The sequence below is a fragment of the Anolis sagrei genome, chromosome 2 (assembly GCF_037176765.1).
Source record: "Anolis sagrei isolate rAnoSag1 chromosome 2, rAnoSag1.mat, whole genome shotgun sequence".
Taxonomy (NCBI): domain Eukaryota; kingdom Metazoa; phylum Chordata; class Lepidosauria; order Squamata; family Dactyloidae; genus Anolis; species Anolis sagrei.
Window position 1 is genome coordinate 12,083,592 of NC_090022.1, and position 71,070 is coordinate 12,154,661.

General features: G+C 43.5%; 4 protein-coding genes across 6 annotated transcripts in view; 3 read left to right on the forward strand and 1 right to left on the reverse strand.

Moving 5' to 3' along the window:
• LOC132766057 (zinc finger protein 420-like) overlaps window positions 1-13,021 on the forward strand; it is a 24,541-nt gene extending 11,520 nt beyond the window's left edge. Inside the window, exons 7-8 of the mRNA XM_067465512.1 lie at window positions 5,924-5,928; window positions 11,774-13,021. Coding sequence (XP_067321613.1) covers window positions 5,924-5,928; window positions 11,774-12,939 — 1,171 coding nt within the window. The 3' untranslated portion in view covers window positions 12,940-13,021. The remainder of the gene's footprint in view (window positions 1-5,923; window positions 5,929-11,773) is intronic.
• Window positions 13,022-19,787: 6,766 nt separating this feature from the next.
• Window positions 19,788-42,472, forward strand: LOC132766169 (zinc finger protein 420-like). Of its 3 annotated transcripts, XM_067465346.1 has the most exons (7): window positions 19,788-19,904; window positions 22,323-22,830; window positions 24,555-24,657; window positions 25,725-25,795; window positions 27,104-27,230; window positions 28,779-30,217; window positions 37,540-42,472. In XM_067465346.1, the coding sequence occupies exons 2-7, from the start codon at window positions 22,417-22,419 to the stop codon at window positions 38,956-38,958; spliced, it is 3,573 nt and encodes a 1,190-aa protein (XP_067321447.1). In that variant the 5' UTR covers window positions 19,788-19,904; window positions 22,323-22,416; the 3' UTR covers window positions 38,959-42,472. The 3 variants fall into 3 exon arrangements, with proteins under 3 accessions (XP_067321447.1, XP_067321445.1, XP_067321446.1); XM_067465344.1 differs by lacking the exons at window positions 19,788-19,904; window positions 22,323-22,830; window positions 24,555-24,657; ... (1 more) ...; window positions 27,104-27,230; window positions 28,779-30,217 and adding exons at window positions 34,745-34,837; window positions 36,374-36,484 and having other exon boundaries at window positions 37,337-42,472; XM_067465345.1 differs by lacking the exons at window positions 19,788-19,904; window positions 22,323-22,830; window positions 24,555-24,657; ... (1 more) ...; window positions 27,104-27,230; window positions 28,779-30,217 and adding an exon at window positions 34,745-34,837 and having other exon boundaries at window positions 37,337-42,472.
• A 1,591-nt stretch (window positions 42,473-44,063) lies between these two features.
• LOC137096262 (oocyte zinc finger protein XlCOF6-like) lies at window positions 44,064-52,793 on the forward strand. The gene is made up of 6 exons (XM_067465218.1): window positions 44,064-44,156; window positions 46,162-46,634; window positions 46,832-46,925; window positions 48,466-48,542; window positions 48,721-48,841; window positions 51,019-52,793. The coding sequence occupies exons 2-6, from the start codon at window positions 46,221-46,223 to the stop codon at window positions 52,584-52,586; spliced, it is 2,274 nt and encodes a 757-aa protein (XP_067321319.1). The 5' UTR covers window positions 44,064-44,156; window positions 46,162-46,220; the 3' UTR covers window positions 52,587-52,793.
• A 9,178-nt stretch (window positions 52,794-61,971) lies between these two features.
• The window catches only part of LOC132765983 (zinc finger protein 420-like), a 14,603-nt gene continuing 5,504 nt past the window's right edge, over window positions 61,972-71,070 (reverse strand). The window contains exons 5-7 of the mRNA XM_067465152.1: window positions 67,867-67,943; window positions 66,155-66,275; window positions 61,972-64,103 (exon numbers count right to left, since the gene is read on the reverse strand). Of these exons, the coding sequence (XP_067321253.1) occupies window positions 62,032-64,103; window positions 66,155-66,275; window positions 67,867-67,943 (2,270 nt within the window). The 3' untranslated portion in view covers window positions 61,972-62,031. The remainder of the gene's footprint in view (window positions 64,104-66,154; window positions 66,276-67,866; window positions 67,944-71,070) is intronic.

Sequence of the window (71,070 nt, forward strand, 5' to 3'; positions counted from 1 at the left end):
CTGTTATACAATATACTAATAATAATATATTATAATTATATATTTTATATTACATGTAATATTACTAATAATATTACAATATAATAGTATAGTACAATATAGTAATATATAATACTGATATTGTACTAGGCTAATAATATAATATATTGCATGTATATATATCTTGTAAGCCGCTCTGAGTCCCCTTCGGGGTGAGAAGGGCAGCATATAAATGTTGTAAATAAATAAATATAAATGCCGTAAATAAACAAATAAATAAATGGTCAACATTTTCTAAGCTGTATTTCTGGCATTGGAGAGGGATTGGCTAGAATGAGAGAATCCTAGAGTGTGAAGAGACCATAAGGGGCCATCCTGTCCAACCCCATGCTACCCTAGGGGAAAACACAATCAAAGCACTCCTGGCAGATGGCCATCCAGGCCCTGTTGAAAACCAGAGAAGGAGACTCTCAGCAGGAGCATAATCCACTGTCAAACAGAGGCTGAGTGGAGTGTTTCCATGGGGCTGGGCTCTCTTTCTGCCATTCTGTGCTGGCTTTGTTAGCAGAGGAAAAGAAGACATACAGGCAGATGCTCTTCCCCCATTCTTCCCCCTTTCTGCCGCTCTCAGGGATGTGATTGGGCAGTTGCTGCCCAGAGCCTGGCAGGGCTTCGGCCACGTGACGCCGGAAGCGGAAGGGAGGAGCCCCAGCCTTGGAAGGGGAGCCTCAGAAGCAGTCAGTCGCTCTTTTGTGTGCGGAGGAGAAGGAAGCCTGAGGTGAGCTTGGAGGGTCGGGAGGGAGGCCTTTGGGGCGGGGAGGAGGCCTTGTTTTCCTTCCCTCCCTTCCCCTGCCATCTGGAGGGCCCTCTCCCTCCCCCTTTCCCCATATTGTCCACCCAACAGAAGGCCCTGCCTTGGAGGGCCTCCAGGGGAGCCAGGAAGGGAGGAGGGGAGGCCATCTGTCGTCTCAACCAGGCCCTGCCTCCTCATGAAAGCGGGGAGGCAGCTCCATTGCCCCCCAAAGAACCCCCTTCCCCTGAAAATGAGACCTAACCGGGAAAAAAAAATAAGCTTACTCCCCCCAAAATAAGCCACATTTAAGATCATCAGCCAGACAAACGACAGGCATGTTGGATAATAAAATAACATTATTAATAGGTAATTCAATGTAAATAAATAATATTGCTGGGATGATAAGTTCCTACTCCTCCAAAAATAAACCCCAGTTCAGCTCATCAGACAGAAAAATGACAGACATATTGGATCATAAAATAACAATATGAATAGGTAATTAAATGTAAATAAATAATATTGCTCTAAGTCCCTTCTCCTCCAAAAATAAACCCCAGTTCAGCCCATCAGACAGAAAAATGACAGACATATTGGATAATAAAATAATATTAATAGGTAATTAAATGTAAATAAATAATATTGCTCTAAGTCCCTTCTCCAAAAATAAACCCCAGTTCAGCTCATCAGACAGACAAACGACAGACATGATGGATAATAAAATAACAATATTAATAGGTAATTAAATGTAAATAAATAATATTGCTCTAAGTCCCTTCTCCTCCAAAAATAAACCCCAGTTCAGCTCATCAGACAAAAAATGACATATTGGATAATAAAATAACAATATGAATAGGTAATTAAATGTAAATAAATAATTTTGCTCTAAGTTCCTTCTCCTCCAAAAATAAACCCCAGTTCAGCTCATCAGACAGAAAAATGACAGACATATTGGATAATAAAATAACAATATTAATAGGTAATTAAATGTAAATAAATAATATTGCTGGGATGGTGTCACAACGCCTCTAAGTCCCCACTACTCCAAAAAATAAACCCCAGTTCAGCTCATCAGACAGAAAAATGACAGACATGTTGGATAATAAAATAACAATATTAATAGGTAATTCAATGTAAATAAATAATATTGCTGGGATGGTGTCACAACGCCTCTTAAGTCCCTTCTCCTCCAAAAATAAACTCCAGTTCAGCTCATCAGACAGAAAAATGACAGACATGTTGGATAATAAAATAACAATATTAATAGGTAATTAAATGTAAATAAATAATATTGCTGGGATGATGTCACAACGCCTCTAAGTCCCCACTACTCCAAAAAATAAACCCCAGTTCAGCTCATCAGACAGAAAAATGACAGACATGTTGGATAATAAAATAACAATATTAATAGGTAATTAAATGTAAATAAATAATATTGCTGGGATGATGTCACAACGCCTCTAAGTCCCTTCTCTTCCAAAAATAAACCCCAGTTCAGCTCATCAGACAGAAAAATGACAGACATGTTGGATAATAAAATAACAATATTAATAGGTAATTCAATGTAAATAAATAATATTGCTGGGATGGTGTCACAACGCCTCTAAGTCCCCACTACTCCAAAAAATAAACCCCAGTTCAGCTCATCAGACAGAAAAATGACAGACATGTTGGATAATAAAATAACAATATTAATAGGTAATTAAATGTAAATAAATAATATTGCTGGGATGATGTCACAACGCCTCTAAGTCCCTTCTCTTCCAAAAATAAACCCCAGTTCAGCTCATCAGACAAATAATGACAGACATATTGGATAATAAAATAACAATATGAATACATAATTAAATGTAAATAAATAATATTTCCCGCCTGATGTTACGACACCGTCCTTGAATCATAGAGTTGGAAGAGACCTCATAGGCCATCCAGTCCAACCCCCTGCCAAGAAGCAGGAATATTGCATTCAGAGCACCCCTGACAGATGGCCATCCAGCCTCTGTTTAAAAGCTTACAAAGAAGGAGCCTCCACCACACTCCGAGGCATTTAGTTCCACTGCTGAATGGCTTTCACAGTCGGGAAGTTCTTCCTAATGCTCAGGTGGAAGATGACGTGACTGTGTCTGAATAAGTGCAGATTGTTGTACATGTATAAATGAATCAATTGTACATGAAAAGAAGTCTTTTTGCAGACATGGGCCAACTTGGGCCCTCCGGGTGTTTTGGACTTCAACTCTCACCATTCCTAACAGCCGTAGGCTGTTAGGAATGGTGGGAGCTTAAGTCCAAAACACCCAGAGGGCCCAAGTTGGCCCATGCCTGCCCTAATATATTCATTTTCGCTCCAAGGCTTATTTGGCAGGAAATATAGTAGTTGTATGCTCATCCTCACAAAGAGGATGGAGATAGTAATGGATCTGGTAAAAAACGAAAAGATTTCAGGTGAATGGAAAATCAACAAAAGGTACAAGACATATTGGATTATAAAGTTATACCGACATATTGGATTATAAAATAACAATATTAATACATAATTAAATGTAAATAAATAATATTTCTGGCATGATGTTACAGCACCATCCCAGAAGAAGATGACATGACTGTATCTGAATAAGTGCAGATTGTTATAAATGTAGAAATGAATTAATGGGACATGAAATAAGCTTTTTTGCAGGCATGGACCAAGTTTGGCTCTCTGGGTGTTTTGGACTTCAACTCCCACCATTCTTAACAGCCTACCTTAACAGCCCACTGGAGCAATAATGAATATATTAGGGCAGGAATGGGCCAACTACCAGCTATTGGGAATGGTGAGAGTTTAAGTCCAAATATCCGGAGGGCCCAAGATGGCCCATGCCTACATAAAAACTTCTTTTCACATACAATTAATTCATTTAGTCATGTACAGCAATCTGCACTTAGATACAGTCACGTCATGCTCTTCTGGGAGTCTATAGTAACATATGCTGGCAATATTTTTATTTGCATTTAATAATGTATTAATATTATTTTATAATCCAATATGTCTTGTACCTACCGGCTGTTAGTAATGGTGGGTGATGAAGTCCAAAACATCCGGAGGGCCCAAGTTGGCCCATGTCTGCATAAAGGCTTCTTTTCACATACAATTCATTCATTCAGTCATGTACAACAATCTGTACTCACTGAGGTATAGGCACGTCATATTCTTCTGGGAGCCTGTGGCAACATCTGCTGGAGATATTATTTATTTACCTTTAATTATGTATAAATATTATTTTATAATCCAATATGTCTTGTACCTACCAGCTGTTAGGAATGGTGGGTGTTGAAGTCCAAAACACCCGGAGGGACCAAGTTGGCTCATTCCTGCACTATTATATTCATTTTGCTCCAAAAGATATAAGACTCAGGCTTATTTGGGGGGAAATACAGTCATTGTATGCTCAGCCTCACAAAATGTTTCAGGTGAATGGGAAATTAACAAAAGGTGTACAAGACATATTGGATTATAAAATAATCCAGACATATTGGATTATAAAATAACAGTACTAATACATAATTAAATGTAAATAAATAATATTGCCAACTTATGTTACCATAGCCTCCCAGAACAAGATGACATGACTGTGTCTGAATAAGTGCAAATTGTTATAAATGTATAAATGAATGAACTGGGCATGAAAAAAAGCTTTAATGCAGTCATGGGCCAACTTAGGCCTCCGGGTGTTTTGGACTTCAACTTCTGCCATTCTTAACAGCCTACTGGAGCAAAAATGAATATATTAGGACAGGAATGGGCCAACTTGGGCCCTCCAGGTTTTTGGACTTCAACTCCCACCATTCCTAACAGTCTACCAGCTGTTAGGAATTGTGAAAGTTGAAGTCTCAATATCCAGAGGGCCCAAGATGGCCCATGCCTGTATAAAGGCTTCTTTTCACATACAATTCATTCATTTAGTCAGGTACAACAAACTGCACTTACTCAGATACAGTCATGTCATATTTTTCTGGGATGCTGTAGTAACATATGCTGGCAATATTATTTATTTACATTAAATTATGTATTAATATTATTTTATAATCCAATATGTCTTGTACCTACTAGCTGTTAAGAATGGTGGGAGTTGAAGTCCAAAACCTGGAGGGCCCAAGATGGCCCATGCCTGTATAAAGGCTTCTTTTCACATACAATTCATTCATTTAGTCCTGTAAAACAATCTGCACTCACTCAGGTGCAGTCACGTCATAATCTTCTGGGAGGCTGTGGTAACATATGCTGGCAATATTATTTATTTACATTTAATTATGCATTAATATTATTATTTTATAATCCAATATGTCTTGATGATTGTAGAATCCAATATGTCTTGTACCTACCAGCTGTTAGGAATGGTGGGAGTTGAAGTCCAAAACACCCGGAGGGCCCTACTTGGACCATGCCTGCCCTATTATATTCATTTTTGCTCCAAAAGGTGCAAGACATATTGAATTATAAAATAATCCAGACATATTGGATTATAAAATAACAATATTAATACATAATTGTCTAGAGACAATTGTGGGTGAAAGGGTAGATACCTGTTGGTCCAAACCCTATAGTGCCAGCTTCATCCTTCATGGGTGTATTGCATTTTCTAATCCTGCTCCATACTCTGTGTCTTAAATCCTCACCATTGTTTCAGGTGAAAAAGTTATTTGTGGAAATCCAGCCTTATTTCCCTGCTGCGGGAGAGGCTTCTTTGGATAACAGGCAGGGTCTGCAGTGAAGGGACGGCACTTGGCAAGGTAAGGACAGTTTTTGAAAAGATGTGCTTTGCCCCAGAATTATATGCGTCTTGTCAGAAAAGGAATGAGAATGATTTTTAAAATATTGAACATACATGCAAAATCTTGGAGTCCTCATGGGGAGGAAGGTGAAATTGAGCAAACAATATGATGCGGAGGCTAAAAAAACCAATTCCTCATAGGGCTTGTTCTCCAAACCCTTGATTATTTTAGGCTCCCTCCTCTGGACACATTCCAGCTTGGCAACATCTCCCTTCAAGTGTGGTGCCCAGAATTGGGCACAGTATTCCAGGTGTGGTCAGACCTCTTGGGCAAGTGGGCTTATTAACAAAAAACCCTCCCCATAAATGTACAGCAGAGTAACTTATTAGTAGCAGCGTGACCCAGCACCAGTAGCCCAAAGTGATAAAAAGAACAAAAACACACAGACCAATGTTATCACTTCCATAGGACGCTTTTCTTTATAACAAAATAATATAGTTGCACTATTTACAAGAACAAGGTTTCCATGACACAAATAAAGTCCTTTATACTTCCTTCTTTACTTCCATGCTGGGTTTCTTTCTTATGCAGATAAACAGCTTCGCTCTCACAGAGCCTCCTCAGACCAAAACCACACAGGAGCTTCACATAGTAGCTTTCTACACACAGCAGCCTTTATAATGGAGCTTTACACATGAGGCTTTACATATGAGACTCGGAGCGTCTCACACTCGGCTTTCTCATAGACTAAGGCATACCTCACACTGTGAAGCACTTTCTCAGACTGACTGACTAAGGTATAGGCACACCTGCTTATATAGAACTGCAGATTTTGCTGAGTCAGTGCATTCATTTAACACTTTCAGTGCTTGACTCACATTTTTGTAATTAAAAATGCCTAGTTAATATTTAATATTTCTGACAAATATTTCTGATATGACCAAGGCAGAATAGAGAGGTAGCATGACTTCCCTGGATCTAGACACTATGCTCATATTGATGCAGGCCAAAATCCCATTGGCTTTTTTTGCAACCACATGACGTTGGCTCATGTTCACTTTCCTGTCCACGAGGACTCCCAAGATCTTTTTCACACATCCTGCTCTCAAGCCATGCGTCCCCCATTCTGTATCTTTGCATTCCATTTTTTCTGCCTAAGTGGAGTATCTTGCATTTGTCCCTGTTGAACTTCGTTTTGTTAGTTTTGACCAATCATCTCTCTAATCTGTGAGGATCGTTTTGACTTCTGCTCCTGTCTTCTGGAGTATTCGCTATTCCTCCCAATTTGGTTCCATCTGCAAACTTGATGATCCTGCCTTCTAACCCTTCATCTAAGTCATTAATAAAGACGTTGAACACGACCGGTCCCAGGATGGAACCCTGCAGTATAGGTATAGACCCATAGGTGTAGCATATATAAAAAGCCTACTGTTATAGCATAGGAGTGCTCTTCTTCCTATTCAGTAATGTCCTGTCACAGAAACCATCACAAAAAGATGTGCATATCCTGGAATAAAATTAACTTAGTTTCTAAAGTGGGATGATAATATTTTTGTTTGTGCTGCTAGTTACCTCTGCATGTTGTCTCAAATAAGCAATGTCATCAAGTTGTGTTTTTTTTCTTTCCAAAAATGAGAAGTGTAGCAATAGTTAAGAATCAGCAGTGGGAACATTTCCTCTATTTTGCTCCTAAGAGGCCAGTAATTGGGGAAGCCACAAGGCAGGATCATTTGTCCTTGAAGGCATGGGTAGTTGCCCACAGTTGATACTAATCTGGGATTGGCTGTCTGACCTGGGCGAGGAGAAGTCTTGTTTTTTGTAGCTAAGCTGAGAGCATTGGGAAGGATCTGCTAGGTGAGATCCATGTGATCCATCATCCTGATTCCCAAAGTGGCCAAACAGAGGTTTCTAGACATCCCCACAAGCCAAGTCTGATGGCTATAGACACCTCCTGGCATTGTTCCTTAAAAGTGGCATTCAAAGGGATGTTCCTTGGAACTGGTTCTTGGTGTACGAATAGACTGAAATATCAGCCCTATGGTGTCCTCCCAGGTGGGACACAAAGCTAGAGGTGCATCTCTACACCATGGAATTAATACAGTTTGACATCGCTTTAACTACTCAGTGCTGTGGAATCCTGGGAGTTATAAAAATGGTTTTAGTTGTTTTGCCAAAAACTCTGGAGTCTCAACAAACCCCAGGATTTGAGCTCACCTGGTGTGTTTTTGGACTGAATTACTAGTCACTTGAACTGGGCTGTTGCAGATTCAATCATTCATGTCTAATACATTTTATAGTGATGTGTTTCAATATAGTATTTTGCTGTATGTATTTTATGTTGATGTGTTTTGACTGTGTTGTACCCTGCCTCAAGCCATTAAGAGAAGCGGGTAACAAATGAAATTTGTTATTAATTGTTATTATTGGGGGTGTGCCTGTACTGACTTGAAATCACTTTAAATGCCATGGCTTAATGCTATGTAATTGTGAGATTTGTGGTTTTACTACACCTTCTCTGTCAGAGTGAGCTTGTGCCCCACCAAACTAAAACTCCCATGATTTTACAGCATTGAGCCAGGGCAGTCAAAGTGGTGTCAAACTACATTAATTCCCTTGATGAGGTCTGAACTGAGGTAAACAGGCAACAAATAAAGCCTTTGGCCAAAGGAATGCACAGTACTGCTTTTAGTCCAATGTACTAACAGCACTGGTTGAGATGGAATTTATTTCAGTATTAATATTTTATAGGACCTCCAAAGGAAAAGATGTAATGTGTATAAGCAATATCTAATGCATATTTGGCAATTCTTATCTAAGGTCTATGTCACCTGCACAGAGTGGAGATACTGACTGCTTGTTGTTTATAAGGATGTTCTCAGAGTCTGTCACTATAGCCATCAAATTACGTAGGTTGGCTCTGGGCATCTGACAGTGCATGTACGTCACTTCTAGCATAGGTCAAATGTGTTGGGTGTGTGGGCTTATTAACAAAAGACCATCCTCATAAATGTACAGCAGAGTAACTTAGCAGCAGCAGCAGCATGAGCCAGCACTAGTAGCCCAAAGTGATAAAAGAACAAAAACAATGTATTGTCGAAGGCCTTCATGGCCGGAATCACTGGGTTGTTGTAGGTTTTTTCAGGCTATATGGCCATGTTCTTGAGGCAATTTCGGGCCATATAGCCCGAAAAAACCTACAACAACCCAGAACAAAACACACAGACCAATGTTATCTTTTCCAAAAGAGGCTTTTCTTTATAACAAAATAATATGGTTGCACTATTTACAAGAAAAATGTTTCCATGACACAAATGAAGTTCAACCTTCACACTGGAGTTTCACACACGAAGCATTCTCATACCGAGGCTTCCCTCACACAGAGGCTTCTCTCACAGACTTATGACCCTTCTCCCACTGAGGCAAACTAACACAGGCACTAAGTTACAGTCACACCTGCTTATATTGAATTGCAGCTTTTGTGGAATCATTGCATCCATTTAACCCTTTCAGTGCTTGACTCACATTTTTGTAATTAAAAATACCAAGTTAATATTTAATATTTCTGACAAAATGGCAGAGTTTTGCAAAACCATACAGCCAATGGGTGAGATGGCCGCTACTGTCAAAATGGAGTTAATCAGGCTAATTACAACAAAAATTGTTATTCTTACCGTATTGTATACCAACAGTAGCACATAAGAAGACTAACAAGCAAACAATTTGCCTCTTGTTAGGAAAGCTGTGGATTCCCCTTGCAGTGTTAATGCTGCAATATATGACCCATCACCCCACATTAACATCCCTTTTTTGTTTGTTTGTCATTGCCCTAACACAAGTGTTGAGGGGGAAATGTTTTGTTCTTTTTGTAGAGATTCCGGTGACCTTTGAACAGGTGGCCATATCTTTCCTCCCCGAGGAGTGAGCATTTTGAATCCAGAACATTCAGCACTGCACAAGGAGGTCATGGAGGAAACTGTTGGGGTTGGGCCTGCTCCTGGTAGGTCTCTTTCTGCTGTTCACTGATAATCATTTCAGTTTTAAAATTCAATAATGCCAAGAACAAGAACTGCGACTTAGCCAAGCATTAGGCGTTCCTTAACGGAGGGTTGGGAAAGACAAGAATCTCACAGCAAACAAACGACTTGAGAAATTGTTCTTTTTGTATCTTCCTTGGGATCCTTAGGCATATCTAAGACTCAGGGAAAGACTACAGGTAAGTTTTCAGGAGGAAAGTGTAAGCTTTTGGGGTTTACCTAGAGTGGTGTCACTCAGCTGTAACTGGGCCATAGACTTTATGCAGCATATGTGAAGGTAAAGGTTTTCCCTTGACATTAAATCTAGTTGTCCGCGACTCTGGGGGGTGGTGCTCATCTCCATTTCTAAGCCAAAGAGCTGGCGTTGCCCATAGACACCCCCTAGGTCATGTGGCCAGCATGACTGCATGGAGCGCCATTTCCTTCCTGCCGAAGCAATATCTAATGATCTACTCACATTTGCATGGTTTTAAACTGCTAGGTTGGCAGAAGCTGGGACTAACAGTGTGAGCTCACCCCACTCCCCAGATTCAAACTTTTGGTCAGCAAGTTCAGCAGCTCAGTGGTTTAACCCATAGCATAGTGCTTAATAAAGAGGAAAACTGATTGACTGCCTGAAGCCTCTTGGACAGCGCTAAGCAACATGGGTTTTGTATAAATACTGTAAATAAATAAATAAATAAATAAAAAGGTAAAGGTTTTCCCCTAACATTGAGTCTAGTTGTGTCCGACTCTGGGGGATGGTGCTCATCTCCATTTCTAAGCAGAAGAGCTGGTGTCGTACATAGACACCTCTAAGGTCATGTGGCCGTTACCTTCCTGCTGAAACAGTACCTATTGATTTACTCACATATGCATGTTCTTGAACTGCTAGGTTGGTAGAAGCTGGGGATACCATTCACTGGACCAAATTTGGCACAAATACTTGATACGCACAAATTTGATTATTGGTGGGATTCGGGGGGATTGATTTTGTCATTTGGGAGTTGTAGTTTCTGGGATTTATAGCTCACCTACAATCAAAGAGCATTCTGAACTCCACCAATGATGCAATTGAACCAAACTTGGAACAGGATTCCCCTGACCAACAGAAAATACTGGAGGGTTTGATGGGCACTGACCTTCAGTTTTGGAGTTGTAGTTCACCTACAACCAGAAAGCACTGTGGACTCAAACAATGATGGACCTGGACCAAAATTGGCACAAATACTCAACATGCTCAAATGTGAACACTGGTGGAGTTTGGGGAAAATAGACTTTGACATTTGGGAATTGTAGTTGCTATGATTTATAGTTCCCCTACAATCAAAGAGCATTCTGAACCCCACCAATGATAGAATTGGGTCACATTTCCCACACAGAATCCTTGTGACCAACGGAACATACTGTGTTTTCTGATGGTTTTTGGTGACCCCTCTGATTCCCCCTCGTGACCCCCCCAGGGTCCCGACCTCCAGGTTGAGAAATGCTGCCCTGAAGAGATGATGGTGGGGTTTTTATTATTTTACTATTATTATTATCCTGAAAGAAATAATGAGGAGAGGTTGCTTTTCCTGAGGTTGGGCTTTTTAAAAGTCTTCTGGATCCTTCCTTGTTTCTTGGCATTCATTTTTGCTCATACTTGGGAATGAGCATTTACCCGTATTCTTCTTTCTAGCAGGTGACTGGAAGGAAAACGATGCCTTCGCTGACCATGAAAATGCTCTTACTCAGAACGTAGAGTCCCCGAAACACGAAGAAGCCCACATGGAAGAAAAATGTCCTGAAGAGATGTCCTGCATATGCACCAGCTGTGGGAGATGTTTTGCCCCAAACATGATACATGTGTGCGACGAGAGAATGCAGCTGGAAGAGAATCAGGGTGGTGAACTTTTGGTGAAAGATGTGGATCTCAAATTTCTCCCTGATAGTCATACTGCAGAGACGTCATACAATTGCCAGGAGGGTGGAACATTTTCTATTGCAGATGCAAACTTTCTCTTCCACCCAAGAATTAACGCAGAAGGAATGCCATACATGTGCCCAGCGTGTGGGGAAAATTGCGTTTGCGGGTCAAACCTTGCGATCCAACAAGGAATCCAAACAGCGGAGAAACCGTACAAGTGCCAGTGTGGAAAATCTTTTGTTTCCAAGTCAAAGCTTTCTGTCCACCAGAGGATCCACACAGGGGAGAAACCCTACAAATGTGATGAGTGTGTGAAGTGTTTTGCTTCCAAATCAGGACTTCTGAAACACCAGAGGATCCACACAGGAGAGAAACCGTTCCAGTGCCAAGAGTGTGAGAAATGTTTTGCCTCCAAGTCCGACCTTGTGATCCACCAGAGAATCCACACAGGAGAGAAACCCTACAAATGCCCGTATTGTGAAAAATGTTTTGTTTCTAAGTCAAAGCTTGTGATCCACCAGAGAATCCACACAGGGGAGAAACCATACAAATGCCAGGACTGTGGCAAATGTTATCCTCAGTCTTCTCACCTTCACATCCACCGGAGAGTCCACACAAGTGAGGAACTATACAAGTGTCAGGAGTGTGGGAAATGTTTTGCGTCCACGTCGGGGCTTGTGATCCACCAGAGAATTCACACAGGGGAGAAACCGTACAAATGTCAAGATTGTGAAAAATGTTTTGTTTCCAAATCCTACCTGGAGATTCACCAGAGAACCCACACAGGGGAGAAACCATATGAATGCCAGGTGTGTCAAAAATGCTTTGCTTCCAAATCAGAACTTGTGAAACACCATAGAGTACACACAGGAGAGAAGCCGTACAAATGCCAGGTGTGCGGAAAATGTTTTGCTTCCAAATCGGACCTTGTCATCCACCAGAGAATCCACACAGGAGAAAAGCCATACAAATGTGAGGAGTGCGGGAAATGTTACACCCAAACTTCACACCTTCATGTCCACCGGAAAGTCCACACCAGAGATAAACTGTACATATGCCAAGAGTGTGGAAAATGTTTTACTTCCAAGGCAGGACTTGTGATCCACCACAGAACCCACACAGGGGAGAAACCATACGAATGCCAGGTGTGTGGGAAAGGCTGGATTCGTCGGTCAGACCTCGTGGTCCACCAGAGGATCCACACTGGTGAGAAACCGTACCAGTGCCAGGAGTGCGCGAAATGTTTTGGTTCCATGTCAGGGCTTATCAAACACCAGAGAATCCACAGGGGAAAGGAACCTGATGCAAACAGCGTGGAAAACATTATACTAAAAATCCGCAGCTTAACCTCCGCCGGAGAGGCCACACAAGAAGAGTACCACAGAAATGCCATGACTGTGGAAGATGTTTTCCTTCCCACTCAGGACTTGGAATCCACCAGAGAATCCACACAGGAGATAAACCATACAAATGCCATGGATATGGCAAACGTTTTATTTTGAATCCAGCAATTAAGCAGCACCAGACAGTTTGCATAGAAGAGAAAACATTACAAACGCAGCTGTGTAGAAGGTGACTGTTTTTAAAAGAGAGCTTTTAATGCATCAGAGTCCACAGGAAAAACCCTGACTGATACATTTATTTAGGCCCACGAGGACCAGTTAATCATACCATCGTCATTTCATAAACCCTCCACTCAGACTTCTTTGAGAAGATGGTATGCAAGGCAAAATAGCCCACTGTGAGAAGTTTTCTCTGAACACTGTAAAGTTCTTTCTAGCGTTTTATTGGAATCCCTTTCCCTGTGTCCTGAGTTGCCCTTCAAAATCAGCCTTAATACAATGTTGAAAGTAAAAGAAAAATGCTTTACTTCAGCAAACACAAAGGATAAGCAAATGCAGTTGAAAAAATGCAAAAGAAAGGAAGTCTTAATGCAGACACAAATTAAAGTCTCTTACGAAGTCCCAGAAGAAACAGCAGTCTTCCATCAGACAACGGGCAATAATCACTAAGTCCTTAGCAGCAGACACAAAGCAGGTTTAATTGGAGTGAAAACATTGGCATCAGAGTCGTTACCAGCGACTGATTTATAGCCCTGAATTCCCCACGCAGGAGTTGCTAGGGCGTCTCCCAATTAGCTCAGCGTTTTTAGCAGATATCCTAGCTGAACGCCGTCTGTGCTCTGTCTCCTTTCGTCTCTCTAGAAATGTGGACACTTGTAAAACCTCATCATCTGATTCTTCTTCTCCCTCCAATTCCTGAGCACTGCTCCCCTTCCTCTTCCAAAGATGAGGAACCCCTAACACCCTGTGAGTTGAATCCACTGGTTAGATCCCATTTTCTAGACAGGCAGCAAAGAAACTCATTCTGTTTTCTGTCTCCTTGGAGGCCCTGGGATCTGAGTTCCCTGAAAGTTGCTACGTATTCCATTTCCACTTCTTTACCCCTTCTGATCTGTGTCATTTTACTGTTCCCTCCCAAGTTGAACCCTCTTTGGAAATGTAGATACAAAGCATGGGATGACCAGATAATCTTTCTCTGGTTAGGTCAGACTTACATTGTGTTTCACTAAAAGCTGTTCCAAGTCACATAAAGAAATAACATTTTCCAGTGATGCAAAAGTTAGGTGGCACAAAAACAGCCTTGAGAGTGATGGCATGAATATACTTTGACATGTCAACCAATACAGTAGTTTTGTTTATTTTCTTTTTGGAAGCAGTGCTTTCAAATCTGTCTGGGCTTGTGTCCTTTCATTTTGTACTTTGGCAAACGTTGGGGTGATAGTTTGTGAACTTGACACCCTAAATCTTAAATGCAGATGTTGGGAGGGGGTCTGACCTTGCCTTAACTCCCTCTGAGACTGAGGAAGTTGACTTGCCCAGTGATTCTGAGACTGAGGACGGGTCTCTCAGTGGGTTTCCATGGCTGAGTAAGGATATAGACCTTGGTCTCTGAAGTTCTAGTCAACGCTCAAACCACAACACCACACTGTGTAGTGGTCAATGCCTACCTTTGGAGCCCCAGTGCATACCTGTCTCCGCCTTGAGGAAGAAGGCTGGAGGGTAAGCGTCTTGGAAACCTGCTTTGGGAAACTTCAGGTATTCATTGGTTTGCCTTATGCTCTAAATATCAATGCTATAATTGAGTTGTTGTAGGTTTTTCAGGCTATATGGCCATGTTCTAGAAGCATTCTCTCCTGACATTTCACCTGCATCTATGGCAAGCATCCTATGAAAAACCTATAACAACCAGTGATTCCAGCCATGAAAGCCTTCGACAATACAATGCCATAATTATTCTGAGTGTCTATTTTCCCCTGGAGGATAATACATCCCGTGACTTTATAGCTATGCATTAGAACTTAGCAAAAGAATAGTAAAAGTAAAAGTTTCCCCTGACATTCAGTCTAGTTGTGTCCGACTCTGGGGGGTGGTGCTCCTCTCCCTTTCTAAGCCGAAGAGCCGGCATTGTCCGTAGACACCTCCAAGGTCACGTAGCCAGCATGACTGCATGGAACACCATTAACTTTCTGCAGAAGTGATACCTATTGATCTACTCACATTTGCTTGTTTTCAAACTGCTAGGTTGGCAGAATCTGGGCCTCCCTGGGTTTGAACCACCAACCTTTCGATCAACAAGTTCAGCAGCTCAGTGGGTTAACCTGCTGCATCACCATGGGGCCCTAGCAAAACAATGGCTGCATAGAAATTAAGGATAGAACTGGAGAGCAATTGCAAAAAGAATAAAAATGCAGTGGAAAATGAGCAATAGGTTGGATCACAAATTGAAAAGGGGCGTGGGACTGCTTTATTTGCTTCTATCTCATGCAGCTTTGGGTCTTATAGACGGATGAGAGCTGTATTATCCAAAATAACCTGCAATTATCCATATTTGCAATCCTCTAGTGCAGGGCTTCTCAAACTTTTTAAACAGAGCGACAGGTCACAGTCCCTCAAACTGTTGGAGGGCTGGATTATAATTTGAAAAAAAAGAATGAATTCATACGCACACTGCACATATCTTATTTGTAGTGCAAAAACCACTGAAAAACAATACAAAAATTAAAATGAAGAACAATTTTAACATATATAAACTTATTAGTATTTCAGTGGGAAGTGTGGGCCTGCTTTTGGCTGATTAGATAGGACTGTTGTGTGCTTTCAAGTAATTTCAAATTTAGGATGACCCTGAGCAAGGGTCAGGTAAATGACTTTGGAGGGCTGTATCTGGCCTCTGGGCCTTAGTTTGAGGACCCCTGCTCTAGTGGGTTTTCTGGAGCCCCCAATGGCGCAGTGGGTTAAACCGCTGAGCTGCTGAACTTGGTCAGTGGTTTGAATCAAGGGATTGAGGTGAGTTCCTGCTGTTAGCCCCAGCTTCTGCCAACCTAGCAGTTCGGAAACATGCAAATGTCAACTCGAGTCCAGCTTCCGGTCTGCAAGACGTAATCAAAAGCAAATGATGATAAACCTAATGTAACACAGTTGTACTGTATTATAAAAGCATCTTTTTATTAAAGTACGTCTTCAAATTATTGTTGTCACTGCTGTTTGCTGGAGAGTTTTATTTATTTACGGTATTTAAGAGTTCCACTTAATTGGTTTGCCAGGAGACTTGCAGCAGGGAAGGAAGCCTAGCAGGCATGGGACAACTTGGGCTCTCCCTCCAGGTCTTTTGGACTTCCAACTCCCACAGTTTCTGGTCAAAGGACTGGTGGGTTGCTGCAAAGGCCAAGGCCTGAGCAGAGGGCCATGCCAAGCTGCAGGAAGTGCTGGGCAAGCTCAGCTGGGAGGTTGACGGCGAGCAGACCACGCTGGAGCAGAGCCCCTTCCTCAAGTACATCCTGCAGCACTTTGGGGGGGAGCAACCCATATTATACATAATAATAACTTTATTTTTGGAGCCCCTGGTGACGAAGTGGATCGAATCTGGGGAGTGGCGTAAGCTCCTGCTGTTAGCCCCAACTTCTGCAGTTTGAAAACATGCAAATGTGAGTAAATCAATTGGGAAGGTAACGGTGCTCCATGCAGTCATGCCAGCCACATGACCTTGGAGGCGTCTACGAACAACGGTGGCTCTTTTGGCTTAGTTATGGGGATGAGCACCAACCCCCAAAGTCAGACACAACTGGACTTAATCTCAGGGGAAAACCTTTGCCTTTACCTAACTCTATTTTATAACCCCGTGTCCATCTCCCCGAAGGGACTCAGGGTGGCTTACATGCGGACAAACAGATTGAAACACAATAAAATAAAATAAACACATCACAATAACACAACATCATAAAAACAATCCCTAACCTGAACAGTAATAAATACTGAACTCAGAGGGCTAGGAGCTTGTGCAATAGTTTCAGAACAGGGGTAAGTGGAGAAGTGTAAAAGCTGATACCAGTTAGGGCTGGAAGGGTAATGGCATTTGAGTGCCAGATCTATAGGGCAGAGAACAGTGCTAACGTGCAGGAGCTGTTGGTGAATTACAGTTTGGGGCCAGTTACCTGGTGTACTGATTAATCATAGGCACAGTGGAACATCCAAGTTTTTAAGTCCTTGCAAAAACTGGACAGGGTGGGTTCCAATCTAATCTCCCTGGGGTGAGAATTTAAAAGCCGGAGGGCCCCCACTGAAAAGGCCCTTTCCCTCGTCCCCGCCAGCTGTGCTTGAGACAAAAGGTGGAAGCGAGAGAAGGGCCTCCCTGGAAGATCTTTCTTCCAGGAGCAAGCTTGTTTTCTGCTTCCCTGGAGACTAGGAGCTGGGCATGTTTAGCCTGAAGAAGAGAAGGCTGAGAGGAGATATGATAGCCATGTATAAATATGTGAGAGGAAGCCACAGGGAGGAGGGAGCAATCTTGTTTTCTGCTTCCATGGAGATTGGGACAAGGAACAATGGCTTCAAATTGCAAGTGAGGAGATTCCATCTGAACACGAGGAAGAAATTCCTGACTGTGAGAGCCGTTCAGCAGTGGAACTCTCTGCCCCGGAGTGTGGTGGAGGCTCCTTCTTTGGAAGCTTTTAAACAGAGGCTGGATGGCCATCTGTCAGGGGTGATTTGAATGCAATATTTCTGCTTCTTGGCAGAAGGGGGTTGGACTGGATGGCCCATGAGGTCTTTTCCAACTCTTTGATTCTATGATTCTATGGTGTCAAGTCTCATTTGTTGCACGGTGACCTGAGACACTGCTGTGAGTCTCCCTAAAAGCAAGCAGGGAGCTGCGGCTTTTGGGGCAGCTTTTGAGAAAGCAGAAGCACAGGAGCAATGGGCATTCAAAAGGGAAAGGAGATGCCCATGAAGGACAAAAGCAAGGCATGGGCAAGCTCTGGCCTTCTGGGTTTTTGGGATTTCAACTCCCACCATTCCTAATCCATCTAAAACACAGACATGCGCCTTTCACCTTAAGAACAGACAAGCATCCCGTGCTCTGAGGATTACCTGGGAAGGGATCCCACTGGAGCATTGCAGCACACCCAAATACCTGGGAGTCACTTTGGACCGTGCTCTGACCTACAAGAAGCACTGCCTGAACATCAAACAAAAAGTGGGCACTAGAAACAACATCATACGAAAGCTGACTGGCACAACCTGGGGATCACAACCAGACACAATGAAGACATCCGCCCTTGCGCTATGCTACTCTGCTGCTGAGTATGCATGCCCAGTGTGGAACACATCTCACCACACTAAAACAGTGGATGTGGCTCTTAATGAGACATGCCACATTATCACGGGGTGTCTGCGCCCCACACCACTGGAGAAATTACACTGCTTAGCCGGTATTGCACCACCTGACATCCGCCGGGAAGTAGCAGCCAATAGTGAAAGGACCAAGGCAGTGACATCTCTGGCTCATCCCGTTTGGGTATCAGCCAGCACGTCAACGACTTAAATCAAGACATAGTTTTCTTAGATCCACAGAGACACTCGCTGGAACACCCCAGCAAGCGAGAGTCCAAAAGTGGCAGGCCCAAACCCAGCACCTCAATTCATAGAATCATAGAATCAAAGAGTTGGAAAAGACCTCATGGGCCATCCAGTCCAACCCCCTTCTGCCAAGAAGCAGGAATATTGCATTCAAATCACCCCTGACAGATGGCCATCCAGCCTCTGTTTAAAAGCTTCCAAAGAAGGAGCCTCCACCACACTCCGGGGCAGAGAGTTCCACTGCTGAACGGCTCTCACAGTCAGGAAGTTCTTCCTCGTGTTCAGATGGAATCTCCTCACTTGCAGTTTGAAGCCATTGTTCCTTGTCCCAATCTCCATGGAAGCAGAAAACAAGATTGCTCCCTCCTCCCTGTGGCTTCCTCTCACATATTTATACATGGCTATCATGTCTCCTCTCAGCCTTCTCTTCTTCAGGCTAAACATGCCCAGCTTCTTAAGCTGCTCCTCATAGGGCTTGTTCTCCAGACCCTTGATCATTTTAGTCGCCCCCCTCTGGACACATTCCAGCTTGTCAATATCTCTCTTGAATTGTGGTGCCCAGAATTGGACACAATATTCCAGGTGTGGTCTAACCAAAGCGGAATAGAGGTGTAGCATTACTTCCTTAGATCTAGACACTATGCTCCTACACCCTCAACCTTCTTAATGCTGTGACCCCTTAATGCAGTTCCTCATGTTGTGATGACCCCTCAACCATAACATTATTTTTGTTGCTACTTCATTACTGTCATTTTGCTACTGTTATGAATTGTAATGGGTGATACCAGATGGGAGACTCCCCCCTGGGCACACAGAAGACTGGGCGACTTGGAAGGCGCTGAACAGACTGCGCTCTGGCACCACGAGATGCAGAGCCAATCTTAAGAAATGGGGCTACAGGGTGGAATCCTCGACATGCGAGTGCGGAGAAGAACAAACCACTGACCACCTGCTGCAATGCAACCTGAGCCCTGCCACATGCACAAGGGAGGACCTTCTTGCAGCAACACCAGAGGCACTCCAAGGGGCCAGATACTGGTCAAAGGACATTTAACCAAATACCAAATTTACAAAATCTGTGTGGTTTTTTTTCTTTTTAATCTCAGTGTTTTGTTTTGCTCTGTTAGAATTGTAATACAATGGCTGCTGATGACACGATAAATAATTCCTAATATGGGAGCTGAAGTCCAAAACCAAAAAGTTGACCCAGGCCTTTTTTGCTTTTTGAGAAACCACAAGTCGCTTCTGGTGTGAGAGAATTGGCCGTCTGCAAGGAGGTTGCCCAGGGGCCGCCCGGATGTTGTGATGTTTTACCATCCTTGTGGGAGGATTCTCTCAGAAGCCTGAGACAGAAAGAGATTCTACTTCCGGTCTTCCCTCTCTCTCACCTGATTGGACACTGCCTGGCCGAGTGGCAGTCACGTGACGCCAAGGGGAGGGGGCGTGGCCAAGCCTCTGTCTGAGGGACAGCCAGCCAAGTGCTCCCTTCAAAGGAGTCCCCCGGAAACAACGCCTCTTTTGTGTCCGAGGAAGAGGCCTGTGAGGAAGTGCAGGTGAGGCTGGAGGGAGAAGGCAAGGGAAAGGGAGGGGAGCAGGCAGAGAAAGGGGTCTTCTTTTGGGGCCTCCCAAGCTTTCAACACCCCCAGCATCCTTATCCTCATCTTATCCTCGTCCCAGCCCTTTGGCTTAACCTTTTCTGTTTATTTATTATCTTGTTTTCATAGAATCATAGAATCAAAGAGTTGGAAGAGACCTCATGGGCCATCCAGTCCAACCCCCTTCTGCCAAGAAGCAGGAATATTGCATTCAAATCACCCCTGACAGATGGCCATCCAGCCTCTGTTTAAAGGCTTCCAAAGAAGGAGCCTCCACCACACTCCGGGGCAGAGAGTTCCACTGCTGAACGGCTCTTTTCACAGAACAGGACTCACAGCCTCTGTTGCAGGCATGGGCCAATTTGGGCCCTCCAAGGATTTTGGACTTCAACTCCCACCATTCCTAACAGCCTCAGGCCCCTTCCTTTTCCCCCTCAGCCACTTAAGCGGCTGAGGGGGAAAACGAAAGGGCCTGAGGCTGTTAGGAATGGTGGGAGTTGAAGTCCAATATCCCTAGAGGGCCCAGGTTGGCCCAGGCCTGCTCTATTCCCACTACTATCACACACACATCCCTGTATAGACAGCAGGCTGCCTCTGGGAAGGCCCACAATAAGGCCGGACAACAGTGGTAGCTGTTGGTCCTCAGGTCCGTCAAGGCATTTAGCAAGTGCTTCTGTTTTCCCTCCCCAATGTATGCATGTTTCTGTGTATATACAAACTAGTGATTAATAATAATAATAAACTTTATTTTATACCCCGCCACCATCTCCCCAATGGGGACTCGGGGCGGCTTACATGAGGCCAAGCCCAACAGCATATGTAGGGATGCTATATTTATTTTAATATTTATACATTATTTTAGTAGTTATACATTATTTTAAGTCTTTGTATACTTAAAATAAAGTGAAGGAAAGGCCCTTCAAGGCTGGAAGGAAGGAGGGAGGACGGAAGAGGGAAAGCATCTCGGAGAGCGGTGGTGGCAAAAACCCACGAAACAGCAAAAATACTGTGATATATATATATATATATATATATATATATATATTAATTGAATATATTTTGAAAACTGAAACAGCAAATCCGCTAAAAGCCCACGAAGTAACGAGGGAACACTACAATTACATGGTTAACAAAGGGGAATTGCATTTTCACTTAGCATTCACACACATGTACATGCATTCATCACCACGCACCCAATTGTTAGCACATCCTTTTCTCCCTCCTTGGAGAAGCACCTGTTAGGCCAGACCCTGCTTCCCTGTAGCCTGCCAACGCACAGTTCCAAAACTCCAAAATGCATCCTTTCCCTAAGCACAATGTCAAGGACCAGATCTCTGTTTTCCATACAGTAGAATCTGACTCCCTGCACAAAATCTAAGACTCCAAAAGCGCACTTCTTCCTATTCCCTTGAGAAAGAAGACCAAACTGACCAGACTGCTCCTTTGCAAATCTGCCACTCCATGGTACACTATCTCTCTCCTTCTTATGGAGCAGAGCATAGCGGGTGGAACAGACTCCTCAGGTCTGCCACGCTTGAGCATTATAAGACTAAGTCTTTTATAGGAATATTCTGCTGATGTCATCCCAAAGTTGTAAATTTTTATTTTTTTTATTTCATCTACTTATACCCCGCCCTTCTCACCCCGGGGGGGACTCAGATTTAGATATCTAAATGAATGATAGATATCTTCCATCCTGGCTCCATCTCGGTTTCCTGGCCAGATGTTGATCTTCTTGATTGTTGTTAGCCTTGTGTTGACTTCCTTCTTAACATTGTAAACATTTCTCTCACCACCGTCTCAGTTCTTACCAGAGCTTACTATTCAGTTCTCATTAGCAGGTTTTAACCACAGTCCAGCAAGCAGATAGCTAGTCATTGCAGGCCTTAATATTATACTGGTGTCTCCAAAATTATTAACTCCACTCATACAACTTCTATTCTTCTATTCATTCCCACACATCATATTAAATTCACATTTCTCAAATCTGCACATTAAATTTTTGTGACATAGACTTGTCCACAGCTGCATGGTATACGGTCAACTCCTGCAGAAGTGAAAGGATCTTTCTTGTCCTTTGGTGAACATAGCATTTGTTGGATTTTCTTAGTGGGTCTGTAGATAGTTTGTAGGTTTTGTTTCTTCTTCAGAAATATTCTTATAGAAGTGACATTGTAAAAGCACCTTGTGTGTTTTATTTTTGATACTTCTTATCATACCTGTTGTTCTTCTCTGAACTTTTGTGATCCCTCTCTACCGATGTCTTAAGTTCTCCAGTGTAACTCTGCTATGCTGGGATGGAAGTGAGATACATTTCTGGAAATATATTTCCTCTTGTATAAAAATTGTTAACAATAATGCCTTGGCTTTGCATAGGTTTGCAGCAGAGCCTGATGCAAGAGCTTTGGCCCTGAGGGAGAAGCGGCGAAGTTCAGCACCATTGGCAGCTTCCTTGGACACTGATTGAAAAATGGACAGACCAGACTCTGCAGGTTCTGAAACAGGAAAGGGCCTCGATGCTGCAAGTGCTGGGAGCAATGGGGAACTCTGGGAAGGAGTGAAGCAGACTTTCCTGGGTGATGATATTGCCAGCTCAGGCACACAGTGCCAACGCTTCAGGCAGTTCTCTTACAAGGAGGTTGAGGACCCCCGAGAGGTTTGCAGCCGACTCCATGATCTGTGCCATCAGTGGCTGAAGCCAGAAAAACAAACCAAAAATCAGATGCTGGACCTGGTGGTGCTGGAGCAGTTCCTGAGCATCCTTCCCCCAGATATGTCAAGTTGGGTGAGAGAATGCGGAGCGGAGACCTGTTCCCAGGCAGTGGCCCTGGCAGAAGGTTTCCTCCTGAGTAAGAAAGAGGAGAAGCAGCAAGAAGAGCAGCAGGTGAGAACCTTGCATGTGTAAATTGAGTTGAGCAAGATATCCGCTTCTCTGCTGCTGTTTTCCAGACACCCCCTGCACCCCCATAGCCATTGAGATATTTCTTGCATTCCTGTTGAAATTTGCTGCCTCAAATCTCTGAGGAGAATACAAGGCTCCTAGTCTAGAGCAGCGGTTCTCAACCTTCCTAATGCTGCAGCCCCTTAATCCAGTTCCTCATGTTGTGGTGACCCCCAACCATAAAATTGTTTTCATTGCTGCTTCATAACTGTAATTTTGTTACTGTTATGAATCATAATGTAAATATCTGATATGCAGGATGTATTTTCACTCACTGGACCAAATTTGGCACAAATACCTGATATGCCCAAATTTGAATACTGGTGGGGTTGGGGGGATTGATTTTGTCATTTGGGAGGTGTAGTTGCTGGGATTTATAGTTCACCTACAATCAAAGAGCATTCTGAACTCCACCAACAATTGAATTGCACCAAATTTGGCACACAGAACTCCCATGACCAACAGAAAATACTGGAAGGGTTTGGTGGGCATTGACCTTCAGTTTTGGAATTGTAGTTCACCTACATCCAGAGAGCACTGTGGACTCAAACCATGGTGGATCTGGACCAAATGTGGCACAAATACTCAATATGTCCAAATGTGAACACTGGTAGAGTTGGGGGGAAATAGGCCTTGACATTTGGGAGTTGCAGTTGCTGGGATTTATAGTTCACCTACGATCAAAGAGCACCCTGAACCCCACCAACAATAGAATTGGGCCAAACTTCCCACACAGAATCCCCATGACCCACAGAAAATACTGTGTTTTCTGATGGTCTTTGGCGACCCCTCTGGCATCCCCTTGTGACCCCCCCCCCCCCACAAGCCCCAACTCCCAGGTTGAGAAACGCTGGTCTAGAAAGTTTCTTGGAAGTAAGATTATGTTTTGAAATCAACTGCATCTCTCCTGTTTTCAAAGGAAATCATAGATCCTTTGGCTGCAACTGATGCAGAACCAGTTCAGGGGCAAGATCAAGTGGCTTTGGTTGGTTGAGGAGTGAAACCTGCTGTTCTTTGCCCCTCCAAGCCTCCCCTTCTCCCTGCACAGTATTACACCCTCCTTTTCTAGTTGACGTTGGGGCTGAGAGGATGGATGAGTAGTTCGTATGTTAAAACAGGCTAGGGCAAACTTGGGCCCTCCAGGTGTTTTGGATTTCAACTCCCACCATTCCTAACAGCTGGTCAGCTGTTAGGAATGGTGGGAGTTGAAGTCCAAAACACCTGGAGGGCCCAAGTTTGCCCATACCTGCCTTAAAGTGTCAACTTCATGTCCTATGGTTGTGCGGCATGTGCAGCCAAAGGATCTATGATTTCCTTTAAGAAGGCATTTGATCAAAAAGTGCAATGACTAGCAATTGACCATAGGAATGGAACAACGGAAATGATATCGGATTGTGGCTTGACGATGAGACGATTCGGAATGTAGTAGTAATTTTGTAGTAATGTTGTTGTTTTGATAAGATGTTTTTTATGATTATGATGAATTGTAGACTGTTTTGTACTATGCTTTGTAGATTGCACTTGTTTTTTCATGTTGTACACCGCAATGAGTCGCCCCTGGGCTGAGAATTGCGGTATATAAGCGCAGTAAATAAATAAATAAATAAATAAATAAATAAATAATCCATCTTCACACTTTGTATCTTAAATCTTCACAACTATTTCAGGTGAAAAAGCATGTTGTGGGACTTCAGCCTTATTTCCGTGCCACTGGAGGGGCTCCATCGAATGCCAGACAGCGTTCCCAACAAAGGGGCAACAGATTGCAAAGTAAGGTGTATTGCTGGGAGAGCGTACTTTTTAAAATATCATATTCCTCATTTGAAAGGCTTGGAGCCAGAAGTAATTTGGACATCCAGAGTCTTCAGAGTTATTTATTTATTTATTTGCTCTTCTCCACATTTGCATGTTGTTGTCTCCACTTTGTGGTCCCATTTCTTAAGGTTGGCTCTGCATCTCGTGGTGCTAGAGCACAGTCTGTTCAGTGCCTTCCAAGTCTCCCCATCTTTTGTGTGCCCAGGAGGGAGTCTCTCATTTGATACCTGCCATGGATTGCGGTTCCGGGTTTTAACCTGCCACTTTTGGACTTTTGCTTGCTAAGATGTTCCTGCGAAGATCTCTGTAGATCTTAGAAGCTATTTCTTGATTTAAGGCATTGGCGTTCTGGCTTATATCCTAACAGAGAATGGGCCAGAGATGTCTCTGCCTTGGTCCTTTCATTATTGGTTGCTACTTCCCGGCGGATGTCAGGTGGTGCAATACCGGCTAAACAGTGTAATTTCTCCAGTGGTGTAGGGTGGACACCCTGTGATAATGCAGCATATCTCATTAAGAGCCACATCCACTGTTTTAACGTAGTGAGATGCATTCCACACTGGACATGTGTACTCAGCAGCAGAGTAGCAAATCACAAGGATGTATATCTTCACTGTGTCTGGTTGCGATCCCCAGGTTGTGCCAGTCAGCTTTCATACCATGTTATTTGTAGCACCCACTTTTTGCTTGATAGTCAAGCAGTGCTTCTTGTAAGTCAGACTTTAGCGTGCAATGTCATCACTATGTTGGTGACACCCAACTCATTATTTGACTAGGCGAAGGCGAACAAAATGAATCTTTATCTAGACATCACAAAGGTCATTCAAAAGGCAGATCAAGGTATAGGGACCCCACTTGTGCTGGATGGGATTATAGCCCTGCCTGAAACTTATGGTTCATAATGTGAGTGTGCTCCTGGACTTGGATCTGAGGTTGGGTGGCATTTGCACAATTAGAACTGTGATCTGAGTCTGAGACCAGTATGACTGACCAGCTCCCCACTGCCTTGATCTCTCTCCTAGGAGTTGGAGGAAGACTGGCAACAAGGGCTCAGTTGCCTCTTCTACCTTGTGATGGAGGAGAGCCATTTCAGGTAAGGAAAAGAGTCACTGGAATGTTAGGATGTGTTTGGGATTCTTGGTCTCCAACAGTCGCTAATACAAAGGGAAAATGTTGCCATTTATTTTTCGTGGAAAAAAAAGATTTGAGAATTTCCCAATATTTTGGGTGGAAACATTTTGAGATGGAAATATTTAATTTTGGAGTTGGAACGTAGCACACATAACTAAGAGCTGAGTAAATTATAATAGGTCCCTCACTTTTGCTGGGGGGTGGTGGTATTAGGGACATATGATGAAAGTAAAAACATCTCTCAAGTTTAAAAAAATGGCAATTTCTTCACAGTTGGGTTGTTATAGGTTTTTTTGGGGTATATGACCATGTTCTAGAAGCACTCTCTTCTGACATTTCACGTGCATCTATGGCAGGCATGCTCAGAGGTGGTGAGGTCTGCTGGAAACTAGGAAAAATGGGTTTATTAACAAAAGACCCTTCTCATAAATGTGCAGCAGAGTAACTTAGCAGCAGCAACGTGACCCAAAGTGACAAAAAGAACAAAAAACGCACAGGCCAATATTATCTCTTCCATAGTGTAGTAGTAGTAATAATAATAACAACAACAACAACAACAACAACAACAAAAGGAGGGTTTTCTTTGTAGTAAAATAATAGAGCTGCATGATTTACAATAACTAGGTTTCCATAACACAAAATAAACAAATACATAGTATTAGTTTTAAATGCAGCAGCTTTCACACTGGAGGTTTCTTACATAAGGCTTCTCTCACACAGAGGTTTACCTCACACTCCTCAGGACGACACTAGCTTTGGCCCACTGACTAACAGGCTTCAGCCTACTCACTCTCCTCAGGACAACACTAGCTTTGACCCACTGACTCTAACAGTCTTCGGCCTACTCGCTCTCCTCGGAACAACACTAGTTTTGGCCCACTGACTCTAACAGGCTTTCGCCTGCTCACTGTCCTCAGGACAACACTAGCTTTTGTCCACTGACTCTAACAGGCTTTGGCCTACCTCTCCTCAGGACGACACTAGCTTTGGCCCACTGAATCTAACAGGCTTCAGCCTACTAACTCTTTCAGTGCTTGACTCACATACCCAGTTAATATTTAATATTTTTGACATCTTATACTCTTGGAACTAACAGATAGTGCACAGGATTAAGAGGCAAATGATATGCCCTCTGTTAGGAAGGCTGTGAATGCTACCTTCAGTTTTAATGAACCAGTCAGTCCACATTGGCCTCCCTTTTCTGTTTTGTTTGTTAGCCGCCTCAGTGGTGGGAGTGTGCAGGAATTGAATGTTTTCCTTTTCTGTCCAGGCTCTAGTGGGTTTTGAGGAGGTGGCCGTGTCTTTCTCTCAAGAGGAGTGGGCTCTGCTGGATCCAGATCAGAGAGCTCTGCACCAGGACGTTATGAAAGAGATGTGTGGGATCGTGTCAACCCTTGGTATGGCTCTTTAATCAGACATACTAATTGTTACACTGACTTTTCCTGATAAGAAATTATGTTTTACTTATTTTGACAATTGCTTGTGAAATTAAACTGAAAATAGAGCTTGATGGAAAATAGGTTGAAATGTGAAAATCCTGATAATTTATTTGTTTACTATTATGCTGGAGCGTAAAAGACCAATGGGGAGAGGTTGCTTTCTGAGTTTTAGATGTTTTATTATTTTTAAAGGCAGTATTATTTTTAATATATATGTGTTGTTGTGATAATTTTATGCTTATGTTGTTTTGTTAATTTTATTTTGTGCTGTTTACTCTGTATGTTTTGGTGATGTTACTTGGAAACGGCCCTGAGTCCCCCTCAGGGAGATAGAGCGATATATAAATAAAGTTTATTATTATTATTCACTAGCTGTACCCACCATGCGTTGCCTTGGCCAACCTTGCCTCCCTCTTTCTCTCCTTCTTTCCCTCCTTCCTTCGCTCCCTCTTTCCTTCCTTCTCTCTTTCCTTCCCTCCTTCCTTCCTTCTCTACCTCTTTCCTTTCCCCTTTTTCTTTTCCTTCCCTTTCTCTCCTTTCTTCCTTCACTCCCTCTTTCCTTCCTTCCCTTTTTTCTTTCCTTCCCTCTTTCCTTCCCTCCTTCCTTCCTTCTCTACCTCTTTCCTTTCCCATTTTTTCTTTTCTTTCCCTTTCTCTTTCTTCCTTCTCTACCTCTTTCCTTCCTTCCTCCGCTTTTTGCTTCCATCCATACTTCTGTCTTTCCTTCTTTCCTTCCCTCCCTCTTTCTCACCTTTCTTCCTTCTCTACCTCTTTCCTTTCCCCTTTTTTATCCCTCTTTTTCTCCTTCCTTCTCTACCTCTTTCCTTCCTTCCTTCACTCTTTGCTTCCATGCTTCCTTCTCTCTTTCCTTCTTTCTTTTCCTCCCACTTTCTCTCCTTTCTTTCTTTCTTTCTTTCTTTCTTTCTCTCCTTTCCTCCCTCTTCCTTCCCTTTTTTCCTGTACCGTCATTTAGCTTTTTGGGGTTTTTAAGTCCTTTTCACTTTTTTTTGGGGGGGGGGGAGGGTTATGAGTGATGGTCACTCATTGGTCTGTTAGGGGTATAGTGTCCAAATTTCATGTCAATTCATCCAGTGGTTTTTGAGTTATGTTAAACCCACAAACGAACTTTACTTTTTTATTTATATAGATTTGGTCCCTTTTTTGCTCCTTTAGACCAGTGGTTCTCAACCTGTGGGTCCCCAGGTGTTTGGCCTACAACTTCCGGAAATCCGAGCCAGTTTACCAGCTGTTAGGCTTTCTGGGAGTTGACGGCTAAAACATCTGAGGACCCACAGGTTGAGAATCACTGCTTTAGACTGATGTTTCTCAAACTCTGGTCTTCCTGATGTTTTGGACTTCATTTCCCAGAATCCAGGATCATTGGTCAAAGCGACCGAAGCTTCTGGGAGGGGAAATGCCAGACATATGGAGGAAGTTTGGGAATCCTTGCTTTAGATTCCTTTTTGCCGCCTTTTGGAAACTCATATTTTCTCTTCTTCCCACCAGGTAACTGTAGAGGGAACAATATATGTGGCCAGAATAAGAATTCTCTTAAGCCAAGCTTGGAGTTTAAAAGAGACGAACAAATGCACAGAGAAGAAAAAAGCGACACTGGAGAGATGGCCTGGAAATGCACCAACTGTGGGAGGTGGTTTGCCCCAAATACGGCACTTCTGTGTCACGAAGGGCTAGAGCCAGGAAACAAACAATTTGGATGTGAACTCTACGCAAGGGATTTAGATAGCCAGTTGTACCATCACACTCACCAGGGAGGCCATGTAGGAAAGAAACAACGCCAGTGCCAGGATTGTGAGAAATATTTGGCCTGCGGTCCATCACTTGCGAAGTTTCAAAGGGCCCATGCAAGTAAGAAGTCATACCAATGCCAAGAGTGTGGGAAAAAATGTGTCTCCAAGTCGGAACTTGTCAGGCACCTGAGAGTCCACACAGGAGAGAAACCCTTTAAGTGTCAGCAGTGTGAGAAATGTTTTGCCTGCAAATCCGATCTTGTGCGGCACCAAAGTGTCCACACCGGAGAGAGGCCTTACAAATGCCAAGAGTGTGGGAAGTACTTTGCTTCCAGCTCCGTGTTGAAACATCTGCGGATCCACAGGGGAGAGAAACCCTACATGTGCCAGGAGTGTGGAAAGGGCTTTGCCTGCAAGTCGGACCTCGTGCGGCACCAGAGGGTCCACACAGGAGAGCGACCGTTCAAATGTGAGGAGTGTGGGAAATGCTTCATTTCCAAGTCAGGCCTGGTGTACCACGAGAAGGTTCACAGAGCAGAGACGTGCTACAGTTGCCAGGAGTGCGGCAAAAGCTTTTCGCGGCATTCCCACTTTCTAACCCATCAGAAACTCCACACAGGGGACAGACCATTCAAATGCCAGGAGTGTGGCAAATGCTACACAGAAAATTCACACCTGATCTTCCACCAAAGAATCCACACGGGAGAGAGACCATACAAGTGCGAGGACTGCGGCAAAGGGTTTACTCGCAGGTCTGAACTTGAAATCCACCAAAGAGTCCACACAGGAGAGAGGCCGTACAAGTGCCAGGAATGTGGGAAAGGGTGCAGCCGCCGGTCAGAGCTGGTGATCCACCAGAGAAGCCACACCGGGGAGAAACCCTACAAGTGCCGGGAGTGTGCCAAATCGTTCGCTTGCAAGTCGGAGCTGGTGAAACACGAGCGCATCCACACTGGAGAGAAGCCATACCAGTGCCACGTGTGTGGGAAGTGCTACACCCAGAATTCACACCTCCTCTTCCACTGGAGAGTCCATACTGGAGAAAAGCCGTTCGAGTGCCAGAAGTGCGGCAAATGCTTTGCTCATAGTTCCTACCTTGTGAGTCACCAGAGAATCCACACAGGAGAGAAACCATACCAGTGCCTTGTGTGTGGAAAACATTTTATCCGGCATTCAAATCTCATCAAGCACCGGAGAGTCCACCTAAAAGAGCAAGCATTGCAAGCACTACAAAGCCAGATGTAAGTGCTGGGTTGTAAGTCACTTGCCTCCAGGCTCTTGTAATCAGACATGCTAATTGTTTCACTGACTTATCCTGATAAGGAATTACGTTTTGCTTATTTTGACAATTTTATTTGTTATCGCCATGTATTTGATGATAATAAGGATTTTTTCACTAGTTGTTATTCTAATTTTGATTTTGATACTAAGTTTTAGCAAACGAAAGGTGTATTGACAAAAATGTGAATAGTTTGTACTATTATTTATATCTCAGTGATTGTTTTGTAACCTGGTAAAACTTGCCTTGAAGTTTAGAACAAGAAAAGCAAGAAGTGAGGGAGGTGGGGAATTAAAAAAAAATCAGTGGTCATAGATTTCTGAATCAGTGGTAATAGATTTCATGTGGCCCACAAGTTAGAAAGTTTGCCCATGCCTGCGGTAGGCTGTTAGGAATTGTGGGAGTTGAAGTCCAAAACACCTGGAGGGCCAAAGTTTGCCAATGCCTGCTATATACTCAAGTATATACGGTATTGCATATACTCATGCATATATGGTATTGCATCCCCACTTTGTCTCCCCTTTCCAATCTAAACATATCCAACTCCCTCAGTAGTTTCTCAGAGACCTTGTTTTCCAGACCTATTGGCTGATTTCCTTGGACGCTTCATACATTGATCTAGAATCTGAATTCTGGGATCTCTAGACTTATTCAACCGAGGCTTGACTTCGACTTTTTTCACTTGATACTTCTGGAATTATTTCCTCAAACCTCTTCAGACTGCTCTTTCCCTCGTTCTTTTATAACTCTCAATTCAAAAATTTTATATATTGTTTAGCTCAGAGAATGTTTACTTGTTATCACCATGTATTTTGTGATAACAAGGATTTTTTTTGCTAGTTGTCGTCCTGATTTTGATACTAAATTTTAGCAAACGAAAGGCGTATTGACAAAAATGTGAATAATTTGTACTATTATTTATATCTCAATGATTGTTTTGTAACCTGGTAAAACTTGCCTTGAATTTTAGAACAAGAAAAGCAAGAAGTGAGAGAGGTGGGAAATTAAAAAAAAAAGATTTCTGAATAAAAAGGAAAAAATAAATGTAGGAACTATAAGATTAGGGATAGCAATTGTGGACACCTTGTGCTATTATAATTTACTAGGCAAGTGGGGTTTATAGATCTGTGGAATGTCCAGGGTGGGAGAAAGAACTCTTTTCTGCTTGAGTCAAGGCTGAATGTTGCAATAGGCCAAAGGAAACAGTCAGGGCCAGCTACCATGTTTCCCTGAAAATAAGCCACTGTCTTATATTTATTTTTCTGTTGCTGGTCAGTGCTGGGGAGCAGCAGCTTTACTGGTGTTTGTGGGGGGTGAGAGAGACCCACAGACAGTTGCTGCTTGGTGCTGTCGGAGATAGACCCACAGTACTGAGTAAAACAGCAGCCACAGCTTTACTTCTTCCCCCTGAGGATGCACAATACCTTAAGCAGAGCATCCTGCTCCTCACTTCACTGAGGTGACGTTTGCTTTCACTTTCTATGTCTCCCTCAATGCCACAGCTTGCAACACGCACAGAATGGCCAGTACCTGACGGGGAGCTGACCTTGCACGCTGCATAGCCACACCTATCACTATGTCTTATTTTCAGGGTATGGCTTATATTGTGCGAATGCTTAGAAATCCTGCTACAATTTATTTTATGAGTGTGTCTTATTTTTGGGGAAACAAAAAATAAGACAAAGGATTCCCTCAGGCAGGAAGCAGCCACGCTTTGAAGCTGCAGGATCATTCAGTGCTATAGAAGCTGCAAGACCATTCAGGACCGGGTTGTGGTGCAGCTGGTTGGGAGTCAGCTGCATTAAAATCACTACTGACCAAAAGGGCATGAGTTCGAAGCCAGCCCAAGTCAGAGTAAGCTTCCGATCATTTGTCTGTCTTGCTGTCAACCTTTGCAGCCTGAAAGACATTGCATCTGTCAAGTAGGAAATTTAGGTACCACTTATGCTGGGAGGCTAATTGAACTAATTTACAATTCCATAAAACTCTCCAGCAGAGTGCAAAAGAATGAGGAAGTATTCCCTCTGTGTCACAAGTGGACGGTGAAGTGACAGCTCCCCCGGTGGTTGGAATTTGAAGCATATCCTCATGAAACTGGAAAGTTAAATAGCCTTTGTGTGTCTGTCTATATATGTTGTGTGTCTATGGCATTGAATGTTTGCCATGTATATGTGCATTGTGATTCTCCCTGAGTCCCCTGTGGGGTGAGAAGGGCAGAATACAAATACTGCAATAATAAATAAATAATAATCAAGGTACAACCGCAACATTCATACTTGCCTCAAGCAGATATGAGTTCTTTCTCCCACTCTGGACATTCAACAGATATATAAACCTCACTTGTCTAGTTTCCAACACACTTCACAACCACTGAGGATGCCTGCCATAGATGTGGGTGAAATGTCAGGAGAGAATGCTTCTGGAACATGGCCATACAGCTCGGAAAACTCGCAGCAACCCATGAAAGCCTTTGACAACAATTTTGGGATCATGTGTTCAATTATTCCCAGAATTTCCCTGTGAAAATATCTAATTAAAGAAACAAAACAACACATAAAATATGTAAACTTTCGTTTTCCTTGCAAATGTTTGATAGTTTATACAGGCCATCACTGATATGCCATTTGAAGATTGGCACTACTTGGAATGAAAAGAATAATATTAAACAAACATAGCCAACCTGATTGTTCTGTCCTGAAATTAGACTTTTGTAAACCTTTTCCCTGTTTGTTCCCATATGTGTGCTATAAATGAGTGTTTCGCGTTAGACAGTATTAAATAGATTTTTGTGATTAATACGTCTCTTGTTTGGCTTTATTAAAAAGTCAGTGTAAACTCACATATTCCCCTGTTTCTCAGTGGAAAAAGCTGAAAGAGAGGTAAACATGTCTTTCTGGTATTAATAATGATTGTGAAGTTACACAATTTGATATGTATTTACGAATTTAGCATCAAAACATCGCAATGTATTGAAACAGCTGCGGATCCGGGCGGGAGGCAGACTGCATTGGATAATACAAAATGTTGGATGAGTGAAGGTTGGATAAGTGAGACTCTACTGTAAAGAAGAAGACTCAGAAAACTGCGGAATTCCAAACAGGAAACAATCAGGGCCAGCTAACATCTCCCAACAAAGGATTCCCCCAGGCCAGAAGCAGCCAGGCTTTGAAGCTGCAGGACCATTCAATGCTAATCAAGTTGGCCAATTGCAACATCCCCACTGCCCTCCAACAGACAAGAGTTTTTTTTCTCCCACCCTGGACATTCCACAGATATAGAAACCTACAGACCCTACAACCTCTGAGGATGCCCGCCATAGATGTGGGTGAAACGTCAGGAGAAAACACTTCTGGAACATGGCCATACAGCAACCCAGCAATTCCAAACTGATTGGTAGTAATAGATGTCAATGAACAGAAAACCAGACACTTGGGAGGCACCTGTAGATGGTGCCGAGATGCATACATTACATAATACATTACATAATAGACTACTACTACTACTACTACTACTACTATTATTATTATTATTATTATTATTCAAGATGCATACATTACACAATACACTATTATTGTTATTCAAGATGTATACATTACACAATACACTATTATTATTCAACATGCATACATTACACAATACACTTGTTATTATTCAACATACATACATTACACAATACACTGTTATTATTATTATTATTATTATTCAAGATGCATGCATTACACAATACACTGTTATTATTCAAGATGCATACATTACACAATATACTATTATTAAAGATGCATACATTACACAATACACTATTATTATTACTATTATTCAAGATGCATACATTACACATTACACTATTATTATTAAACATTCATACATTACACATTACACTATTGTTATTATTAGTCAAGATGCATACATTACAAAATACACTATTATTAAAGATGCATACATTACACAATACACTATTATTATTACTATTATTCAACATGCATATATTACACATTACACTTATTATCATTCAACATTCATACATTACACATTACACTATTGTTATTATTATTATTCAAGATGCATACATTACACAATACACGATTATTGTTATTAATATTCAAGATGCATACATTACACAATACACTATTATTATTATTATTATTCAAGATGCATACATTACACAATACACTACTGTTAATATTATTATTATTATTATTATTATTATTATTATTATTCAAGATGCATACATTACACAATACACTATTATTATTGTTATTGTAATTGTAATTGTTATTATAGGTGAACCTTGAGTATTTATCCCCCCAATTCATGCGGTCCCTTTAAATCCATTCCTCTTTGACAAGCCCTAGTCATTTAGAGGGGGCCTGCCTTTCTTCCGCCAGTAGTTGGGCGTGACGTCAGTCACCTGACCAGAAGTAGGAAGAGCCACCCTCCTATACGCACTTCCGGAGCGCCTCCCTAACCTCTTCCTCCAGTCTTTTGAGGAGAAGGAGGGAAGCAAAGCGCTTAGTCCTCTCAAGGCGGGGATCCTGGAGGTGAGGACCGACTGGGCGTGGGAATAGGGGATCCTGGGGAAGGGGGGAAGGGGAGGGGAAAGAGATCCAGCCATTTCTAAGGGAGGAAGCCAAAGGGGCGACTGAGGCGAGGCTTGGGGCCTTACCTGGTGGAGGCTGGGCCTCTCTAATGTTTGGGCCCAGAAATGTTTGGGATTTGGGGGATGTTGCAGCCTAGAGTGCCCTCAGGCTTCTGTTGAAAAGGCTCTCGAGCAGAATCATTGAAAACTTGGAACACAAAGGGGTCAATGTATTGTCGAAGGCTTTCGTGGCCAGAAACACTTGGTTGTTGTAGGTTTTTTGGGCTATATGGCCATGTTCTAGAAGCATTCTCTCCTGAGGTTTCACCTGCATCTGTGGCAGGCATCCTCAGGGGTTGTGAGGTGTGTTGGAAACTAGACATGTGAGGTTTATATATCTGTTGAATGTCCAGAGTGGGAGAAAGAACTCATGTCTGCTTGAGGCAAGTGTGAATGTTGCGATTGACTACCTTAGTAAGTGAAACCAAGGGACCTTCCACACAGCCGTATAACCCAGAATATTAAGGCAGAAAATCCCACAATATCTGCTTTGAACTGGGTTATCTGAGTCCACACTGCCATATAATCCAGTTCAGAGCAAAAAATGTGGGATTTTATTCATCTATGTGGAAGGGACCCAAAACTATGGATTCCATGGTTATAGAAGTCTTACTGTGTTGAAAAGCCATAAGTGTCATTGGTGCTTCCTTCTTCTTCTTCTTTTTCTTCTTCTTAACTTACTTGTATCTTAACTTACTAGCATCTTCTTAACTTACTAGCATCTCCCGAAGGACTCGATGCAGCTTACAAAGGCCAAGGCCTCAACAAAACAATAGTACAACAAATACAATTCAAAGCAAATCAAAAACATCAAAGCAATAACAGCAAACAACAAAACAATACACCATAACATCATAAAAACAGGGCCGGGCCAAAGTAATGGGTACAGATCAAAAGTGCTGGGTGTGACAAGTAGTCTATCGGATTTCAAGGAAGTGCAATGTGCAGAGGATCTTAAAATTCTGATAAAGTGCTTCTGGGACTCTAATGAAGTGCTTACTGGAGTTTCCTATTCTAGAAAGGCATTCCTAGACAAAAGGACCGATTAACTTTTGGAGGAAGGGGGATGTGACCTATGCAGGCAAAAAGGAAGCAACAAGGCTTGGGTATATAGATCAAAGAAACAAACGGGGGTGAAATAAAGGAAAGTCAAGCTGTTGGCAATTCCTTCTCACCATTCACTTTCTACAAGCCTTGATGCCTCTTTGCTTCCAGCTAGGAGCACAACGAAGTCCTTACCCTGAATGTTCTCCTCTGTAAGAGAATATGGGAAAGGCCACTTGTGAATGGTTAAACTTGGTGGTGCAAAACTCACCTTGGCCGACAGGGAGCTCTGGCGTAGGATAATCCATGAGTTTCTGAAAAGTCAGAAATGACTGAACAAATAAACAACAACATGGTCAAGCCAAGAATAGGAAACAATTTCTTTTTCATCCAGGGGACAGTGAACCTTACATTGCCACAGAGGAGGTGAAGACCCTGCTGGATCCTGATCAGAGAGCCTTGGAAAGATAGATCATGGAGAATGGTGGGAATGTGACTTCTCTTGGTAAGGCTCTTTTCTTCCCTGCTCATTATCTTTTTTTAATGCAATTGTCATGATCATCATCGCGATGATGTGGATGCTGTGGTTTTTAATTTTGTATGACATCGAATTGTTGCCAACCTGTAACCCGCCTTGAGTTGCCTTAGAGCTGAGAAAGGCGGGCTATAAATGCCATAAATAAATAAATAAACACATTTAAATGGTTTTTAACTGGGAATTTTTAAATACTGTTTATATGCAATCCTGTTTTTATGTCTGCATATTTGTACATTTTCAATTGTATGCTGATAGGGATGGTAACACACCCGGGCATCCCCTGGGCAACGTCTCTGCAGGTGGCTAGTTCTCACACTCTAGAAGTGACTTCCTTGTTGGCTGGTTGTAGGTTTTTCAGGCTGTATGGCCATGTTCCAGAAGCATTCTCTCCTGACGTTTCGCCTGTATCTGTGGCAGGTATCCTCAGAGGTTGTGAGGTCTGTTGGAAACTAGGAAAATTAGGTTTATATATCTGTGGAAAGTCAAAGGTGGGAGAAGGAACTCTTTGTTTGTGGGAGACAGGAGTGAATGTTGCAGTTGGCCACCTTCATTAGCACTAAAATGCTTTGCAGCGTCATAACCTGGCTGCTTTCTGCCTGGGGGAATCCTTTGTTGGGAGGTGACCTCACAACCTCTGAGGATGCCTGCCACAGATGCAGGTGAAATGTCAGGAGAGAATGCTTCTAGAACATGGCCATACAACAACCCAGAGATTCTGGCCAGGAAAGCCTTCTGAACCTCTTTGGGTTCTTTAAGTCCATTGGCTGCTCTTTGCAGAAGTGCATTTCATTCTTGTCTTTTGTTTGTCTTCCTCTTCAGCAAATTATGGGAGGAAAACAAAGGTGTGTGCAGAAGACGACAACGTCAGAGAGATGTCCTCAAAATGTGTCCGATGTCGGAAACATTTTCCCAAGAAGATGGTGCATACTTTGCATAAGAAGTTCCAGCCTGGGAAGAAAAAATATAGATGTAAAGTGTCTGGGAGATGTTCAGATTGCAAGTTGCAAGTTGTGAGCCGCCAGAGAGTCCACACAAGAAAGAAATCATATAAGTGCTGTAAGTGTGGGAAATGCTTTCTTCACAAATTGAACCTTCTGGTTCACCAGAGAGTCCATACTACAGAGAAACCCCACAAATGCCATGAGTGTGACAAACGTTTTATTTTCAGTTCCAGCCTTGTGAGCCACCAAAAAGTTCACAGTGCAGACAAACCGTTCAAATGCCAGGACTGTGGAAAATGCTTTCGTCAGAATTCGCACCTCCGGTCCCACCAGAGAGTCCACGTAGGAGTGAAACCATTCAAATGCCAGGTTTCCCAGTGCGGGAAACGTTTTTCTGACCACGCACATTTCATTATGCACCAAAGAGCTCACACTGAGCAGAAGCCGTACAAATGTCAGGAGTGTGGCAAATGTTTCAGGCAGAATTCCAACTTGGCGATGCATCAGAAAGTCCACTTGAGGAAACCGCACACGTGCCAGGAGTGCGGGAAGTATTTTGATCACAAGTCCGACCTTGTGAAACATGAGAGAGTCCACACAGGAGAGAAACCATACAAATGCCAGGAGTGTGCCAAATGTTTTGCTTGCAGTTCGCAGGTGGTCCGCCACCAGAGGGTCCACATTGGCGGGAAACCCTACAAATGCCAGGAATGCGAGAAGTGTTTTGGTCACAACTCAGACCTCGTGAAGCATCAGAGAGTCCACTCGGGAGAGAAACCGTACAAATGCCGGGAGTGCGGGAAGTGTTTCAGCCATACTTCAAGCCTTGTGAAGCACCTGAGAGTTCACACAGGAGAGAAACCATTCAAATGCCAGGAGTGTGGGAAGTTTTTTTCTCAGAACTCACACCTCGTGATCCACCAAAGAGTCCACACGGGAGAGAAGCCTTACAAATGCCAGGACTGCGGAGCGTGCTTTGCCCACAAGACACACTTTGTGACTCACCAAAGACTCCACACAGGAGAGAAGCCGTACGAATGCCAGGAGTGTGGGAAATGTTTCACACAGAACTCAAACTTTGTGAGGCACCAGAGGATCCACACAGGAGAGAAACCATATGTATGCCCGCATTGCGCCAAAGGTTTCGCTCACATGGCTGATCTGGTGAAGCATCTGCGAGTCCACACAGGAGAGAAGCCGTACCGGTGCCAAGAGTGTGGCAAATGTTTCTCCCAGAATTCCCACCTCGTGACCCATCAAAGAGTCCACACGGGAGAGAAACCCTTCCGATGCCAGGAATGTGGGAAGTATTTTGCTTACAAGTCCCAATTTGTGAGTCACCAGAAAGTCCACATGGAAGAGGAACCATACAAATGCCCAGATTATGCCGAATCTTTTGCTCCTGTTTCAGACCTTGAGAGCCACCAGACAAGCCACACGGGAGAAATTGTGCAAGTGCCAAGAATGTGGGGAATAATTTGGACTAAAGTCAGGCTTTGAGAGGCACCAGAGACCTCATACATTAGGACAACCCTCATCTTGGCCTCCTGTGGATGCATTTTGTCAACACTCAGGTTTGATAATCCACCGGCATATCCACTCAGGAAACCAACTTCATTCGTTTTCTGAGTTTGATAAGGCGCACTTAGCAGACCAGTTCGAACTCTGTGCTGGAAATAAAGGCCGGTTTGTTACGATGTTGAAAGTTAGACTTAAGGCATTGTTTGGGTTGAGTATCCCTTACCCGATATGCTTGGGACTGAAATGTAATGGGATATTGGTTTTTTCCAGATTTTGTAATATTTGCATAAATTGGATATTATGGAGATAAGACCCAAGCCTAAACATGAACATTAAGTTACGTTTTATATATATGTTACATTGCCTGAGGGTAATTTTATACATAATATTTGTAGCAATTTTGAGCATATAACGCTTTTGTGTACATTGAGCCATCAGAAAGCAAAGATGTTGCTGTTTGCCATCTGTGTGGACAGTTTCAGATTGTAAAGTACCATCAGCCCTCCACATTTGCCAGGGATTAAGGGCACGGGGCCTCCATAAAAGTATTTATTTATTGTATCAGAAACAAACCGAGTGTACAATTGTAAAGTTTAAAAACTTGGCATTCTTTGACCAGTAGTTGGCCACTTGGAGCGCCTCTGGTGTTGCTGTAAGGACGTCCTCCCTTGTGCATGTGACAGGGCTCAGGTTGCATTGTAGTAGGTGGTGTGTGGTTTGCTCTTCTTCACACTCACATGTCGTGGACTCCACTTTGTGGCCCTATTTCTTAAGGTTGGCTCTGCATTTCGTGGTGCTAGAGCACAGCCTGTTCAATGCCTTCCAAGTCGCCCAGTCTTCTGTGTGCCCAGGGGGGAGTCTCTCATTTGGTATCAGCCATTTATTGAGGTTGTGGGTTTTAGCCTGCCACTTTTGGACTCTCGTTTGCGGAGGTGTTCCTGCAAGTATCTCTGTAGATCTTAGAAATCTATTTCTTAATCTAAAGCATTGGCATGCTGGCTGATAGCCAAACAGGGGAAGGGTCGGAAATGTTGCTGCCCTGGGCCTTTGATTATTGGCTACTACTTTCTGTTGGATGTCTGGTGTAGAATACTGGCTAAACAGTTTAATTTCTCCAGTGGGGTAGGGAGCAGGCATCCTGTGAAAATGCAGCACTGTTTTAGCGTGGTGAGATGTGTTTCACACTGGGCATGCGTACTCAACAGCAGAGTAGCAAAGGACAAGGGCAGATGTCTTCACTGTGTCTGGTTGTGATCCTCAGCTTGTTCCATTCAGCTTTGTATGATATTGTTTCTAGCACCCACTTTTTGCTTGGTATTCAGGCAGTTCTTCTAGTAGGTCAGACAGCGGTCCAGGGTAACTTCCTAGTATTTGGGTGTGCTGCAGTGCTCCAGTGGGATTCCTTCCCAGGCTCGAGATGATTGTCTGTTCTTAAGATAAAAGGCACACGACTGTGTCTTAGATGGACTAGGGATCAGCTGGTTTTCCCTGTAATAGGCAGTAAAAGCACTTAAAGCTTTGGAGAACTTCTGTTCAACCATTTCAAAGCTCCCTGCTTGTGCAGTGATGGCACAATCATCAGCATAGATGAAACTCTCTGTCCCTTCTGACAGTGATTGATCATTTGTGTAAATGATAAGCATTGATGGAGCAAGCACGCTCCTCCGAAGCAGGCCATTCTTCTGTTTTCTCCATCTGCTTTCACCAAAAGCAACCAGAATCCATGAAAGGGAAAAGCTGTGAATAAAGAAAATGTAGCATTTGTTATGAGAGGCAAACCAAGAGGCAGTTTGTAGCCATGGCATTGTGACTCTGAGCTTGAAAGCATAGCATGGAAAGGATTTTCATCAGGAATGTTCAATTCATAATTAATTAGTCACATCCTTACAGAAGAGTAGGCCTTGGAGTGTGCTGCAGAGATGCATGAGCTAAATGTAATGTGGCTTTTATCAGAATAGCAAGATGTGTCTAACCAAGGCTGGGATTCAGCTGTGACCAAGCTCCTCAAGTCAGGCAGAAAAGCAGTGGCCTTTCCCTCTCTCCAATCCCTGGGACTGTAAGATACACTGCCTCTGATGAGGGAGATTTGGTTTACTTGTAGCAGTATCATAGAATCATAGAGTTGGAAGAAAAAGACCTTGGAGTCCTTTGGACAAGTTAAACATAAGCCAACAATGTGATGTGGCGGCAAAAAAAGCCAATGGGATTTTGGCCAGCATACATAGGAGTCTAGTGTCTAGATCCAGGGAAGTCAGGCTACCCCTCTATTCTGTCTTGGTCAGACCACATCTGGAATATTGTGTCCAATTCTGGGCACCGCAATTGAAGGGAGATGTTGACTCTAAGCTGGAATGTGTCCAGAGGAGGGCAACTAAAATGATCAAGGGTCTGAAGAACAAGCCCTATGAGGAGTGGCTTAAAGAGCTGGGCATGTTTAGCCTGAAGAAGAGAAGGCTGAGAGGAAACATGATAGCCATGTATAAATATGTGAGAGGAAGCCACAGGGAGGAGGGAGCAAGCTTGTTTTCTGTTGCCCTGGAGACCAGGATGTGGAACAATGGCTTCAAACTAGAAGAAAGGAGATTCCATCTGAACATTAGGAAGAACTTCCTGACTGAGAGCCGTTCAGCAGTGGAACTCGCTGCCTCAGAGTTAGATGGAGGCTCCTTCTTTGGAGGCTTTTAAACAGGTTGGATGGCTATCTGTTGGGGGTGCTTTGAATGCAATTTTCCTGCTTCTTGGCAGAATGGGGTTGGACTGGATGGCCCATGAGGTCTCTTCCAACTCTGTGATTCTAAGAGGACACAGTCCAACGCCCTGCTATGCAAGAAAAGCACAACCAAATCTGCAAAAGTCAAACCTGGAAATGTGGAAGGCTGACTGTCCAATTAACACATTGACTGAAATCCAATGAATGGTCCCAACTCAAAACAGAACTGATACATTGATGGGAACTCAGTAAGTTTACACTAACCCTGTGTTTCATTGATTCAAAGGCAGTAGGAGCTGGATTTGGGCAATTGTGTCTTTTATGAGATTGTCTTCTGCATGTCTGCTCGTTTAATGATGAAAAAATGGGGATTTTTTCCCACCCTCTTTGTGATTTCACAAATGGTGCAATTTCAACTAACTATTGCTTTTGTAATTGGTAGGTAGCCCTGTGGGAATTCCTGTCTGTTCCCACTGCTATTTAGTCACTGTGAAATGGGCTTTTAGGAATATAATGTTTATTATTATTTTTTTACATTTCAATTTTGGGGGAATATTCTGTATCAACACCATTAATGCTGTGTGGGAATTCACCTGCAGTGACAACATTTCTTTTTGGGAGGCAGGTTATTCATACCTCTCTCTTCAGACGGCTTCATTTATTGTTCCATTAGATTTACATACTAGATCTTTGGAGGGGGGGGCACCTAAATAATGGTAAATTGTAAGTACTTTTGGGGATGTAGTAGGTTTGATTAGGAGTTGAAATAAATACTTTGTACAATATAACCTCTGAAAAATCAGCTTATTCTTTGTAACTGGGCAAACAAAGGGACCATGTATAGGCCCCCAGACTTTTTGCATAGGTCCAGGATTTGAATAATCCCCACAGTGCTCCCAGATGCCCTCTTTGGTTTGTGGAAAGCATTTTTGCCACTTTGTACTCTCCTGTTAGGAGAGAGTTGTATTTGAATCAAAGAGTGAAACTGTGTCACATTTCCTGGGTCTAAAATGATCAAGGAGAAGGAGATGTGACAAAAACAACCTCTATGCCAGTGGTTCTCAACCTGTGGGTCCCCAGGTGTTTTGGCCTGCAACTCCCAGAAATCCCACCCAGTTTACCAGCTGTTAGAATTTCTGGGAGCTGAAGGCCAAAACATCTGGGGACCCACAGGTTGAGAACCACTGCTCTATGCCATCTAGAGCACTGCTTCTTAAACTGGATTCTGATCCCTAATGGGGTCCCCTTAGCTCAGTGTTGGAGTCATGAAAAATTTGGCCACAGTAAAAGGTTTCTGAATGCTACCCATTTACACACATCTGCTATCAATAACATTCAGTGTTTACAGTGGACTCCGCAGAAAATGTCTCCACTCTACTCCACAAAAAGTAAAATCAAACAAGCCTTGCGAATGCTGATTTATTGTCAGTCAATCTTTATTTGTTTTTATTATATACTTGAGGTCACATAAAAGTGTCTAAGGTGGAAAGGGGTTCCGGATGGAAAACATTAGGATGCCTGCACTAGAGAGTATTTGAGGACAAAAACAATTCTTAATAACACTACATAACAGCATTTGGAAAAAATTCTATTCCTGGTTTGAAAGTGTTATTTCCTGTTTAATTACTTACTGTGAAAATAGGTGTTATATTCAGAAACTTTTTATTTTGTAGCTGCCACAAACTATGTTGAATGTGTTGAGACTCGATGAAGAGGTAAAGGTTTTCCCTGACATGAAGTCTAGTTATACCTGACTCTGTGAGGTGGTGCTCATTTCCATTTCTAAGCCGAAGAGCCGGGCACTAACAAGCCACACCAAAAAACTGCCAGGTCATCAAGGTGGTCAGTTGAAACATTCACACCTAGCTTCAACAGACAAGAGTCCTTTGTCCCACCCTGGACATTCCACAGATATATAAACCTTTTTTCCTAGTTCCAACAGACCTCACTACCTCTGAGGATGCTTGCCATAGATGCAGGCGAAACGTCAGGAGAGAATGCCTCTAGACCATGGCCATATAGCCCGAAAAAACCTACAACAACCCAGAAAATATATAATTATAATATTGTATTATTATTAGTAGTAGTATTATATTGTATTACATCATAATATTATAAATATTATATGTATATACAATATATTATATTATTAGTAAAGCACAGGAGACAAAATGGAACTGTCTTCTGCGCCTTTCTCTCTTCACTCTGGATTGGATATTCCAGTTCTCCCTATATTGCTTTCTAGCTGCCAAACAATAACAAAGCACCTGCTCTCTACCTGCATAGCTGTCCATTCTGGCCTTGGCCCCGCCTCTTCCGGCCTCTGTCACCCTTGGCCCCGCCCCTTCCTGTATGCTGTCTGATTCTACCTAGAGAGGCACTTCCGGGAGTCTGTCATTCCCGCTTCCGCCTCTGGAGGCGCTGGAAGCTCGTCCCAGTCTTCCTCGTCGGCCTCTCAGAGGAGCCGGTCAGTGTTGCCTTCGGCCTCAGGAGGGAGGGAGGGAGAGAGGGAAGGCCGGGCAGAGGTGTGTGCAAATGGGGGGCTCGCTTCCTCTAATGCAGGCGCTCCAGGTGTTTGGGACTCCAACTCCCAGGAGCTCCAGCCAGCTTGTCCAGCAGCCAGGGATTCTGGGAGATGAAGTCCAACAGCCTGGCCCAAAAGAAAGCCCTCTTTCCCTCTCAGTAGCTTTCTGTGGAAGGAAGAGGAGGAAGGGGACTCTGGCAGCTCCTCTCTGGCTTGTTTCATCCCCTGCCTGGCTGAAGGGGATTGGGTTGGATAGCATTTGAGTAGGCCTAGGTCAGCTTGGGCCTTCCAGGGGTTTTGGACTCCAACTCCCACCATTCCTAACAGCCTCAGGTCCTTTTCTTAGAGCCCTCAGCCGCTTAAGCGGCTGAGGGCTCTAAGAAAAGGACCTGAGGCTGTTAGGAATGGTGGGAGTTGGAGTCCAAAACCCCTGGAAGGCCCAAGCTGACCTAGGCCTGCTATATAGAGTACTGACGGAACTGGATTTATTTATTTATTGTTTCAGACATTTGTATCCCATCCTATCTCGACCTCCGCAGAGGGACTCAGGGCGGCTAACAAACCGGCACACTGTGGTGCCCACAACCGAAAACATAAATATACAATTTAAATAAAAACAAGTCAAACAGTCACCGATTTAAGTCATCGTCCTGAAAGCGGTCCGTCAAGTCCATTAAAACCGGGTTGTTGTAGGTTTTTTTCGGGCTATATGGCCATGTTCTAAAGGCATTTTCTCCCAGTGAACAAAATCTGGCTACCAGTATTTAAAAACCTCTAAAATTGGAAAAGCACAACAACAGAGAGGAAACAAACAAGGACATCTAAACACCTCTCAGCAAATGATTGCTCCAGGCACTGCCAGGCAATCAAATGCTAATCAAGGTGATCAGTTGAAACATTCATGCCTGGCTGCAACAGACAGGAGTCCTTTGTCCTACCCTGGTCATTTCACAGATATATGAACCCTACAACAACCCAACAGTCAAACAGTCGCCGATTTAAGTCATCGTCCTAAAAGCGGTCCATCAAGTCCATTAAAATCGTCACTTTGCCAGCAGGTGAACATAGTTCTGCAAAGGCTTGATCCCATAGCCAGGATTTCACTTGTTTCCGAAAGGTCAGGAGGGATGGAGAAGATCTAATTTCGCTTGGGAGGGAGTTCCACAACCGAGGGGCCACCACAGAAAAGGCCCTGTCCCTTGTCCCCACCAAACGCAATTGCGATGATGGGGGGACAATAAGCAGGGCCTCTCTGGATGATCTTAGGGTCCTAGGTAGCAGGAGATACTATTCAAGGAAAACAGTACATCCAGACAACACCGGCTAGTTGGTGCCTAGGTAGAACCCCCAAATTTCCCAGTCACTCTTGAGCTATGTTTGCAACAGACTAACAGATAAGATACAGTTATGGTCAGATAACAATGGACTATAGTTGTGCTATAGTTTGATCCTTGTTAGGATTCCACGTGTGCTATAAGGTCAATCGAAATCATAAACAACCAATGAGCAACTGTACAGCTAGCTTAGAACAATGAAACGATTTGTCTTTGGGAACCAATGAGAATGTGTATGCCAAAAATGATGAAAGCTCTGCATCTCTATTGGGAGTTGCGACAAACCCTTGGATTGCATTCCTTTATGCTTGTTTGTCGTTATTGCTATGGCCTCGCAATAAATAGGGTTTTTTGCAGTTTGAAGTTTCAACTTTCGTGGTGTCCTTCCTCGCTCTCCCCATTGGAAAGGGGGCTCCTGCTTTTTGGGAAATATTTTGGTTTCTTCCCTGACATTGTCACATTTTGTTGGTGGAGGGAGCCAATTTCCATCTTGAATGTGATTCTCAAACATCTCTAGATCAGGAGTGAGTTTGTAATTGTTCCTTCCCTAAACACCTTGCTTTTCTATCCTCTCTATCCCAAGTAATTTTTGCAATGTTTTTTTTCCCTCGTAGTCAGGAGCATCTGGCAGTATTGAAAAATATTCTTCATCTTTTTGTAATTACTTGTAACGATGATCAGGCGAGAATTTGTTGGACCCAGTTTGGGAAAAGGCCCTTCTCTCGTCCAGGCCAAGCCTAGTGGAGAATTCAAGGAAAGAGCTACACAGAAAAGCCTGAGGAAGGATGTACTCCTTTCAGACAGACGGCGCCAGAGCTTCAGGCATTTCCGCTACAAGAAGGAGGGGCCCCGGATGGTTTGCAGCCAGCTTTATTTTCTTTGTCGGCAATGGCTGAAGCCAGAAAGAAACACCAAGGCGGAGATGTTGGACCTGGTGGTGCTGGAGCAGTTCCTGGCCGTCCTTCCTGCGGAGATGGAGCGCTGGGTCCGAGAATGTGGGGCAGAGACATGTTCTCAGGCCGTGGCCCTGGCAGAAGGATTCTTCCTCAGCCAAGCAGAGGGAAGCAAGCAGAGCAAGGAGCAGCGGGTGAGTTGACGTCATTTCGGGCCTTTCGAAGAACTGAGAAAATTTATTTTCAAAAATATTTTATACTGCTTACTGTACACCATTTATTTCTGGAAATCACTCAGAGTGTTGATGGTCTGCCCTGGCTTTGTACTGTTCCATTCTTTTTTTAATTCTCTCTGTTTGTAATGTGATCCCACTTCTTTTTTCTTCTGCAGTACTGGTTTGTGGAAGAGATGACTGAAGTAACAAATGGTCCTTCGGAGACCAAGGGGATGATGCTGGAGAGGGAAAAGGTTTCCACGCCAATAAGTAAGGATAAAGGGGGCTCTTTTATTCTTGGTTCCATCCTCCCAAGTATGCAAAAAATCTATGGGCTTTGTAGATTGCTGGTTGTTAAATGGTTATATACCTTCTGGAGACAGTCAGCACTTTTGAAACCTTGACACTAATTTGTGGTCCACACGGTAGATTATTTATTTATTTATTTATTTATTATTTCGAGGTTTTATATACCGACCCTCTCACCTTCAAAGAGGGATTCGGACCGGTTCACAACATGTGTTAACATACAAAAATATACAATAACAACACAATGCAACACCATTACATGATTAAAATATAAGCACCATAAACATTAAAAACATTATCATCACAGTTATAAGAGCCAAATCATCCACACAATCGCAATTCCAAACTACTGTTCATCATCCTCCTTTCATGTGGGCAAAGAATTAAATCAGAGAGAGACAGTTGAGAAAGCCATTTATTTATTCATCGTATCAGAAGAGAACCGAGGGTACAGTTGTAATGTATTTAAGGACACAAAACAAAGTTTAAAAACTTGGCATTCTACTAAATGTCCTTTGACCAGTGGCTGCCCACTTGGAGTGCCTCTGATCTTGCTATAAGAAGGTCCTCCATTGTGCATGTGGCAGGGCTCAGGCTTCATTGTAATAGGTAGTCTGTGGCTTGCTCTTCTCCACACCTGCATGTGGTGGACTCCACTTTGTGACCCCATTTCTTAAGGTTGGCTCTGCATCTCGTGGTGCCAGAGCGCAGCTGTTCAGCGCCTTCCAAGTCACCTTGTCTTCAGTGTGCCAAGGAGGGAGTCTCTCATTTGGTATCAGCCATGGCTTGAGGTTCCCAGTTTTGTTGTTGTTCATTCGTTCAGTCGTCTCCGACTCTTCATGACCTCATGGACCAGTCCACGCCAGAGCTCCCCGTCGGCCGTCACCACCCCCAGCTCCTTCAAGGTCAGTCCAGTCGCTTCAAGGATGCCATCCATCCATCTTGCCATCTTCCCAGTTTTAGCCTGCCACTTTTAGACTCTTGCTTGCTGAGGTGTTCCTGCGAGTATCTCTGTAGATCTTAGAAAACTATTTATTGATTGAAGGCATTGGCGTGTTGGCTGATATCTGAACAGGGGTTGGGCTGGAGATGTCACTGCGTTGGTCCTTTCACTATTGGTTGCTACTTCCCAGCGGATGTCAGGTGGTGCAATACCGGCTAAACAGTGTAATTTCTCCAGTGATGTGGGTCATAAATAATGCAGCATGTCTCATTAAGAGCCACATCCACTGATTTCGAGTGCTTTTAGAGAAAGCAATAAAGAAGTCGTTAAAGAAGAAAACATTCTGGCCCCATGTAGTGTTCCTCAAGTCAATTATTTATGTATATTTAGGTATATTTCATACCTTCACCAAAGATGAAGATGCCTCCACATTTCTCCTTTGTCTTAGTCTTGGTTCTTTGTCTTGGTTCTGTTTTGGGTTTGAGAGAATATAGAAAGACCTCAGAAATCTAGAGGATGGTCCATGACTTGCTTTTCTCCTTTTTGTGTCTCTCATAGGAGAACAAACAAGGACACAACCCGGATTTACAAATCCATCTCTTGATTATGGTGCAGCTTCAATGGGGCTGGATCAGGTGAGGGAAGGATCCTTGAAGGGCTGGGTAACCCTGAGCATGGAGGAATCCCCCGTGAAAAAAAGATGCCCACTCTGAAGACCCCGTTGAAGACTAAAATTTAGTTAGACCACTCCATGCTCCATTTCTTTTCTATTGGGTTGAGACTTCCTGCTCACAGAAATGCATCTTTCCTCAGGTGGCCTTTGAGGAGGTGGCTGTGGATTTCACGGAGGAGGAGTGGACTCTGCTGGACACAGGCCAAAGGGCCCTTCATAGGGAAGTCATGGAAGAGACTTTCAAGCTCCTGTTTTCTCTGGGTAATTACCCTTCTTTCTTGTATCCATCAATTATGTCCACACACAAAAAATATTACTTGCCCATTACATGCCCTGTATTTCAGAAAGCAGAATTTTCCTCCTCAAGTATCCATAAATGATGTCAGGTCCACTGGGGAAAGAGTGGGCATCTTGAAAGGGTTCCCCGAAAGAGTCTCCTTGGCACTTCCACATCATCTCCAGTTATCACAAAGAATGAAAGCTTAACTGGTCAGAGGGCCAGTGAGAAATCAAATGGGAGTTCCTCTATTAATGGGCAAGGAGTTTGGTGGCCTACTCCTGCTGGATAGCTGAGTCCAGTTTCTTTAATTAAGTTGCCCAAAGATATACAAAAGCATCTGTGTGTTCCAGAAGAAAGGTGAACTGTGAGGGAAATTGTAAGAAATCATTTGTCCATTGCTTTCTACAAAAACGTAGGAGCAAATGAGCAATAATTGCTGCTAAATCAAAGATTGTGCTGAATGTTGGGAAACAAATTCTTGCTTGGATTATAATCCTCACTGTACTGACTTTCACACTTCAGAATCATGACTGACTCAATATTTCTCCTCCCTGATAGAACAGAGAATCATAAAATCGTAGAGTTGGATAGCAGCACATATGGAAAATATCTTTGAGTCCTCATGGACAACAAATTAAACATGAGCCAACAATGTCATGTGGCAGCAGAAAAAGCCAATGGGATTTTTGGTCTAGTGCCTAGATCCAGGGAAGTTATGCTACCCCTCTATTCTTTGGTCAGACCACACCTGGAATCACACTTTGTCCAGTTCTGGGCACCGCAATTGAAGGGAGATGTTGGAAGCTGGAATATATTCTAAGCTGGAATGTGTCCAGCAGAATGCAACTCAAAAGGATCAAAGGTTTGGAGGACAAGCCCTATGAGGAGCAGCTGAAAGAGCTGGACATATTTAGTCTGAAGAAGAGAAGGCTTTGAGGAGACATGATGATGGCCACGGATCAAGATATGTGGGAAGTCATAGGGAGGAGGGAGCAAGCTTGTTTTCTGCTTCCCTGGAGATTAGGATGCGAAACAATGGCTTCAAACTACAGGAAAGGAGATTCCGCCTGAACATGAGGAAGAACTTCCTAACTGTGAAATCTGTTCAGCAGTGCAATTCTCTGCCCCAGAGTGTGGTAAAAGCTCCTTCTTTGGAAGCTTCTAAGCAGAGGCTGGATGGTCATCTCTCAGGGGTGCTTTGAATGCGATTTTCCGGCTTCTTGGTAGGGGGTTGGACTGGATGACCCATGAGGTCTCTTCCAATTCTATGATTCGATGGTTCTTGGCATAGGAATATATTGCAAAGGTTATCCAGTCCATTCTGCCACGCACAATGTTAAGTCAAAGCTCTCCCAACAGATAACCATCATCTGGCTGAGTGGTTCCCAAACTGTGGTCCATGGACCACCAGTGGTCCCCAAGAACTAAAATATGGTCCGCAGCCTCACTATTGCAACAAGAGCAACTGGTCTTGCAAAAACCCTCTTATAGTGCCGAGGCAACAGGGATGTCAGGAGGGAAGAGGCTGACTACCCACTAAAGGCGCCACAACAAGCTTCCTGACTGCTGCTGCTCCTCTTCCTCCCTCTCCCTCAGCAGAGCCGTTCCATTTGGCACCTGGAAGCAGGGGCGCCTTGGTGTTTTCCTATTTAGGCCTGTTCCTGGGGTTATTTGGGGTGCTGATTCAGAAAATTGCATGGGATAGACCACATCAGCTCTAGATTATTAAATATGGTTTTCTGTGGGCGAGCAGATGGTGACTACTGGATGGCCTATGCTCTGTATCAGAAATTAGAGCTGATGTGGTATATCCAATGCAGTTTGCTGAATCACTACCCCAAATAACCAATTCTGAATCAGTACCCCAAAGAACCAAACCGAATCTAAAGTTGACCAAAAACCTATTTGTAACCCTTTTGGTACCAATGTTGGAGAGTGGTCCCTGGTCAAGTGGTCCCTGGTCACAAAAAGGTTGAGAACCACTGATCTAGCCTCTATTAAAAAGCCCGCAAAGGACACTGCATCATACTCTCTTGTTACATATTCCATTGTCAAGCAATTCTTGCTGATAGATACGAAGGTATTTTGTCAATGACCAAATTGTGTCAAAGCCTCATTTACCTGTGGTATTCTGACTCATTCTTTCTCTGCTTTCCAGGTGGTGATGGGCAATTGGGAGAGACTGAAAGGGACCCAAGTAAGGGGCTGTCCGAAAAGGACAAATATAAGCAGATGGGGCCAAAAGGAAGAAACATTGATGCTCTTGAGAAGAGGAGGAAGAAAATATCAACTTCTTGGGTTGGAATCTCATTCCCAGAAATAACTCAGAAAGGAAAGGAATGGAATGGAAGTACTTGTCAGTTATGTGGGAGGAGCTTTAATTGTAAACAAAGCCTTGCTTCTCATCTGATGTCTCACACAGGAGTAAGGCCTGTCCAAAGTGGAGAGAGTGGAAAGAATATAAGTTTTAGGAAAATTGCAATTTCTAATTCAGGAAGCCACATGAGCCACAAACCATTCAAATGTTCAGATTATGGGAAGAGCTTCATTGAGAAGAGACAGCTGGTTTGTCATCAGGCAACTCACCCAGGAGAGAAACCATTTCAGTCCTTGGAGTGTGGAGAAAGTTTCGCTCCGAAAATGCACCTCACGTTTCACGCAAGAGCTCATTCTGTAGATAAAAGATTTGCTTGCTTGGAGTGTGGAAAGAGCTTCATTTGGAAGACCAGCCTGAATCGTCACCGAGTGTCCCATGCTGGAAAGAAATCCTTTCAATGCTTGGAGTGTGGAAAGAGCTTCAGTCAGAAACCACTCCTCACTTATCATCAAAAGGTTCACACAGGAGAGAAACCATTTAACTGCCTGGATTGCGGGAAGACTTTCCTTCGGAAGACTCACCTCACGTGTCATGCAAGACTTCACACAGGAGAGAAACCATTTCAGTGTTCAGAGTGCGGCAGGCGCTTTAGGCTGAAGACGCACCTCACTTGTCACCAGAGGGTTCATACCGGGGAGAAACCATTTCAGTGTTTGGAGTGTGGAAGGAGCTTCCGTCGGAAGGGACACCTCACTCACCACCAAAGCGTTCACACAGGGGAGAAACCTTTTCAGTGTTTGGAGTGTGGAAAAAATTTCACTCGGAAGGCAAACCTCTCTAGTCACCAAAGGATTCACACGGGGGACAAACCGTTTCAGTGCCTGGAGTGTGGCAAAAGCTTCAGCTTTAAGTCTTACCTCGCTTCTCATCAAAGAATCCACACAGGAGAGAAACCATTCAGGTGCTTGGAGTGTGGGAAAGGCTTCAGCCACAAGGCATCCTTCATTTCTCATCACGCATCTCACAAAGAGGAGAGTGCATTCAAGTGGTTGGAGTATGGAAAGAGCTTCAGCCTGAAGGCAGACCTCCCTCGTTCTCAAAATGTTCACATAGGGAAGAAGCCATTTAAATGCTTGGAGTGTGGAAAGAGCTTTAGGCAGAAGATTGCTCTCACTTGTCATCAAAGAGTTCACACGGGAGAGAAACCATTTCAGTGCCTGGAGTGTGGAAGAAGTTTCAGGTTGAAGACAAACCTCACTCGTCATCAAAAAGTTCATACAGGGGAGAAGCCCTTTAAATGCTTTGAATGTGGAAAGAGCTTCATTCAGAAGGTACACCTGATTTGCCATGAAGCAACTCATACAAGGGAGTATGAGTTCAAATTAGAAGTGGGTAAACAACAGAGCTGAGGTGGCTCCTCCGTCAGGTTTTGGGTTGTATGTATTGCCAGAAAAGCTGGACCATCTCACTTGGAGAAGGCTCCTGCTGCATGTGCATCATGGAAGGCAGGCAGAGAAAGAGAGAGAACGCAAGCTGATGAGATCTAAGAGTCCAAAGACAGTCTGTGTAAGGCATGAAGAGAGTGGGAGGGAGAAATAAACAGGAAGTTGCTGTGAGCATTTTTCTCATTTCTTAAGTAACAAGTAGTGTAAGGATCAGGGCACCAAGCAGTAAGAGCCAAACCACATGGCTTTCCTTTTTTGTGTGTTTGTGTGTCAGGGACGACTTGAGAAACTCCAAGTCGCTTCTGGTGGGAGAGAATTGGCAGTCTGCAAGGACATTGCCCAAGGGACACCCGGATGTTTTTGATGTTTTACCATCCTTCTAGGAGGTTTCTCTCATGTCCCCGCGTAGGGAGCCGGAGCTGACAGAGGGAGCTCATCCGCAGTCTCCCCGGATTCAGACCTCTAACCTGTTGGTGTTCAGTCCTGCTGGCACAAGGGTTTATTTATTCATTTTATTTACTACATTTATATACCACCCTTCTCACCCTGAAGGGGACTCAGAGCGGCTAACAAGTTATAATTGTTTCTGATTCGTGTGCCATTTTCTTTGGACTTCATTCTGGTCTTGATCTTCACCTGTCTGAACCTATCTCCCTCTATGAACCATCTTCGACCTTAAGATCATCCGCGGAGGCCTTGCTCTTGGTCCCACCACCATCGCAGTCACGTTTGGTGGGGACGAGAGAGACAGGGCCTTCTCTGTGGTGGCCCCTCGGCTGTGGAAGTCCCTCCCCAATGAAGTTAGATCCGCCCCTCCCTTCCAACCTTCCGGAAGAAACTTAAATCCTGGTTATGGGATCAAGCATTCACAGAATAGTTTGTTTACTGGAAAAAACAAGATTTTATTGGACCGTACTTGGACAGTTTCGGATGACGATTTTAATATGGCAATTTTAATCTGGCAAACTAGTTTATATATGTGTGCGTGCGTGTTTTAATGTATATGAATGCATTTATTATGTGTTTCATGTCATGTTTGGCATTGAATTGTTGCCTGTTTGGAAGCCGTTCTGAGTCCCTCCTCGGAGGTCATAATCAAAGAACATGAAAGGCACTACATCCACTGTTTTAGTGTGGTGAGATGTGTTCCACACTGGTCATGCATACTCAACAGCAGAGTAGCAAAGCGCAAAGGCAGATGTCTTCACTGGTTGTGATCCCCAGGTTGTGCCAGTCAGCTTTCGTATGATATGGTTTCTAGCACTCACTTTATGCTTGATATTCAGGCAGTACTTCTTGTAGGTCAGAGCACAGTCCAGGGTAACTCCCAGGTATTTGGGTGTGCTGCAATGCTCCAGTGGGATTCCTTCCCAGGAAATCCTCAGAGCTTGAGATGCTTATCTGTTCTTAAGATGAAAAGCACACGCCTGTGTTTTAGATGGTTTAGGAATCAGCTGGTTTTCCCTGTAATAGGCAGTAAGAGCACCTAGAGCTTCGGAGAGCTTCTGTTCAACCATCTCAAAGCTCCCTTTTTGATTAATTGAGTAATTGCCTTTTATGTGCACTGTAATCCGCTCTGAGTCCCTCCGGGGAGATAAAGTGGAATATAAATAAAGTATATTTATTTATCTTCAAGTCATTATTTTTTATGGTCAACCTAAGGTATAGCCATCACAGGATTTTAGTGGCAACGTTTGTTCAAATGAACTTTGCTTTCTGCCAATGTTGAGAGAGTGTGACCTGCCCAAGGGCACTCAATAGGCACCCATGAGTGAAGGGGGATTCGAACCTGACTACCCAGCCCAACATTCAAACCACTTCACTGTGTCTACACAAGTACTACCTATATAAATAAAAATGTAATGTTCGTTTGTGGGATTAACATAACTCAAAAACCACTGGACGAATTGTCATGAAATTGGGACACAATACTTCTATCAGGCCAACAAGTGACCATCACTTATAAAAACACTGAAAAACACAGCAGAAGGGACTTAAAAAGCCAAAAAAGTAAAAAGACGCTTTCCCTGCCTGGCTGGGAGGTGATTTCCAGCCACATCATTGAAGCTAAGCTAACTAGAAACAGAAGAGGGATAGTTCAAACTGGAACAATGGGCCTTGTATAAAAACTGTTGTGCAGAGCACATGCTTCCTGATGCTTGTCATTTTTGAGCAGGAGCTCCTAAATGTCCCATCTTGGCCAAGATGTAATAAACACCTGTCCTATGTCTTCACTTCACTGGTGAGTTCCTTTTTAATCTGGAAATTTATTAATTATGGTTGGCCACGTTCACCAGGCCGTTCCCTCTCATTTTATTGCGGTTTAAATTCCATCGCAAATGCTGCTAGAAACCTTCAGCAAGACAGATGAGGAAGAGCAAAAAAGGACTAGGATGGATTTCTAACAGAGTGACCAACTCTCCCTTATTTCCTGAGGACTCCCATATCCCAGCTAAATCTTTGGAATGGCCTCATTCCTTTATTACTCTTTTATTTATGGTTTATATTTAGAAGTACAGCATTACAGTGTTCCCTCACTACTTTGCAGTTCACTTTTCATGGACTTGCTGTTTCGTGGGTTTTTTTGCCTCCTGGCAGCAATGGAGTGTGAAAGGGGTTTTCATCCTCCCCCTCGGGAGAGAGGCAGCCAATCATTAAAAAAAGAGAGGAGATACAAAGCAGTATGTAAATCACAGCCTTATAGCCCCTTCCTTATAGCTAGTGAAGGAGGCCTCAAGGGTCTCTGAGTAAGGGGCTTTGAATGAAATTTGAATGAAATTAACAGCAAAAGAGAAACATACCCTTTCTCTGACTTAAAAAGAGCAATATGGAAGAAAATGTTTTTAAGAAACAAGATGTGACATGTAGAAGGTACTTCTTACACATGATGCTTGTGGTTAACTTCAAAGGTTGTGGTAAAGTGCAGAGTATGCATGTACAAGAAGGTACTTTCCATCAAAAGGTCAAGGGAGAGGGGCTGGAAAAGAGAGTACTTTTCATGAAAAGAAAATGTTCTCTTTTGTTAAAGGTTAAACATTGTTGATGTCAGGCAGTGGTACTTTCCTTTTTTTTACACTGGGCTATAAAGTTTGCAGATTTCAAGGGAAGAGGGCGGCAGTCACTTGAAGGGTAACATCTACGCATGCTGCCCATCTTCTTCATGAAGAAACTAAAAATAAAAGCTTGTTTTTTTATCTTTCATTGGGACTGTCTCCTTCCTTTCATGCTCCCGCGACGTGGGCCTAAAATGACCCAATTTAGGGTCTCTAACACTAGCACAAAAAAAGGTGTGTGGTGCCTTTAAATCTCTCCTCACTTCTGCCTCAACCTTGGAATGTGATATATATAGCGTCCCTACTTCGCGGATTTTTACTTTTCGTGGGTGGTCCTGGAACGTAACACGTGTGTAAGTGAGGGAACACTGTACTTTGGCTGGAAAGTGAGAGAAATCACCAGGGAGGGGGCCCCTGTATGAGTGACAGCCCCATTTCCCCTAAGTGGGAAAACCCCTGAAGGATTCCCCACTCAAGCCTTATTCTCAGGATGGGCCCATAATTTGCCCCTGCAGTATGGAAAGGGGTGAGCTTATAGGGTCTACCTCTCCTCACAAGTAAATAAATAAAGAGGAGGGAAGGAAGAAGAGGGAGGCGGAGAAGAGGAAGGGGAGAGGAGGAAGACTGTAAGGAATGCATGTGTGAAAGAATGGAGAAGAACAGAAGTAACAGGCCTAAATAATCAACATGGAGTTCACACAAAGCATGATATGGGTCGGACTTGACAAAGCGAGGAACCAGTAAGGCATAGCTGAACAACAATAGACAATGAGGAGTGCAGCAAGGTGTGTAAGGAGTGTGCAGGAGGTATCTCATATGTCATATGGTCTGGATGAGGGGATGAGCTCATCCAGACCATATGACTTATGAGGTAACTCCTGCACATTCCTCATCCCCTGTTTGGGTATCAGCCAGCACGTCAACGAATTAAATCTAGAAATAGCTTTCTAAGCTCTACAGAGACACTCGCTGGAACACCTCAGCAAGCGAGAGTCCAAAAGTGGCAGGCTCAAACCCAGAACCTCAACCAATGGCTGATACCAAATGAGAGACTTCCCCCTGGGCACACAGAGGACTTGGAAGGCTGCGCTTTGGCACCACGAGATGCAGAGCCAACCTTCAGAAATGGGGCTACAAAGTGGAATCCTCGACAGGCGAGTGTGGAGAGGAGCAAACCACTGACCACCTGCTGCAATGCACCCTGTGCCCTGCCACATGCACAATGGAGGACCTTCTAGCAGCAACACCAGAAGCACTCCAAGTGGCCAGATACTGGTCAAAGGACATTTAACCAACTACCAAACTCACACATTTTGTATTTTGTCTGTTTGTTTGTTTGCTTTGTTCTGTTAGAAATGTAATATAATTGACTGGCTGCCCTGACACGACAAATAAATATGGTCTGGAATGTGGAACCTACAACAGAACAACATGTTCATTAAAAGAAAGACTGACTTTGGCCTATACATATAGGGGACCCCGAAGTTATGTATGCTTCCTGATCCGCGGCAACGGGAAAAGTCCACACCTTCTCAGGGAAAGCTGCTCCTTCTCACCGGAGAAGGCCTCTGTGTGTGTATGTGTGAATGTTTGGAATGTATGCATGAGAACTCTCTCTTGGTGGGATTCTATGGTGACTGTATTTCAATAAATGTTACATGAATAGTATCAAGACCAAATGTGGTTTCTGAATTGTCTCATTGATCTAAACTGTGTTACTATTCCTTGCATACTCTGCGTCAAAAGAACAGGAACCTTTTGGGATTCATAACTAGACAATGGAGGAGAGGAAGAGGAAGGAGAAAGAAGAAGAGGAGGAAGAAGAAGAAGGGAAAAGAGGAAAGTTGAAGGAGGAAGGGGGAGGAGAAGGGAGGAAGAAGGAGGAGATGAAGAAGGTGGGGCCAAGAGAGGGCTGGAAGAGGGAGAAAGCTATCCTCTTCCTCCAGACTACGAAGGTTGAATGAAAAGTAATGGCTCCACCTTCGTAACGTAACAGATGGAAGTACTGGTATGCGGCAGGTACTGACTTGTTCAGTAGACTCTCCTCTACAGTTCCATTTTGGTGGGAAGCCTTAACATTGAACTGTTGTGTTGTTAAAGTGTGAAGTATGGAACCCTGAACAGACGGTCCGTCAATGCAACTTAAGCAACGTGCAGTCATTGAATTCTTGACAGCAGAAGGTGTCACCCCAAAGGAGATTAATCAGAGAATGCAAGCTGTTTATGGTGATTGTGTTGATGTGAGTACTGTGCGTCGTTGGGCTAGTAAGTGTAAATATGTTAAGGTGGGAACATCTGACTTACGTGACAAACAAAGAGTTGGACGTCCTGTGACAGCAACCACCGAGTTTCACAAGCAAAAGGTTGACAGATTGAGTCAGGACGATCGTCATATCACTCAGAGAGATAAATTTCAAGCATAACTGGCATTTCACAAGAACATGTGGGTCACATTATTGCTTTGCTTGGCTATCGGAAGATCTGTGCACGATGGGTACCCAGGATGCGGACGCTGGTTGCGGAAACAGAGTGTCAACTTCTTCCGTGATGGCTTCAGAAAACTTGTTCATTTTTGACAGAAATTTCACCAATTGTCTGGTGATTATGTGGAAAAGTGAATAGTGGTAGTTAAAGAGCACATTCTAGGGATTATTTCTGTGTTTGATTTATTAAAATGCTCCCATCCAAACACAAGTAACGAAGGTGGAGCATTACTTTTCATTCAACCCTCGTAGCTCCTCCTGGGAAAGAGACTCCGTTCTTCTGAAGAGGCTTAGCGCTGTCCGAAAACCCCAGCATGCATTCCAATCAGACACTAGAGGCAAGGAGATTAAATCAATAGGTTTAATTTGCAGAGCAAAGCCATTGGTTGAGCAACAACAACAACAACAACAACAACAGAAATGTGCCACAAGGCTGAGGTGCAAGTCAGCCCCTTTTATAGAACAGGTACTTAAAGTTTCTAAAACATGCACGCGCAAGCTTCCTCCTTCCATCCACCCACACCTCTCTGCTTCCTTTATCCCTCTCTCATTCTGCTTGTGAATGAACTTCTTTCCATACTCCAAGAATTTAAAGGGCTACTACCCGGTGGGAGTTCTTTGATGATATTTTGAGGCTTGTTTGCTGCCTGATGTTCTTTCCACAATCCAAGCGTTGAAATGGCTTCCCCACTACAGTGTTCCCTCACTATTTCGCGGTTCGCTTTTTGTGGACTTGCTGTTTCGCGGGTTTTTAATAAATATTAATGCAAAATATTTTGACTTCTGGTGTGGCGAGATGGTGGCAGGAGCTCCTAGGGAGCCAGCCCCATAAAACGATTAGTTTGTGCTTTGGTTCCCTTCTCCTGCTGGATCGAGAGCAGGAGAACAGCAAAGCCCGCAGGACGGTCAGCCGACGGATTTATATTACATTAAACTCAATATGAGGAAAAGAAGGAAGGGCTGACCTTGAGGAAAGAGTGTTTGGTCAACGCAGAGTCCTTCTTTAAACAAAGGCTATCCTAGAGGAGGAGGAGGAGGAGGAGCGGGTTTCAGGAACTGACGATTTAGGAGACGAATAACGAAGAGAGGGAAATAAGAGAGAAGACTTCGGAAGTGGAAGCAGAGGAAACCAACAAATTGACTGGAGGACAAGAAGTGGCAGGATAGAGAAGGCCGGAACTTGAGGGAGAGACAGAAGGCTGGAAGTGGTCGGGAACATTATAGAAAGACAGGAAGAGAAGGGAAAGAAGAGGCAATATGAAGCTGGAAGTGAAGAAACAAATGCAGTCATCACTAATAGTCAACACAGATTTATCAAAAACAAGTCATGCCAGACTAATCTGATCTCTTTTTTCGATAAGAGTTACGAGCTGGGTAGATGCGGGGAATGCCGTGGATGTAGCGTACCTAAACGGTTCTGGCCCTACTTACCTCTCCGAACGCATCTCCTCCTATGAACCGACTAGGACACTAAGATCATCTGGGGAGGCCCTGCTCTCGGTCCCATCTGCATCACAGGCGCGCTTGGCGGGGACGAGAGACAGGGCCCTCTCAGTGGTGGCCCCTCGGCTGTGGAACGCCCTGCCTGCACATATCAGATTGGCCCCCTCCCTGCTGGCGTTTCGGAGGAAAGTGAAGACCTGGCTATTCGAACAAGCATTTGATTAAACAGTGTAATTGAACATAGGAATACGGAATAATGGATGACGAGACTGGATTCTGATTTTACTGATGTTAATGATTTATGTGATAATTGTTTTTAATTGCCCTATACTTGTTTTGTGATATTTTGTATTGATGTTGTTCACCGCTTTGAGTCGCCTGAGGGCTGAGAAAAGCGGTATAGAAATAAAGTAAATAAATACCTGGATTTCAGTAAGGCCTTCGACAAGGTCCCCCATGATCTTCTGGCAAAACTATGGTTAGGTGAGGCAAAACTATGGTTAGGTGAATCTTTATTTGGTTAAACGGACGAACCCAGAGGATGATTCTCCCCAAGGCTTCCTCTTCATCCTGGAAAGAAGTGATGAGTGGAGTACCATCAGCAGGGTTCTGTCCTGGGCCTGGTTCTGTTCAGCATCTTTATTAATGACTTACACGAAGAGTTAGAAGGCATGATCATCAAGTTTGCAGACGACACCAAATTGGGAGGGATAGCCAATACTCCAGAGGACAGGAGCAGGATTCAAAATGATCTTAATAGATTAGAGAGAAGATGGGCCAAAACTAACAAAATGAAGTTCAACAGTGACAAATGCAAGATACTCCACTTAGGCAGAAAAAAATGAAATGCAAAGATACAGAATGGCTCGAGAGCAGGACGTGTGAAACAGATCTTGGGGTCCTCATGGATAACAAGTTAAACACGAGCCAACAATGTGATGCGGCGGCAAAAAAAGCCAATGGGATTTTGACCTGCATCAATGCGAGTATAGTGTCTAGATCCAGGAAAGTCGGGTTACCCCTCTATTCTGCCTTGGTTAGACCACATCTGGAATACTGTGTCCAATTGACAAGCTGGAATGTGTCCAGAGGAGGGCGACCAAAATGATCAAAGGTCTGGAGAATAAGCCCTATGAGGAGTGGCTTAAAGAGCTGGGCATGTTTAGCCTGAAGAAGAGAAGGCCAAGAGGAGACATGATGGCCATGTATAAATACATGAGAGGAAGTCATAGGGAGGAGGGAGCAAGCTTGTTTTCTGCTGACCTGGAGACTAGGATGCGAAACAATGGCCTCAAACTACAAGAAATGAGATTCTATCTGAACATTAGGAAGAACTGCCTGACTGTGAGAGCCGTTCAGCAGTGGAACTCTCTGCCCTAGAGTGTGGTGGAGGCTCCTTCTTTAGAAGCTTTTAAACAGGGGCTGGATGGCCATCTGTCGGGGGTGCATTGAATGCAATTTTCCTGCTTCTTGACAGAATGGGGTTGGACTAGATGGCCCATGAGGTCTCTTCCAACTCTTCTATGATTCTATAGGAGATGTTACTGACAAACGGGTGTAAAAGGAAAATAACATTAAGGAGAGACACTCTGCAGTAAGTAAGGAATGTGTATAATTATTAAAATAAATAAACTGTTATGTCCCTACTTCACAGATTTCCACTTATTACAGGTGGTCCTGGAACGGAACACCCGCAATAAGTGAGGGAACACTGTGTATATTTTCTTTGATGATGAGTCAAGTATGACTTCCTAGCCAAGCTTGTTCCACATGACATGCATTTAAATAGCTTCTTGCCTATACGATATTCTTGAAATGTAAGATTTTTCTTCCATCTGAGGCTCTTTCCACACTAAGCCAGTGGTTCTCAACCTGCATGTCCCCAGGTGTTTTGGCCTACAACTCCCAGAAATCCCAGCCAGTTTACCAGCTGTGAGGATTTCTGGGAATTGAAGGCCAAAACATCTGGGGACCCACAAGTAGAGAACCACTGCTCTAAGCATTAAAATGCTTTTCCTCCTTTATGACTTCTTTGATGACCTTTGAGACTCACTTTCCACCTGAAGCTCTTCCCACACTGTGTGCATTTAAAGGGCTTCTTGCCTGCATCACATCTTTGATGGTACATAAAAGTTATCTTCCATCTGAAGCTTTTTCCACACTCAGAATTTAAAGGGTTTCTCCCCAGTGTGGATTCTTTGATGACCACGGAGATGTGACTTGTGAGTGAACATCTTCCCACACTCCAAACAATGAAAGTGTTTCTCCCCTGTATGCCTTCTTTGATGAACCGTGAGTTCTGACTTGTACCTGAAGCTCCTTCCACACTCCAAGCATTTATATGGATTCTCACCTTTGTGAACTGATGGGATTTTTGATTGAAGCTCTTTCCACACTCTGATCATTTAAAGGGTTTCTCTCCTGTATGAGCTATTTGATGGACAGTGAGTTGTGACTTGTACCTGAAGCTCCTTCCACACTCCAAGCACCAAAATGACTCATTTGATGAGAAATGAGGTTTGGCAAGTCCTTGAAGTTCTTTCCACACTCTGAACATGGAAAGGGTCTCTCCCCTGTATGGGTTCTTTGATGACGAGTAAGAGCCATTTTCTGACGGAAGCTCTTTCCACACTCGGAGCATTGAAAGGGTTTCTCCCCCGTGTGACATCTTTTATGGATCGTGAGGTTTTGCTTCCGAGTGAACCTTTTCCCACACTCCAAGCATTGAAAGGGTTTCTCTCCTGTGTGAGTTATTTGATGGACAGTGAGTTGTGACTTGTACCTGAAGCTCTTCTCACACTCCAAGCATTTGTATGGATTCCCACCTGTGTGAATTCTTTGATGGACAGTGAGGTGGGATTTCTGACTGAAGTTCTTTCCACACTCTAAGCATTGAAAGGGTTTCTCCCCTGTGTGAGTTCTTTGATGAACTGCGAGCTCGGACTTGTTCCTGCAGCTATTGCCACACTCCAAACATTTCCATGACTTCTTCATTCTGTGGATTGCTTGATGGCGAGTGAGGAGTTTTCTCAGACCGAAGACCTTTCCACATTCCAGGCATTTAAAGGGTTTTTCCTCTCTATGAGATTTTTCATGAATAATGAGATTTTGCTTGTGATAGAACCTCTTTCCACAATCCAAGCACTGAAATGGCTTCTCCGCTGTATGACTTCTTTGACAAGAATTATGGTATGACCTCTGATAGAACGCCTTTACACAATCCAACTCAAAGAATTTTGACCTTGTGTGAGTTCGTTGATGACGAGTAAGGCGTATTTTCATTCCGAAGCCCTTTCCACACTCTAAGCACTGAAATGGTGCCTCCCCTGTATGGCTGCTTTGATGAGAAACGAGGTTTGACTTCTGCCTGAAGTTCTTTCCACACTCCATGCACGGAAAGGGTTTCTCCCCTGTATGAGTTCTTTGATGACCAGTAAGGACCGTTTTCTGACTGAAGCTCTTTCCACAATCGGAGCATTTAAAGGGTTTCTCCCCCGTGTGACATCTTCTATGGGTTATGAGGTTTTGCTGCCAATTGAATGTCTTCCCACACTCTAAGCATTTGAAGGGGTTCTCTCCTGTATGAGTTCTCTGATGAACAGTGAGTTGTGACTTGTACCTGAAGCTCTTTCCACACTTCAAGCATTTATATGGGTTCCCACCTGTGTGAATTCTTTGATGAACAGTGAGGTGGGATTTGTTATTGAAGCTCTTTCCACACTCCAAGCATTTGAATGGTTTCTCCCCTGTGTGAATTCTTTGATGACACGCAAGGCTTGTTTTCCGACTGAAGCTTTTTCCACATTCTGAGCATTTAAAGGGTTTCTCTCCTGTGTGAGTTCTTTGATGCTCAGTAAGGACTGTTCTGCGACTGAAGCTCTTTCCACACTCTAAGCATTCAAAGGGTTTCTCTCCTGTATGCACTCTTCGATGATAAGTCAGGCCATTTTTCTGATTGAAGCTCTTACCACATTCTGAGCATTTATATGGTTTCTCTCCTGCGTGAATTCTTTGATGGCTTGAGAGGCTATCCATATGAGCGAAGTTTATTCCACACCATAAACATGAAAATGGCTTCTTCCCTGCGTGAATTGTTTCATGGCGAGTGAGGAGCTTCCTCAGACTGAAGACCTTTCCACATTCCAAGCACTGAAATGGTTTCCCACTCGTATAGTTTTTTTGATGGGAAATAAAGGCTTCCCTAACGCTGATGATCTTTCTTTGCTCACCACCACTGAAATAAATCACCCCTCTGTGAGATCTCACGTGACAGTCAAGGCTTGCTTTCAAACTGGAGCTTCTTCCACATAGAAGGCATATGTATTTATTCCTTTCCTTTATTTTTGGTGTAATTTCCTGTCCCGAAAGTCCACTCACTTCCCCACCCACAAAAACTTGAAACTCAGGGTTCCTTTCATTCTCGCACATCAGTCGATAACCGGCTATTTTGGGCAACATCCTGGTTGGCTCCTCTTCATTCTCACCAAGTGCCTCTTCAACATCTGGAAAGGAGAGAAAGTACTGGTCAGACAAGGACACTGACCCTCATAGTGATGCTGGTGTTAGAAATATATAAACATATTCTGACTTTTTTCAAGTCTAAGGTTCAACACTACTTATGGTTCTAGCTGGTCTGTGGTTCTAGGTCTGTTGGAACTAGGCAAAAGAATTTATATATCTGTGGCATGACCAGGGTGAGACAAAGGACTCTTCTCTGCGAGAGCTAGGTGTGAATGTTTCAACTGACCACCTTGATTAGCATACAATGGCCTGACTGCGCCTGGGGCAAACTTTTGTTGAGAGGTAATTAGATGTCCTTGTTTGTTTCCTCTCTGTTGTTGTGCTGTTGCAAATATAAACTCTCTCCCTTTTTCTGATTTCTCTCTCAGTTCTTCATCTAATCTACAGATAGCTTTTGTCCTTCCATCCTTTTGAAGGAGAGACAAAATGAATGCAGCTTCCTCAGAGAGAGATCCCACGAGGTTTCGATTCTCGCGAGAGTTGGGGCATTCAAAGCCATGAGTAAACTCTTAAGTTTGTGGCCTACAACTGTCAGACTCTGGAAGCTCTTGGACTTAAAATCAAACTCACAACAATAAAGCGCTGGAGACAAGTGGTTTATTCCTTCTTTCCACAATCCTAAAAAGACAGTTCTAAAGGTTTCCTGCTCAGACCTCCTGTATATATCAGCCTCAATTCCCATCCACCCCTTATTGGCCAAACACTGTGCCAAATTGAAACTGCAGTTTCAATTTCCCTCACAAAACAGATGTCTTATGTGCACTCCCTTCCCCAACTGTACCTGGCCTCCCACCCCCCACCTCCCTTCTTTCACGGCAGAGAACCGAGTCCCAGGCTAATACGGTGATCCTAACGACAACTGCCTAAATTGCTTGTTTTGGGAATCAACAAGGGAACTCATTGTTGATTCCCAAAACAAGCAATGTATGTATGCAAGATACATACATTGAGGCACACTCTGTTTACTACTTTGCTAAACGAAGGCTAATTCCTAATAGTTTCGATTTTTATACCCCCCCTCCCCCTAAAAAAGAGGTTAACACCCTGGGTAACACCAATTCCAAATAGTTTAACCTCTTTTGAAAGAGAGCCTGGGAGCAGATGTTTTAATGCCATTTGTAATGGATTGGCCTACCTTTGGCCTACCTTACAGGGTTGGTGTAAAATCAGTAGACAGGCCTGGCTTAGAAACGCTAAGGAGAGCAGGGAGCTGGAGCAACTGGCAGCTTCACAACTGTAAGTGCGATCTGATTAGCTGATGAAATTGGAGGGAGTTGGAGATGGGAAGAGTCAAAGGGAAAGGAAGGAGCTAAGGCAGCTATAATGGTGAGTTTGGTGTTTGAAGAGTTAGTTAGAACGTTTTCGGCTAATGGAGTTCATGCTCTCCAAATAGGATGTTCTGTCCCACAACTCTGTGTGTTTTATGACTTCCATTTAAACATCCTGCTCCTATTTTATCTCATCACAGTCTGTTAATTGTTTTTTTTTAAAAAAAATAATTGGAATATGTGGCCCGCCCATTGTCATCTCTATCGTGATTGTGTCTATCGGAATTTTATTTTATTTTATTATTATTTTAATGTCATTTTGATAATGTTGTTGTTGTCTGTTGTATATGTTTTGATTTTATTGCTGTATTATGTTGTCTGGGCTTGGCCCCATGTAAGCCGCTCCGAGTTCCCATCGGGGAGATGGTGGCAGGGTAGAAATAAAAATTATTATTATTATTATTATTATTAGGAGTTTTGAAGGGGAAGGAAGGGTTTTGGGAACTGTTGTTAAACAATACCTCTTTGAAGAAAATAGTTAAAGCCTCCAGGGAGAAAGAGTAAGAGATATAGTTAGGCCTCTATAGTGTTAGAGTGTGGGTGTGGAAAGAGAATTCAAAAGGTTCAGAATAACCTGTTTGCATTCCTGTGTGTGGAACATTGTTTTAATGAACTCAAGTTATAAGACCTTTCTCTGTAAGAGAAACAATTGTGATTGCTGTTGGTTATACAATTGATGAACCACTAGAAAGAAGTGAACTTACCCAGAGAAGACACAAGGCCCAGATTCTCCTCCATGACTTCCCTGTGTAAGGCCCATTGCTCTGGGTCCAGCAAGGCCCACTCCTCCTCCGAGAAAAACACAGCCACCTCCTCAAAGGTCACCTGGAGAAAAAAAAGGTCATTGGAATCAGGCATGCCCGAGGAATTTGGGATTCTTGCCACTTCCCAGCTCATCTGGATCCTGCCTGCTGTCACCTGCCATTACCTTCTGACCACCAAACTTTCCAACTTGTGATGGGGGATGTGTGGCTCAAGAGCAGTACATGTGAAAAAAATCTAGGAGTCCTCGTGGACAAGTTAAACATGAGCCAACAATGTGATGTGGCAGCAAAAAAAGCCAATGGGATTTTGGCCTGCATCAAGAGGAGCATAGTGTCTAGATCTAGGGAAGTCATGCTACCCCTCTATTCCACCTTGGTCAGACCACACCTGGAATATTGTGTCCAATTCTAGACATCAAAATTGAAGCGAGATATTGACAAGCTGGAATGTGTTCAGAGGAGGGCGACTAAAATGATCAAGGGTCTGGAGAACAAGCCCTATGAGGAGCAGCTTAAAGAGATGGGCATGTTTAGCCTGAAGAAGAGAAGGCTGAGAGGAGACATGATGAGGACCACATGTCAATATGTGAAGGGAAGTCACAGGGAGGAGGGAGCAAGTTTGTTTTCTGTTGCCCTGTTTTTTTCTCCCATCCTGGACATTATTCCACAGATATATAAACCCCACATGCCTTGACCAACAGAAAATACTGGAAGGTTTTGGTGGGCATTGACCTTGAGTTTTGGAGTTGTAGTTCACCTACATCCAGAGAGCACTGTGAATTCAAACAATGGATCTGGACCAAATTTGACACAAACACTCAATATGCCCAGATGTGAACACTGTTGGGGTTTGGGGAAAATAGACTTTGACATTTGGGAGTGGTAGTTGCTGGGATTTATAGTTCACCTACAATCAAAGAGCATTCTGAACCCAAACTAACAATAAAATTGGATCAAACTTCCCACACAGAACCCCCATGCCTTGAAGGGACTCGCTGGCGCAAACCTCCCTCCAGCCTTGCACGCTCTCCCTCACCCCGCACATGTGCACCATGCTGCCCTGCGCTGAGCACGCCTGCTCTCCAATCCCTGCTTGGAGTCTCAGAAACAGCCCTCCCCTTGGCTGAGAGGCCAGCCAGTCATAGCAGGAGGAGGGCTTTTGGGGGAGGATAAGCCATCTGTTTCCGAAAAGGAAGAGAAAGACAGGCGGAGAGTTCTTCAGCCTTCTCTGCCAAAGGGGTTCCTAAGACCATCAGAAATATATATTTTCTGATGGTCTTTGGCGATTCCTCTGAAACCCCCTTGCGATCCCCCCTAGGGGCCCCGATCCCAAGTTGAGTGACACTGCTCTAAAGGCCTAAAGCCTAGAGCTTCCCAGGGCACACAGAGACCATTTTGGGGCGTATCCAGCCTGCGGGTCAGAAGTCATGGAAACCTGCATTAGGTAAATAGGAGTTGCCTGGCTAGAGTCACATTTTTAAATATGGCAACCACAGTTCAAACTCAGGAACTAAGAGTCCTTGCCACTCCACTTGTCAGCTGATCTGGATTCTGTCTTGTGTCACCTGCTGTCACCTTCTGGCCTGTGATGGAGGCTCAGGGATCTGTGAAGGGTCAGGGACACCCAGCCCTCCATGGATACCACCTCTTACCTGTTCCATTGTTACTGAAGTTGCACCAAATGCATCAGGATAATGAGATGCTGTGGTATGTGTTGCCCAAGTTCCATCTGCAGTGAAAGGAGAAAGGGTGAGTCACGTACAAATCCTGTTTGTCACTTAAGTCTTTCCTCAGTTACTCAATCACAGACAAAATTACCGTATATTCTGGTGTATAAGATTACTTTTTAACCCAAGAAGTCTTCTCAAAAGTCAGAGGTCGTCTTATACATGGGAGTAGCCTTATACATGGGAGTAGTCTTATACGCTGGAGTAGCCTTATACGCTGGAGTAGTCTTATATGCTGGAGTAGTCTTACACATGGGAGTAGTCTTATGCACAGGAGTAGTCTTATAGAGCAGGTGCTGAAATGGCCATGTCCCTGCTGTATGCAGTGACTGTATGAAAGTATTAAGGGCGACGCTGCACAAGTACGGTAGAAGAAAATCCATTCATCGGGATTTGTGGACTTAATGCGGTTCCGACGGTGAGGTGAAGGGGCGCCTCACCAGGAAGTTGTAAGTGAAGGGCGGAGCAAGCTGCAGGCATCCGGGGTGCCCGAGGTATGGAAAAAAGAGATAGAGTAGCTCTGGGCCCAGACAAACCCACCTCTTTTACCTGTCTGACCTCCTCCTCTGCCTCTCAGATCTCGCTCCTGAAGACTGCAGTGAAGCGGTGCAGGTGTACATGTGCGAGATCTGAGAGGCAGAGAAGGAGGTACAGTAATAGGAAAATTACCATATTGAAATCAAATCTGATGCTTTTAAAAAAAATCTGGTGTGCGTTGGAAGAGGGGTAGTCTTATATGGCGAATATATCCCAAACTCTATATTTTAACTGGAATAGTTGGGAGTCGTCTTATATGCCGGAATATACAGTAGATCAAACACACATACATGCTGAAGGTGGCAAGAAACTCAGAATTGGAAGGTGTATCAAACTCTTGTAAATATATTTAAAGAAATAAAAATAGGATCAGTTCAAAGAAAACTATCTGACATCAGAAGATGTTTTATTTATTTATTTTACCCTTTTGCTTAAGCTTCTTTTAGCTACATCAATGGGAGGAGGGGGTCTTCAAACATATCGCCTGAAGATATGGAGGTTATACTTTATTAAGCACCACAAAGAATGCATGGGGATGCTGGGTTAGGTCATTTGCGGTTTAAAACGGAGAATGTATTGGGTTGCTGTGAGTTTTCCAGGCTATATGGCCATGTTCCAGAAGCATTCTCTCCTGATGTTTCGCCTGCATCTATGGCAGGCATCCTCAGAGGTTGTGAGGCCTGTTGGAAACTAGGCAAGTGGGGTTTAGATATCTGTGGAATGATGTCCAGGGAGGTAGAAAGAATGCTTGTCTGCTTGAGGCAAGTGTGAATGTTGCAACTGGCCACCTTGACTAGCATTTAATGCCCTTGCAGTTTCCAGGTTTGACTGATTATCGCCTAGGGGAATAATAATAATAATAATATTCATTTTTATTTTTTTATTTCAAACTCTAGCCATCCCCTGCCACGTGCTGGGGCCAGGCTGTGTATATGTGTTTTGTGTGTGTATATATATGTATATTTCTTTATATATGTGGTTTTGCGCATGCGATGTAATGCATTGTTTGTTTTTTGGCTTTTTAAGTCCCTTCTGCTCTGTTTTTCAGTGTTTTTAATGAGTGATGGTCACTCGTTGGCCTAATAGGTGTATTGTGTCCAAATTTGGTGTCAATTCGTCCAGTGGTTTTTGAGTTATGTTAATCCCACAAACGAACATTACATTTTTATGTATATAGATTTGTACCCCGCCCTTCTCAACCCCCTCAGGGCAGCTTACAGCCGGCAACAATTCGATGCCCTCACATACAAGATAATAATACGGTAATTACATATAAATGATACATTAAATTTGTTTAAAAATAATTTAAAATTAAATCCATTTAAAATAATACTGGCTGTCTAGCGTTATCCAGAATCGAATTCTGCAAACAACAACACAATCAGAAGCCTGTCTATACTCCATTTTCCACAGCATTCTCATCATTGTCATTATCAATTATCAGCGTGTTACCCGAAAGTCTGGGCCCACAACCATGTTTTCAATTTCTTCCTGAAGGAGACGAGGGATGTAGTTGACATGATTTCGCTGGGGAGCAAGTTCCACAGGCGAGGGGCCATCACCGAGAAGGCCCTGTCCCTCGTTCCTGCCAAGCGTGTTTGCGCCGGAGGCAGGGTCAAGAGCAGGGTCTCCCCAAAAGATCTTAAACTCCGAGGTGGGACATAGAGGGAGACATATTTGGACAGGTAAGTTGGGCCGGAACTGTATAATAATAATGATAACAACTTTATTTTTATATCCCGCCTCCATCTCCTCAAAGGGACTCGGGGCAGCTTACATGGGGACAAGCCCAACACAAAGAGTTAAAACCATAACATGTAAAAATATATAACAACAGTGTAAAAACATCACAGAACAACATTATAACAATACTAAAAACAAACATCATAAGCAACTTCAAGCCTCATTTTGGGAGGGCAAAATGATGTGCAAACAATTTAGAAGTAAGGCTAGTCAATAAACTGCACAGGTCATATAGCAGCGTACGTAACAGGCTCATTATAACTTGAATAGTACAATAGTAAGGTGCAGGGACATGATTTTAGGCCAAGGGTTGGAGGTGTTAACTGGCACTAATTGATTCTTGTCTGGGGACAAGACTCAATCAGGGGAATTTCAGGCAGGCTAAGGCCTATCTCACACTGTGAGGCCTTCTCACAGACTGAGACCTTTCACACACTGAGGTTTACCTCGGGCTGATGTCTACTAAGCTACAGGCACACCTGCTTATATAGAACTGCAGCTTTTGCTAAGCCATTGTATTCATTTAACCCTTTCACATGTGATTTCTAATATTTATTTTCTTGAAGTTATTTATTTATTGTCCTTTTACATTGTGAGCTAGTTTGGGTCCAAATTAGGAGGAAAACGTGGGATGATGAAGATGACAATACAACAGTAAATAAGACAAGTAATAATGTATTTTCGGGCTATATGGCCATGTTCTAGAACAGTATTTCTCAACCTTCCCATGCCATGACAACTTCATACAGTTCCTCATGTTGTGGTGACCCCCAAACATAACATTATTTTCGTTGCTACTCCATAATTGAAATTTTGCTACTGTTATGAATCACAATATAAATATCTGAT

Excerpts from the sequence above, each read along its gene's own strand:
- LOC137096262 (XM_067465218.1), top strand. The coding sequence starts at position 46,221 with ATGATCAGGCGAGAATTTGTTGGACCCAGTTTGGGAAAAGGCCCTTCT. Across the intron at positions 46,635-46,831 it reads AGCAGAGCAAGGAGCAGCGG|TACTGGTTTGTGGAAGAGAT; the intron begins GTGAGTTGACGT and ends TTTCTTCTGCAG. Across the intron at positions 48,842-51,018 it reads CAAGCTCCTGTTTTCTCTGG|GTGGTGATGGGCAATTGGGA; the intron begins GTAATTACCCTT and ends TCTGCTTTCCAG.
- LOC132766169 (XM_067465346.1), top strand. The coding sequence starts at position 22,417 with ATGGACAGACCAGACTCTGCAGGTTCTGAAACAGGAAAGGGCCTCGAT. Across the intron at positions 22,831-24,554 it reads AGCAGCAAGAAGAGCAGCAG|GTGAAAAAGCATGTTGTGGG; the intron begins GTGAGAACCTTG and ends CAACTATTTCAG. Across the intron at positions 27,231-28,778 it reads TGGGATCGTGTCAACCCTTG|GTAACTGTAGAGGGAACAAT; the intron begins GTATGGCTCTTT and ends TCTTCCCACCAG.